General features: G+C 39.8%; 1 protein-coding gene across 1 annotated transcript; it reads left to right on the top strand.

Annotated features, from left to right (window-relative positions):
- Window positions 1-35,645: 35,645 nt before the first annotated feature.
- On the top strand, window positions 35,646-57,977 carry LOC130865158 (U1 small nuclear ribonucleoprotein 70 kDa-like). Its single transcript, XM_057756033.1, has 4 exons — window positions 35,646-35,820; window positions 36,885-36,964; window positions 40,693-40,889; window positions 57,130-57,977. The coding sequence occupies exons 1-4, from the start codon at window positions 35,646-35,648 to the stop codon at window positions 57,830-57,832; spliced, it is 1,155 nt and encodes a 384-aa protein (XP_057612016.1). The 3' UTR covers window positions 57,833-57,977.
- The last annotated feature ends 14,112 nt before the right edge of the window (window positions 57,978-72,089 follow it).

The following is a 72,089-nucleotide window of genomic DNA, read 5'->3' as shown; positions in this document are numbered from 1 at the left end:
TGACTTCAGCTGAAACAGTCCTAGAAACTCTCTGGTTTCCTTCTCTGTATTGTGCTCCTAAAGACTCAATACCTCAGAGAGCCATGAGCACTCTCAGCCTGTTACCTCAGCAAGGAAAGTGAAGACGCATTTAGTGAGATGGTAGGGAAATGTTCTGTTCAAATCCATAGCCGTAGGAGATGTCAGAACCAAGACGATACTTCGGGTACCAGCCTGTGGTCCAGCACTTTCCCCTTTGTCTCACAGGATTTTGGTGCTTTCCAATTTAGGCATCTATCCAATTAAAGAAGCATTAAAATTTCTTTTCCTGCCTGGAATCTTTAAGTCAGGAACCAAAAAAAGAAGTGGGATCTGGATAAATAAATGAGAAAATGAGTTGTTGGGTTTCACAGTAAAACGTCACGTGTGTGCACGATCAAAGATGCCCAGCATTGAGGCAAGTTTGGTCAGTAAGTTCCGTGGTAACCTCAGAACTCTATCTAGTGCTAATTGGCTGAGAGGGGGAGCGAAGTCATAAAGCAGGTGAAAGCCAATAGGATTATCAGAAGCGATGGTGGCGCACGCCTTTAATCCCAGCACTCGGGAGGCAGAGGCAGGCGGATCTCTGTGAGTTCGAGACCAGCCTGGTCTACAGAGCTAGTTCCAGGACAGGCTCCAAAGCCACAGAGAAACCCTGTCTCGAAAAGCCAAAAAAAAAAAAAAAAAAAAGGTACAAAATGGACACCTGCAGGAAGACGAGAGCAACCCTAATTGACTACAATCTGCACATCTGAAGTCACACAACCCAGAATTGACAGTTCCTGTTTCCAAGATGCTTAATTCATAAATAGTGCCACAAGTGATCAGTAATGAAGTCATTTATCACTTCCAAATGATTTTCACATTTCAACAGATAACATTAATGTATTTCTTTGCACAGATGATGTCTTTGGTGAGTGCCTTTGCTACTGTTTTAGTGCTGGGAAAAGCCACCATGACCAAGGCAAGTCTTCTAATAGGAAAGATTTAATTGGGGGTGTATTTACAGTTACGGTCATTATATAATTATCCTGTCAGCAAACAGATATATGGTCATGGTTCTGCAGTATAGCTGAGAGCTTTCCATCCTGATCCATGGAGGCTTGCCAGGTGAATGAGCAAAACACACACACACACACACACACAGAGAGAGAGAGAGAGAGAGAGAGAGAGAGAGAGAATAAATTGATGAATTGCATAGTCATCATAAAACTCAAAACCCACCCCCTTTGACACACACCTCCTCCAAAAGGCACCATGTACTCTAACTTTTTCCAAACAGTCCAAATATGAAATCCCTGGGGGGGGGGGCTAGGCATTCTCATGCAAACCATCAATAAGTGTAAGAGGAAGGAAGGTGACCTAGAGGATTAAAGAAGACTGCCCTCCTGAAAGTTTGTCATTCAGTCTAATGACAAAATGACAGCAACTTTCAAGGATCAAAGGACATGATTAAAAAGCTTCTTTGGAGCTTGCATCCAGAACCCTTCTTCCTTCTGCCCCCTTTCCTCTTTGGGCACATAACACCATCCAACTCAGTCTGTCTGGCGCTGGGGGCAAATCCTCAGGGGAAGTAGGCAGGCGAGACTTCCTTTGTTTCACTGGCCTGCCTGCACCAAGCAAGGTAAGGGCTTTGTTTACAAACTACCCAACCTGCACGGAGATCTGATCTAGGCACCAGGAGAGACAGCAGTGGGGAGAGACATCACTGGAGCACCAGGAGAGCTATCACTGCAGAGTGCCATCACTGGGAAGGTACATCAGTAGGCAAGGAGACCTGATCCGGTAAAAGAAGATCCATAGGGGAGCATTCGGAGAAAGAGATGGGCAGGCGCCAATGCAAGAATTCACCCAACAATCTGAAAAACTATATGAAACCACCAGAACCCAGCGACCTCACAACAGGAGGACATGAACACCTTAATCATGAAGAAGTAGATAAAATTGAGTTTATGAAAGTGATTGACGCCCTTAAACAGCATATAAAAAATGCCCTTATAGAAATGGATGAGAAGTATAACAGAAAGTTTGAAGAATTGAGTAAATCAGTGAATGATACCCTAGGAAACCAAGGAAAAACAATCAAACAGATAATGGAAACAGTTCAAGACTTAAAAACTGAAATGGAGGCAAAGAAGAAAACACAAACAGAAGGCGAGCTGGACAGGGAAAATCTAGGTAAATGAATAGAGACTACAGAAGCAAGCATAACCAACAGAATACAAGAGATAGAAGAAAGAATCTCAGATTCTGAAGATACCATAGAGAAAATAAACACTCTGATCAAAGAAAACAGCAAGGCCAACAAATTCTCATCACAAAACATTCAGGAAATATGGGACACAATAAAAAGACCAAACCTAAGAATAATAGGAATAGAAGAAGGAGAAGAAGCACAGCTCAACGGTCCAGAAAATATATTTATTAAAATTATAGAAGAAAACTTTCCCAACCTAAAGAAAGATATACCAATGAAGGTTCAAGAAGCATACAGAACACCGAATAGGCTGGATCAAAAAAACATCATCTCGCCATATAATAATCAAAACACAAAGCATACAGAATAAAGAAAGAATACTAAGAGCTGCAAAGGAAAAAGGCCAAGTTACTTATAAAGGTAAACCTAACAGACTTACACCTGACTTCTCTATGGAAACCATGAAAGCCAGAAGGTCCTGGATAGATGTACTGCAGAAACTAAGAGACCATGGTTGCAAGCCCAGGCTACTATACCCAGCCAAGCTTTCGTTCACTATAAATGGAGAAAACAAAATTTTCCAGGATAAAAACAAATTTAAACAATACGTAGCCACAAATCCAGCCTTACAGAAAGTAATAGAAGGAAAATCACTAATCAAGGAGTCCAACAATGACCACAGTAACTCAGACATCTAGAGAACCTTTACCAGCACATCTCAAAGAAGGGAAACACACAAAATCTACTACTAAAAAAATGACCGGAGTTAACAACTACTGGTCATTAATATCACTTAATGTCAATGGACTCAACTCACCTATAAACAGGCACAGACTAAGAGATTGGATACGAAAACAGGATCCAACATTCTGCTGTTTACAAGAAACACACCTCAACCACAAAGACAGACACCTACTCAGAGTAAAGGGCTTGGATAAGGCGTATCAAGTAAATGGACCTAGGAAACAAGCAGGTGTGGCCATACTAATTTCTAACAAAATTGACTTCAAACTTAAATCAATCAGAAGAGATGGAGAGGGACATTTTCTGCTCATAACAGGAACAATTCATCAGGATGAAATCTCAATCCTGAATGTCTATGCCCCTAATATAAAAGCACCCATGTACGTAAAAGAAACATTGTTAAAACTCAAGGCAGCCATCAAACCGCACACATTAATAGTAGGAGACTTTAATACTCCTCTCTCACCAATGGACAGGTCAATTAGACAGAAACCTAACAGAGAAATAAGAGAATTAATGGAGGTAATGAATCAAATGGACTTAACAGACATCTATAGAATATTCCACCCAAATAGGAAAGAATATACCTTCTTCTCTGCAGCTCATGGAACCTTCTCAAAAATCGACCACATACTCGGTAACAAAGCAAACATTCACAGTTACAAAAAATTATTAATAACCACCTGTATCTTATCAGATCACCATGGATTAAGGCTAGAATTCAGCAACAATGCTACCCCCAGAAAGCCTACAAACTCATGGAAACTGAACAGTTAACTACTGAACCATACCTGGATTAAGGAAGAAATAAAGAAAGAAATTAAAGTCTTCCTTGAAGACTATGAAAATAAAGAAACAACATACTCAAACCTATGGGACACTATGAAAGCAGTCCTGAGAGGGAAGTTCATAGCACTAACTGCCCACTTAAAGAAAACAGAGAAAGAACACATTGGAGACTTAACAGCCCACCTGAAAGCTCTAGAAAAAAAGAAACGGACTCACCTAGAAGGGGTAGAAGACTGGAAATAATCAAACTGAGGGCTGAAATCAACAAACTAGAAACACAGAAAACAATTGAAAGAATCAATAAATCAAAAAGTTGGTTCCTGGAGAAAATCAACAAGATTGATAAACCCCTATCCAAACTAATCAAATGGCAGAGAGAGAATTTGCAAATTAATAAGATCAGAAATGAAAAGGGAGACATAACCACAGACACAGAGGAAATTCAGAGAATCATTAGATCTTACTACAAAAGCCTGTATGCCACAAAACTGGAAAATGTAAAAGATATGGACACTTTTTTAGATAAATACCATATACCAAAGTTAAACCAGGACCAGGTGTACAACATAAATAGACCTGTTAGTCGAGAAGAATTAGAAGCGGTTATCAAAAACCTCCCTTCCAAAAAAAGCTCAGGACCAGATGGTTTCAATGCGGAATTCTACCAGAACTTCCAAGAAGACCTAATACCTATACTCCTTAATGTATTTCACAATATAGAAACAGAAGAGTCATTGCCAAATTCCTTTTATGAAGCTACAGTAACTCTGATACCAAAACCACACAAAGACCCAACCAAGAAAGAGAATTACAGGCCAATCTCACTCATGAACATCGATGCAAAAATCCTCAACAAAATTCTGGCAAACCGAATCCAAGAACACATTAGAAAAATTATCCATTATGATCAAGTAGGCTTCATCCCAGAGATGCAGGGCTGGTTTAACATACGCAAATCTATCAATGTAATCCATCATGTAAATAAACTGAAAGAAAAAAACCATATGATTGTTTCATTAGACACTGAAAAAGCATTTGACAAAATTCAACATCCCTTTATGATAAAAGTCTTGGAGATATTAGGGATACAAGGCTCATACCTAAATTTAATTAAAGCTATATACAGCAAGCCGACAGCTAATATCAAATTAAATGGAGAGAAACTTAAAGCCATCCCACTAAAATCAGGAACACGCCAAGGCTGTCCACTCTCTCCATACCTCTTCAATATAGTTCTCGAAGTTTTAGCAATAGCAATAAGACAACATAAGGGGATAAAGGGGATTCAAATTGGAAAGGAAGAAGTTAAACTTGCATTATTTGCAGATGATATGATAGTGTACATGAGCGACCCCAAAAACTCCACCAAAGAACTCCTTCAGTTGATAAACTCCTTTAGTAATGTGGCAGGATACAAGATCAACTCCAAAAAATCAGTCGCCCTCTTATACACAAAGGATATGGAAGCAGAGAGGGAAATAAGAGAATCATCACCTTTCACGATAGCCACAAAAGCATAAAATATCTTGGGGTAACTCTAACCAAGGAAGTGAAAGATCTATTTGAGAAGAACTTTAAGGCATTGAAGAAAGAAATTGAAGAGGATACCAGAAAATGGAAGGATCTCCCTTGCTCCTGGATTGGGAGGATCAACATAGTAAAAATGGCAATTCTACCAAGGGCAATTTATAGATTCAATGCAATCCCCATTAAAATCCCATCAAAATTCTTCACAGATCTTGAAAGGACAATAATCAACTTTATATGGAGAAACAAAAAACCCAGGATAGCCAAAACAATCTTATACAATAAAGGAACTTCTGGAGGCATTACCATCCCTGACTTCAAACTCTATTACAGAGCTACAGTAATGAAAACAACGTGGTAGTGGCATAAAAACAGAGCAGTCGACCAATGGAATCGTATAGAAGACCCGGATTTTAACCCACAAACCTATGAACAACTGATTTTCGATAAAGGAGCTAAAAGTATACAATGGAAGAAAGAAAGCATCTTCAACAAATGGTGCTGGCACAATTGGATGTCAACCTGTAGAAGAATGAATATAGACCCATATCTATCACCATGCACAAAACTCAAGTCCAAATGGATCAAAGACCTCAATATCAATCTGAACACACTGAACCTGATAGAAGAGAAAATGGGAAGTACTCTACAACATATGGGCACAGGAGATCGCTTCCTATGTATAACCCCAGCAGCACAGACATTAAGGGCAACATTGAATAAATGGGACCTCCTGAAACTGAGAAGCTTCTGTAAAGCAAAGGACACTGTCATTAAGACAAAATGGCAGCCTACTGACTGGGAGAAGATCTTCACCAACCCCGCAACAGACAAAGGTCTGATCTCCAAAATATATAAAGAACTCAAGAAACTAGACTTTAAAAGGATAATTAACCCAATTAAAAAATGGGGCACTGAACCGAACAGAGAATTCTCATCAGAAGAAATTAAAATGGCCAAAATATACTTAAGGTCATGCTCAACCTCCTTAGCGATCAGAGAAATGCAAATCAAAACAACTTTGAGATATCATCTTACACCTGTCAGAATGGCTAAAATCAAAAACACCAAGGATAGCCTTTGCTGAGAGGTTGTGGAGAAAGGGGTACCCTCATCCATTGCTGGTGGGACTGAAAACTTGTGCAACCACTTTGGAAATCAGTGTGGCGGTTTCTCAGAAAAATTGGGATCAACCTACCCCTGGACCCAGCAATAGCACTCTTGGGAATATACCCAAGAGATGCCCTAGCATATGACAAAAGCATTTGTCCAACTATGTTCATAGCAGCATTATTTGTAATAGCCAGAACCTGGAAGCAACCTAGATGCCCTTCAATGGAAGAATGGATGAAGAAAGTGTGGAATATATACACATTAGAGTACTACTCTGCGGTAAAAAACAATGACTTCTCGAATTTTGCATGCAAATGGATGGAAATAGAAAATACGATCCTGAGTGAGGTAACCCAGACACAAAAAGAAGATCATGGGATGTACTCACTCATAATTGGTTTCTAGCCATGGATAGGGGCCACTGAGTCTATAATTTGTGATCCTAAAGAAGCTAAACAAGAGGGTAAACCCAAGGAAAAACATATAGATATCCTCCCAGCTATGGGAAAGAGACATGATTGATGGGCAAAAAATTGGAATCTTGGGGGTGGGGTGGGATGGGGATGAGGGGTGATGGGGAGAGAAAAGTGTGAAGGAGAGGATGAGGGGAACTGGGGGAATCGGGGTGATTGGGGATAAAGGAAGGTTGGATAGGGGAGCAGGGAAACTCATACCTTAGTTAAGGGAGCCACCTAAGGGTTGGCAAGATATTTGAACCTGGAATGGCTACCAGATGCCCAGGGCAATGTCCCCAGTTAGTTCATTGGGGCACCTGAGGATAGGGAACCTGAAATGAACCTATCCTATAATCATACTGATGAATATCTTGCATATCGCCATAGAACCTTCATCTAGTGATGGATGGAGATAGAGCCAGAGATCCACACTGGAGCACCGGACTGAGCTCCAAAGGTTATAATGAGGAGCAGAAGGAGAGAGAACATGAACAAGAAAGTCAGGACCATGAGGGGTGCACCCAACCACTGAGACAGGGGGGCCGATCTATTGGGAGCTCACCAAGGCCAGCTGGACTGCTACTGAAAAAAACATGGGATAAAACCGGACTCTCTGAATGTGGCGGACAATGAGAGCTGACGAGAGGCCAAGGAGAATGGCACAGGAACTTTCATCTGGCGATGGATCGAGAGAGAGACAGAGACCCAATTTGGAGCAACCGTCTGAGCTCTTAAGGTCCAAATGAGCAGCAGAAGGAGGGAGAACATGAGCAAGGAAATCAGGGCCACGAGGCATGCACCCACCCACTGTGACAGTGGAACTGATCTATTGGGAGCTCTCCAAGGCCAGCTGGACTGGGACTGAATAAGCATGGGTTGAAACTGGACTCTCTGAACAAGGCGGACAATGAAGGCTGATGAGAAGCCAAGGACAATGGCACTAGGTTTCGATCCTAGTACATGAACTGGCTTGGTGGGAGCGTAGCCTGTTTGGATGCTCACCTTCCTGGACCTAGATAGAAGTGGGAGGACCTTGGTCTTCCTGTAGGGCAGGGAATTTGGACTGCTCTTCAGTATCGAGAGGGAGGGGGAATGGAGTGGGGGGAGGATAAGAGGAGTGGTGATAGGGGGAGGGGAGCGGGGGGAGTGGGCAATATGTGGGAGGAGGGGGAGGGAAATGGGAAACGGGGAGCAGTTGGAAATTTTAATTAAAAAAGAATAAAAAAATGAAAAAAAAGAATATTAAATAACAGTTTTTTATAATCTTGTTCAAATATTTCTTTGAGATCATTATCCATCAATGTTTTTCAGCTTTAGAATTAATGGCTTGCTGTGTTTTCTCTCCCTTTAATTGCTAATTTTTATTCTGTGTGTTTACTTTATTTTTTGCATGGGAGACAATCTTGTGGAATCTTTTTCTTCTTTATTCTATGTTGTTATATTTAACAGATAACAAATCTTCATATGTAATTCATGGTTTCTTATAACATCTACCTCCCATTATAGCTGAGACCATGGATACTGACATACATCTTTGACTCTGTCTTACTCATATATAACTAAAGATATGACACCAGTTGCCATTGGTATATAAACCAGTTTCAGGGTTTTTTTTACACCTGTGGTAAATCTCATAGTGTCTGAAATGAACCAGGAGATAAGCATCTCAGCTTCTCTTTGAGGAATTCTCTTGTTCAAGTAGTTCAAGAGAACTACTCCAAATGTGGCTGACACTTTCCAGTGGCAGCCATATAAAAGGTAATCCAAAGAAAAATATAATTTCCTCCTCATTACCTTTATGTTTTGCTGGTAGGTTGTAGCCAATTGCTGCTGCAGAGACCATTGTTACATTCTTTTGCTATTATCAAAACACAGCTCCTTTAGGCATCTATATGTTCTGAAGGAACTGAAGTTCCCAGGTATCCAGGAACTTTTCAGACCTCTATTAACAAACTAGCACTACTGAGGCATCCAGACTCACAAACAGAATTTTTGCTTATTTCTCAGCATCTGCAGTGTGAAGTCAACCATTGTAGGATGACACCAACTTTGCATATAAGACATATAAGTCAAGTAAACTCCCTGTTAAAACATGATAATTCTATTTATCTGTTTTACTAGAGAATCCCCCTATTATTATTATTATTATTATGTAATTTTAATATTCCTTCCAATGTTCTTGCTTTCCTGAGTGCCCTTTATGTTCTTTGTTGAAAAAGATAAACTTATCTTGGGCTTTCTCCTTTCTGGATGACTACAGCATGATGCAACCTGTGTTTGACAAAGCAAAAATTACATGAAACTATCCCTTAACCCTAATCCTAACCCCTAATTCTAACCCTAACCTAACCCTAACCCTAATGCTGGCTCTTGCACGCAATTTTAAACTGTTCTGAACTTATTTGTTCACTTTGAATCTATTTCCCATGGGTCAAAAGCTATGGATTTTGGCAAAGTCTCTGATTATGCCCCATACTTCCTGCCTCTGAGATGTAAACAGATTCCTAGGTTGGAGTCTCTCTCTCTCTCTCTCTCTCTCTCTCTCTCTCTCTCTCTCTCTAAGAGCCATTGCTTTCAATTTAGCTTAAAACACAAATGAGTCTGTGCTGCAGCTAGCACAGCCTGGATGCCAAGACTGGTGGTGGGTGCCAGGATTGAGACACGGAGGCTTCATTTCAGATGGAAGAACAGTAACCTTTATTTTGCCCAGCAACCTTTTATACCTCTACTCCTTCTGTGGAGATCCACCAGCCAGAAAGAACACAAACATCCTTGTCAATTACAGACCACAAGGATGTTCTGCTGTTAGTCAGGGGGACTGAGGGCTGGATCACAATTTGAGGCAAGCATGTTCAAACATTTGTGTTCATTTATATTATCATAGCCAGATGTCTCACATGAAAAATCACGGATGGGAAGGAACACAGTACAAATGACAATTTTACAGAATTATAATTTTCTCCTCCTATCAATAAATCACAGTGTGCTGAAGCATATCAAATTTAAGTACGGACAGGTTCATAGGCAATGATGGGAATTAGAGTATATAGGACTCTATTGTGAGCTTTCTCGTGGCAGAGTCCCACAGATACCTAAGGAAACTTTGAAAATTGATCTGTAGAGATCATCAAATAGAGCTTGATGATACTTTCTTCTTTCTTCTAATAAGTTTAACAAAAAGATTTTGTGTTGTGACGTGATTCAAACCTATCTTTCAAGAATTTACAAACTAGTAAAACTAATAAAATCTAGAAATTGAAGTGTGTTGAATTTAACCTACCCTTACATGTTCTGTTATTCGTTGTGTCAGAAGAGAATTTAATGAAAATCTGTTTAATTATGAGATTCCAAACTATTTAAGCCAATAGATTTACAATAGAACCAAAGCTTTGATTTGGAACTAAAAGTTATGATTTCTTCTATTAGCAGATGCTTAGAATTTTTTTCACAATTTTCATTGAAATAACAAATTGTCCTCTTTAACAATTTGACTGTTGTTCCTCTATCTGATGATTTAATCTGAACTTGTATATGTGGGTGTATCTATGTGTTTATTGTGTATTCATGTGTATATATCTGTGTGTCTAGTCTCTGTGTGAGTGTGTTTGTTCATGCTCTGTAAGTATGTCTATTTCTATGTGTGTATGTGTCTTTGAATATGCTCATTTGTGTACATATGTGTACTGTGGCATGTATTTTTATTTAACTGTTTGTGAGGGAATTGTCTATATAAGTCTGAGTGTATTGAGTGTGTGCATATGATTATGTAGATGTATTGTATGTGAGTATATATGTGGCTCTATATGTATGTATATGTGTGTATATGTGTGTATATGTGTGTGTGTCTAAAATTTCTTACTACTTGAGGAAGAATTCATTTTGTTTCACAATTTGAAGTTAAAGTTCATCTTCTGGGCAAACTGCAGCAGCAGAAGGTTGAGGCATTTGGTAACATTGCATCCACTAAGAGCAAAGAATGATAAATGTTTATGCTCAACTGGCCCTTTCTGTTTTATTCTGTATAGTGTCCCACTTCATGGGATAGTGTTACCCACAGTTAATGCTGTTCTGCCCATCTCAATTAATCTAACAAAGATACATTCTCACAACCATGCCCAGAGACAACCCTTAGAGATATTGCCTTTTGTCTAGGTGATTTTGATATCATCAAATTGACTATAAATATTATCTCATCACAGTGTGTATATGTGTGTAGGGGGTGCATATATGCATGCATTGCTGTTAAGAAAATTAAAAATTCATATTGAGAAAAATAAATTAAACAAAATAGAATCTTTCCTTTGTTTTCTACTTCTAATGTGTTTGTTGGATAAAATTAATTTAAACTAATTAATTTAATGATAGTTTTGTTATAAAAACTCTATCTTTTACAGCATAATGTCTTCTCTCCAAAAGTTGAAAACAGGCTTTGAGAGATGACTCAACAGCTAGGTGTACTCACTGCACAAGCATTAGGCCATTAGGTCAGATCACAGCACCCTTGTAATATCTGGGTGTAGTCCTGCACATACATGTCTATAATTTGACCATGGAGAGAGGCAGAGACAAGAAGAGGATCTAGGTATTACCAGCTGCAGACAAAATGGGAGTCTCAGGTCCAGGAAAAGAACCTTCATGAAGGAAACAAGACACAGGATAACAGAGGAAGAGAACTACCAGCATATACCTGGCCCAATACAGATACAAGAAGCTTCTCATTTGTGACTTCCCAAACCTATGACTGGGCTGACATCATGAGATGAACTTGGAAGGTTTGATGCGATTAAATATCCTGGCATATGGGACCGGGGTTTGGATCCACTTTTACCCAATGACATCATCAGAGACTGTCTAAGAGGGAGGTAAGAATAGTCAGTTGTTATAGGATATGGGGTAACAAAAGCTTTAATCAAGGCCTGAAGATAATGGAAGATTCTGGATTCTTGTTTTTAAGACAGAGGAAGGAGCCATGAGACAGAGAACTGCCATTCCTTCTAGGGACTAAAAAGAACAATGAAGTACATTCTCTTCTAGAGTGCATGGACAGAGCAGACCTGACAATGCCTGGGTTTTAGCTGAGTGAGGCTAACTTGAACCTCTAAACTCAAAACTGAGAGAACCCAAATCTGTATAGTTTTCATTCAATGTGATTGTGTCAGTTTCAACAGGAAAAGAAAATATCATCAAACCTAACACAATGTAGAGATTTTGTTACTCACTTCCTCATTCATTTCCTATATTCAATATCAAGCTTCACTTTCTCCCTAAGTGAGACACATGGTTCATAATAATAAACAAACATGATTCTAACAAAAAATAATATTCATGTAATTTTAAGACCAAATTAATGGCAATCCACAGTCAATTTTAAGAGCAAATGATGCATGATGTGATTTCCCTTTACATCCTTGTCCAATGATCCTTCCCCTCTGGTGTTTTTAGTCCTGGTATTGCAGGACTGTGTAACCAAACCAGGCCCATCTGGTCATTTTTCCATATTATAAGAGGGTCTCTATTTGTGATTACTTGGTCAAGAGAACCTAGTAAACACTGCTCATGTAGCCTTGATGTGTCACACTCATGAGCAGGTAGACGAAACGTCCTGTGTGTGTGGCATAGTTCTGACCTCCTGAGTTTTAAGCATTCTTTGTATTCCCTGTATTTAAGGAAATCTTATTTCCTGTATTTAGACCAGGATTTCTGCTTTTTATGTATAACTTATAGTTCCTGTTTCCTGTGTTCAAAGTGTAAGAAACCAATTACAGAATCTGACTTATTTTTAAAAAATAATAATTTTCCTACTGTTGAATGAGCTGGCGGGCTGCGTTCTTGCCACCCAGCTCCCGGCCGCTTGGCTAGCTTATGCCCCAAAATAACAACACACAAACTGTATTCATATAAACACTGCTTGGCCCATTTCTATTAATGTGTGTAGCACCACGAGGTGGTGACTTATCTTGCCCATATTTAGTAATCTGTGTAGCACCAGTCTTACTGGGAAAGATTCAGCATGTCTGACCTGGTGGCTTGCTTCATCACATCTGCCCTGGAGAGGAGTGGCATGGCATCTGAGTTCACTTCCTTTCTTCCCAGAATTCTGTTCTGTTTACTCTGCCTACCTAATTTTCTGTCCTATCAGGGCCAAGGCAGTTTCTTTATTAATTAACCAATGACCTTACTCCATCATCCTACAATTAAAATGGACTAAACAATTCTGTAAATGTATAGTTCTTTCTATAATAAAATCTTACAGTAGTCTCTAAAACATGAGATTTCCAGGGCTAAAGTTTAAGAAGACAGAAAAGCCCTGACCCAAGGTTGTTTCCTTCTTTGCATGAGCTTCTATAGCTTTGTGTTGTGTATGCCCATGTTCTTCTGCCCACTTTGTCTAGGCATAGTGTTTTTCTACCAGTTACCGAGGAACTGTCACGAGCTCAAGAGATTGGTTAGATTAATTTTAAAATTGGCTAATCTGTCAGTGGAGGGTTGAATTTTAAATAAAAGAAATAGAGATGGTCCAAGAGTTAGCATTTGATAAGTATACCATGTAAAATGCATATCACAGTCAAATAAAGTATTCTCTGGTGACCACCATGACCCTGTGCTAAATAATCTCAGATTATTAATCCAAACACAGATCTTTCAGAAATAAAAGCATCTCAGGCCATTGTTAGAGCAAGTCATATATAGAAATACACTGTACTTTTAAATTACACCATTTATTCTTTAATGAAAAGACTGTTTGAATCTAAAATAAATTAACAGGCTCAAAATATATGCCTCTTTAGAATTGTTTTGCTCTGGATTATAAAGCTGTCCAGGTATGCTATATTAGTATAATGCTTGCCTAATATATATATATATATATATATATATATATATATATATATATATATATATAGCCCTGATTTTCACCCCAGTACCATATAAAACAGGACAAGGTCATGCATTCCTATAATTCTAGCTCTAAAGATGTGGTAGAAGAAGAATTAAGACAATGTTTTTGTGTGTGTGTGTGTGTGTGTGTGACAGAGAGAGAGATAGAGAGACAGAGAGAGACAGGGAGAGAGACAGAGACAAAAAGATACATAAAAAATTCTGAGAACAAATACTCTTTGTACATTAACAGTAAAACAAAACAAAACAAAAAACCCCACGTTTTACTCTAAATATCTGGATACTCATGGTAAATTCCAGTCTTATTTGTGCCATTGCACAGCATGCATGTACAATAACTCACTCTGATTCTTCTGATACAAAGATGTCTCCTAGAAGAATAATGCTAGGCTGATTTTCTTCTGGTCTTGAAGTAGATGATATTCCCAAGATGAGAGAGGCAGTACTTTGGAAAACTTTAAGATGTCATCGGTCGTCCTTGCTTTTTAACTTCCATGTTCTTTCATAGGACTCTCCCAGAGATCAGATGAAGCATCTGAGGTGCATTTGCTAACAAGACTAATCCACGAAAGTAGTTAACAACTTCTATGTTTTTTAGTTAAGGAAAGCTCACCACCTTTCCATGAGGACACGAACCAATCCTTGTGAGATTCCTAAGTGGAGAGGGACTTAGAATCCAGAAACAGTTCCAGAGTCACATAGTAGACTACTCAACAAGTATAGAAATGCTCAATTCTTTTCCCTCATCATAAAAATAACAGGAAGAAATTGAACAGCAATAGGGAGTGCAATGAGGAGAATATTTTAAAAAAAATAGCAACAAAATACAATAAAAACAAAGAAATAAAATTTCATATGCCAAAATAATTAAAACTGTAAAACTCTAAATGTAAAGGTGAAGTCTACAGTGTAATATGAAAACCTGAAAAAATCTTTTTTTTATTCCTATCTTTTCTTTCTTTCTTTTATTTATTTATTTATTTATTTATTTATTTATTTATTTCTTAAAGATTTCTGCCTTCCCCCCCCCACCGCCTCCAATTTCCCTCCCCCTCCCCCAATCAAGTCTACCTCCCTCTTCAGCCCAAAGAGCAATCAGGGTTCCCTGCCCTGTGGGAGGTCCAAGGACCACCCACCTCCATCCAGGTATAGTAAGGTGAGCATCCAAACTACCTAGGCTCCCACAAAGCCATTACGTGCAATAGGATCAAAAACCCATTGCCATTGTTCATGAGTTCTCAGTAGTCCTCATTGTCTGCTATGTTCAGCAAGTCCAGTTTTGTCCCATGCTTTTTCAGACCCAGGCCAGCTGGCCTTGGTGAGTTCCCAATAGAACATCCCCATTGTTTCAGTGTGTGGGTGCACCCCTCGCGGTCCTGAGTTCCTTGCTCATGCTCTCTCTCCTTCTGCGCCTCCTTTGGATCGTGAGACTTCATTCCGGTGCTCCAATGTGGGTCTCTGTCTCTGTCTTCTTTCATCGCCTGATGAAGGTTAATATTCAGGAGTTTTTCTTTGGGTTCACCTTCTTATTTAGCTTCTCTAGAATCGCGAATTATAGTCTCAATGCCCTTTATTTATGGCTAGAAACCAAATATGAGTGAGTACATCCCATGTTCCTCTTTTTGGGTCTGGCTTAACTCACTCAGGATAATGTTTTCAATTTCCATCCATCCATATGCAAAATTCAAGAAGTCATTGTTTTTTACTGCTGAGTAGTACTCTAATATGTATATATTCCATACTTTCTTCATCCATTCTTCCATTGAAGGGCATCTAGGTTGTTTCCAGGTTCTGGCTATTACAAACAATGCTGCTATAACATAGTTGAGCATATACTTTTGTTGTATGATAGGGCATCTCTTGGGTATATTCCGAAGAGTGGTATTGCTGGGTCCAGGGGTAGGTTGATCCCGACTTTCCTGAGAAACCGCCACACTGCTTTCCAAAGTGGTTGCACAAGTTTGCATTCCCACCAGCAATGGATGAGTGTACCCCTTTCTCCACAACCTCTCCAGCAGAGGCTATCATTGGTGTTTTTTATTTTAGCCATTCTGACAGGTGTAAGATGGTATCTTAATGTTGTCTTGATTTGCATTTCCCTGATCGCTAAGGAAGTTGAGCATGATCTTAAGTGTCTTTTGGACATTTGAACTTCTTCTGTTGAGAATTCTCTGTTCAGCTCAGTGCCCCATTTTATAATTGGATTGATTAACCTTTTACGGTCTAGTTTCTTGAGTTCTTTATATATTTTGGAAATCAAACCTTTGTCAGTTACGGGGTTGGTGAAGATCTTCTCCCAGTCAGTGGGTTGCCTTTTTGTCTTAGTGACAGTGTCCTTTGCTTTACAGAAGCTTCTCAGTCTCAGGAGGTCCCATTTATTCAATGATGTTCTTAGTGTTTGTACTGCTGGGGTTATACGTAGGAAGTGGTCCCCTGTGCCCATATGTTGTAGAGTACTTCCCACTTTATCTTCTATCAGGTTCAGTGTGTTCGGACTGATATTGAGGTCTTTAATCCATTTGGACTTGAGTTTTGTGCATGGTGATAGATATGGATCTATTTTCATTCTTCTACAGATTGACATCCAGTTTTGCCAGCACAATTTGTTGAAGATGCTCTCTTTTTTCCATTGTATACTTTTAGCTCCTTTATTGAAAATCAGGTGTTCGTAGGTTTGTGGGCTAAAGTCAGGGTCTTCTATTCGATTCTATTGGTCGACTTCTCTGTTTTTATGCCAATACCAAGCTGTTTTCAATACTGTAGCTCTGTTATAGAGTTTGAAGTCAGGGATGGTAATGCCTCCAGACGATCCTTTTTTGTACAAGATTGTTTTGGCTATCCTGGGTTTTTTGTTTTTCCATATAAAGTTGACTATTGTCTTCTCCAGATCTGTGAAGAATTTTGCTGGGATTTTGATGGGGATTGCATTGAATCTATAGATTGCTTTTGGTAGAATTGCCATTTTTACCATGTTGATCCTCCCAATCCAAGAGCAAGGGAGATCCTTCAGTTTTCTGGTGTCCCCTTCAATGTCTTTCTTCAAAGACTTAAAGTTCTTGTCAAATAGATCTTTCACTTCCTTGGTCAGAGTTATCCCAAGATATTTTATGCTATTCGTGGCTATCGTGAAAGGTGATGCTTCTCTGATTTCCCTCTCTGCTTCCTTATCCTTAGTGTATAGGAAGGCAACTGATTTTTTGGAGTTGATTTTGTAATCTGCCACATTACCAAAGGTGTTTATCAGCTGTAGGACTTCTTTGGTAGAGTTTTTGGGGTCGCTTATGTATACTATCATATCATCTGCAAATAACGAAAGCTTAACTTCTTCCTTTCCAATATGGATCCCCTTATGTTGTTTTATTGCTATTGCTAGAACTTCAAGAACTATATTGACGAGGTATGGAGAGAGTGGGCATCCTTGTCGTGTTCCTGATTTTCGTGGGATGGCTTTGAGTTTCTCAGGAAACTGGGAGTCAACCTTCCTCAGAACCCAGCAATTCCACTCTTGGATACCCAAGGGATGCTCAATTATACTACAAAAGCATTTGTTCAACTATGCTCATAGCAGCATTGCTTGAAATAGCCAGAACCTGGAAACAACCTAGGTGCCCCTCAATAGAAGAATGGATAAAGAAGGTGTGGACCATATATACTTTAGCATTTTACTCAGTGATAAAAAACAATGACATATTGAATTTTGCATGCAAATGGATGGAAACAAAAAAAGTACTTTACTGAGTGAGATTACCTGTTGAAGGAGCTGCGGGTTGCATTCCCGCCACCCAACTCCTGGCTGCCTGGCTAGTTTATGCCCCAAAATAACAACATACAAACTGTATTTTTTTAAACACTGTCTGGCCCATTATATCTAGCCTCTTCTAGGCTAATTCTCACGTAATAATTTGGCCCATTTCTATTAATCTGCGTAGCACCACTACTGCGCTTACCGGGAAAGATTTAGCATGTCCGACCTGGCGGCTGGCTGCATCGCATCTGGCTCTGAGAGGAGCTGCCCTGTATCTGAACTCACTTCCTCTTCCTCCCAGCATTCTGTTCTGTTTACTCCACCCACCTATGTTCTAACCTATGAGGCCAAGCAGTTTTTTTTTATTAATTAACCAATGACTTCCTCCATCAATAACCCAGACCCAAAAAGATGAATATGGTATGTACTCACTCATAAGTGGATTCTAGCCATAAATAAAGAACATTGAGCCTATAATTTGTGATCCTAGAGAAGCTAAATAAGAAGGTGAATCCAAAGAACATCCCTATAGTCATCCTCCTGGATATTGGAAGTAGACAAGATTGCCAGGCAAAAGTTGGGTGCACAGGGATAGGGGTGAGGTGGGTGTAAAGGGATATGGGGAGAGAGAAGGGAGAAAGGGAGGATTGGGGAGAGCTTGGGAAAATGGGATGGTTGGGATGGAGGAAGGGTAGATATGGGAGCAGGGAAGTAGATATCTTAATTTAGGGAGCCATTTTAGGGTTGGCAAAAGCTTTGACTCTAGAGGGGTTCCCAGGTCCAAGGAGATGTCCCCAGTTTGTTCCTTGGGCAGCAGAGGAGAGGGTGCCTGAACTGGCCTTCTCCCATAATCACACTGATGAATATGCTGCATATCACCATAGAACCTCCATCTGGCGATGGATGGAGATAGAGACAGAGACCCACATTGAAGCACTGGACTGAGCTCCCAAGGTCCAAATGAGGAGCAGAAGGAGGAAGAACATGAGCAAGGAAGTCAGGACCGCAAGGGGTGCGTCCATCCACTGAGATGGTGGGACTGATCTAATGGGAGCTCACCAAGGTCAGATGGACTGGGACTGATGGAGCATGTGATCAAACCAGACTCTCTGAATGTGGCTGTCAATGAGGGCTGACTGAGAAGCCAAGGACAATGGCACTGGGTTTTGATTCTACTGCATGTACTGGCTTTGTGGGAGCCTGGTTTGTTTGGATGCTCACCTTTCTAGACCTGGATAGAGTGGGGAGGACCTTGGACTTCCCACAAGGCAGTGAACCCTGACTGCTCTTAGGACTGGAGAGGGCAGGGAGGGGCAGTGGGAGGAGTGTGAGGGAAATGGGAGTTGGGGACGAGGTAGAAATTTTTAATAATAAATAAATAAAATAAAATATATAAAAAAGAAAGAAAGAAATAGAAATTAAAGACAAAGCTCTCAACGTTCAAAAGACTTCAATAGTCAATGCAATCCCAAGCAATCAGGAATGATGAGGGTGTTGAAATATCTAATTTAAAATCATATTTTAGTCATACAAACATGCGACATTTCACTATCACAGGAGTGATCAAGAAGATGCTGGAATAGATGATTTTGAAAAAGCCACACATCTAGATCCATTAGAATTTTAGAAAAGTACAAAAAATGTGTATTTCCTTTTTTAAAAAAAACTTCATTTTATCTTTAAATGACTGATGATGAAAAATACTGGATATAGGTATCTAGTAGAAGAATGAAACTAGGCTCTTACCTATCACTTCATTCGAAACCCAGTTAAAGAAAAAAAAACTAAAAATTTGAAGGAGTATAGGAGAAATATATGGATAGGAAGTGATAATCTGAGAGATTACAATAGTGATTGGCAAATGGGATTACATTAAATTGAGAATCTTCCCACAGCAAAGGAAACTCAAACAATTGCAGAGACAGACAACAGAATGGCAGAAAGTTTTGCCAGCTCCTTATCAGGCAGAGACTTATATCCAGAAGAACCAAAAAGGTTAAATGCCAAAGAGTAAGTAATCCAACAAACACAGAGGTAAATGAACAGGTACTTAAAATAAAGTGAAAAGACAAATAAAAATATGACATTGTTTATCATCTCTAGCATTCAGAGAGATATAAACAGAACCCACAGTTAAATTCTGTCTCTATATTCTGTATTGCTAGCAAACAAACAAACAAAAAGCAAAACTACAAGTGAGGGCCAAGGTGCATAGAATAAAAACCCTTGCACATGATTTTGGGAAAGAAATTTGTCCCAACATGAAAGAAATCAGTACAGAGGTTTCTCCAAAAAAAAAAAAAATAGAGCTACCATATGGGCCAGCCACATCTCCTGGGTGTCCACCCATACACCAAGATCCATTTCCATGGGAGACACCTGCACGTCCATGTTTATCACAGCATCTCTCACAGCTGCAGCCTCTGCAGTCAGCATTGGTGTCCATCAGCAGACGAATGGCTAAAGAAAACAGTGTGTAGGCACAGTGCACTCTCTTAGTCACAAAGAAGGGTGAAATTATGTTGTCTGTAGGAAAGTAGATTCAACTTGAATTTATCCAAGAAAATGAATCTAATAATACAAGAACAGAAGGTTATGTGCAATTTAGAAAGACTTTTTAAATCACATTAAAATAAAATACAGAGTAGTGGTCTGTATTAAGAGTCTGGTGACATTCTCAAGAGAAATAGAAAAAAAAAAAAACCTCAACATTTAAAAGACCCTAATAGTCAAAGCAATCCTCAGCAACCAGGAATGCTATAATGAGCAATTCAAATTAAGAAAATTATACCTCTACAAATGCAAAAGATAAGATGATGAGGGTCAAAGGTGAACATACATTGAATTTGGAAAAGTGAGTATGGATGTGAATGACAAGACACCCATGGATTTGACACAGGGTGTGTGACTCTGAGATAAAAGATGGGTGATATGAATGAAGTCAGTTCCAGGAAGTAAACACATCAGTTGTATTTATTTCTCTATAACTTTGCAATAGTGCTGACTGCTTGTGGATGAGTGCTATGGGGTAAAAATAAGCAATGGTGTGGTAGAATTGTAATGCTCTATGAATATTGGAACCTTCTTATTTTGCTGATGCTAAGATGGCAGTGTAAAAGTGTTTGGTAGTAGTAGTTCTATTAGTCGTTAGCTACTTCAAATTTCACATCTTAAAAGTGACACTTATTACTTGGAGAAATAATTTTGAGCAGGGATCTTTTTGGAGCCCTTCTCAGAACTGTCATCCTCTTTGGACATTCTTCCAGCCTGCAGAATATCAAGCACACACACTGTCCTATAGAACATCCTGAACTGAACTGACTTGCAGCAAGCTTTATATGTAAGCCTGGCACTGCCTTGGCTCTGTTAGACTGGGTTTATGTCAGAACTGCTCTTCTCAATTGCCTGCAATATTTTGTGCCCTGAAACAATTTTCTGACCTATTAGAAGGATACAACAGTGCAATTCCCCTTATAAGCGGTTCAGTCCATTTCTTCTCTCTTCCACATCTTTTGTGTTGGATACAAAATCTAGGGTTAATAAGATTAGCACATATTTGAGAGGAACTCATTATTTGGTAATGTAGAAAGAGCTAGGGATATTATAGTTACTTTACATGGAACTGCATGGACACAAAGCATGTGGTGGGACTGATCTGAAATTGATTGCCTTGTACACTGCATGTAATTATAAATCAAGAGAGTATGATATACATATATATGATATTATACAAGGAAGGTTTAGTATCATTACATAAAGTCAGAAAGGAAGGTCAGTTAATTTTCCTTCCTAAAGAAGTCACTTATGTTCAGTTTTAGAGTCTAAACTGGGTTACCCATGTTGAGAAGAGTGTCTAAGATTTATCTCCAAACAAGTTTTCACTGCAGAGGCAGCCCTTCACCCTCATCACAATGCTCTCTTGTTTATAAAGTCACATTTATTTCCAAAAATGATATATTAACCTGATGTAAACTTAGCAACTACCTAATGTGTTTATAGTATATTTATGCTTCACTGCTGACACTGAAACTTTAGAATATCCTTATTCACCTTTAGAAAAACTGAGGATGAAAACTTCAAATCCCAGTGAAACCTCAGTAGACCAACATCTATTCAATTTCTGACACAGTTAATCAATAGCCTTCTTCCTTAATTACTTATTTGCAGTTTTTGTAACAGTATGTGGTCCGAAGGCAATGAGGATATTGAGTGTGTCATTGTGGAGTGATGTGTTGGTGGAAATGAGACTTAGGCAGTGGGGTATCATGCAGACACACAGAAAATATTTTAAATGGCATACTGAACCATATTTATGCTTCAAAGTTCCCTTGTTTTCCAGTTAAAAAAACTTCCTTGGATCAATTAATTTTTATATTGACTCAGTTCTTACCTTTACCTTTTATGAATACAGTGTACTTGCTTAAAATAAAATAATTCTAAAATGTGAAAGAAATAAAAGCATAAAAACATTGACTCAAATTATCTGAAACTAAATATAGTGCTTATACATTTGGAAAATGCCTTTAACATATCTTCTAACTGGAACTGAGCATGGCAGGTCTGCATGAACATTCATCCTCTCAATCTTGCTGCGATCTTCTGTACCATGCACTCTTCTATTTTAATCAGTTAATTCAGAGCTGCAATTCCTTCTTGAAGGAGAGACAATGGTGGATAATATCAGGAGCATGCCTGAAAAACAGTACTTACTTTAGAGAGTCAGAGAGTTTTGGTTATATAAACGTTTCCTGGGACAAGAGAACAGGCATCTGCTGACCATGGAAAGAGCCAGCAATGACACCCTCATAGATATACCTGTGTGCATGAAATTCTTACTCTGCATGTGTTTAGTTCATTATTCTGTATATTTCAAATATTTCATAAATATACCATTACACATAATAAAAGAAAGATACTTGATGAAAACTGTTTTGACAGGGAACCTTTCAATTTTTGGACTTCCAGAAGTTCATCTTACTTGATCTTTTCTTTCAAGATGCCCATTCTTTTATAAGAGAAAGTAAAATCTTAATTTCTTAATTAGGAACTTTACACATGTAATAATTTTAAAATAAAAACCACAAAATATTACTCTATCTGTTTATATCTATCTATATCTATCTCTCTATCTCTATACCTATATCTATATCATCTATATCTATATCTATAACTGCATTTTTTCATTTCCTGAATAGTTTCTACCTCAAAAAGCTGTTATTTTATTTTTCCAAACTATGAATGTGAATATTTAGTGAAACAATCCCTAGACTTAGAGAAAACAGCTTTTGAGTCTTCCCCCTCTGAAATCAGTTTAATCTTACGTGAACTACTAATGTTCCTGAGTCCTGGAAGGAAAAAGGCTTAATGGGCTCATCCATCTCCAAAGGTTTAAGGTATCAGCTGACAAAGCTCTGAGTTGGCTGTTTAGTTACTCACCCTCTGTCTCTTCATTCTTACAGTGTTCTAGTAACATTTATCCAAATTTGAGCTCTGTTTTCCAGAAACAAGTGAAGATCTATTGCTGCTCAGCTTCAGAGAACACAATGTTCTCTAATAATCACTCATCGTGACACAAATATTTCAAACCCGTGACTAGAGAAAGGAAACAGCCACAAAGTGAACAGTGCACAGGTCAGGTGCACTGACCACCTCTGCTTGACTCTTCTCTTGTTGTTAGTCTCACATGTTCAACAGCATCTTCTGTATTTTCCAATGGGCCTATTTGTTCCAACGCAAAGCAATTCTACATTTCAGGTGTACTTTGCCATTTGGACAGGAGAACCAACTTAAAGAATAAATCATCAGCATAAGATCTCCCAAAAGACAACTATGTAATACAGAACTGTTATACTAAGTTTTGCTATGAATGGTGTGTGTGTGTATGTGTGTGTGTGTGTGTGTGTGTGTGTGAGAGAGAGAGAGAGAGAGAGAGAGAGAGAGAGAGAGAGAGAGAGAGAGAGAGACTGTATCTGCAATGATAATGCCTTTGGGTATCTTTGGTGGGCTATTTGAACAACCCACAAAACTGGTTTAATTTTCAATGCACAGCCATACTCTTATGTCTGTGCAGTACCATGTGATTTTGACTGTGGACATGTTTGTGGGCCATTGTCTAGACTGATAACAAATGTGAGAGTACCAAACCCACTCTGTGTGGTGCCACTACTGGACAGATGTTCCTGGATTGTATAAGGTACCTGACTCAGTATGAGACGGCAGAGAAAACAAGTAAACAGCATTCCCCAATGATGTTTGCCTCAGCTTCTCTTGAGTTCTTAGTTTCCCTAGATGATAGACTAAGCTACAAGATAAAATACACACTTTCCTCCCTGAGTTGCTTTTGCTCAGTGTTTCATCATAGCAGCGGAGAAGTAAGCTAGAACATATGGGCAAGTGAAGGACATAAAATGGTAAGTAGAGCAATAGTCTCACAACCTCTCAGGCAGGGAACTATTGTCTGTGTTTACCTAAGTTCTGAATATCTTACATGTGTAATCATGTTTAATCCTTAAGGAAACTGTGAAAACCAATTTATGTAATGACCAGTGAAATAAACAGAACTCCACAGTGCAAGTAGCTTACTAAAGCTCACAAATTCTAGTGATAGCAGACCACAGAATTCACGTTTGAAAGAAAACCAACTGATTTCTTTTTAAACGACCAGAAAGATTGGTTTAATTTGCTGTGCACAGCCGTTCTCTTCCCTTCACACAATACCAGATGCTTGGGTATTTGAAAAACTGAGTATCAGAAAATAGATGATAAAAAGAAAATAGATACATGATAATAGATAGAGTGATAGATAAGAGATAATTTAAAGATAGAGATAACAGTTGCCTTTTCTTTTCCACTTGGGAACAACTCTTCAGACAGTATTTGATCATTCCTCTATATAGTCTTTTTGTGCTATCCTTTGAATAAGAAGCAGCATTTGTTTGTTTGTTTATTATTTACCCTTTTTCCTGGCTTCATATGCCTGAACTCCTGAGGAGAATCCAATTCTTTTACTGTCCCAAAGTGTAATGTGTGCTGTGTGACATATTGCTTTCTCTAACATATTGTTTTAGAAATAAAAAGCATATATCCAACTTATACAGCCCTGAGTACTTATAATATGGTTTGATTTAGTTATTTCAGGGATTTTATATTTATTAATGGTAATATGTGAGATATAAGGTCCTTAGTTTAAGCTTTAGAAACAATACATATTTCGATTAGCTATTTTTACCCACCAGAACAAAATATCAATAAAAGACTTCCTTGGGTTTTCATTAGTTCTGCCTCTCTCCTATTCCTTAAACATCAATCACACTAACATTGCAAGTCACAGTCTATCAATGTTTTTCAAATGTATTTATTACACATAGGTAAGAAAGGTTCAAGAAGCTTTCTGAGATAGATAATAGATTAAAGAAACAAAGATCTTTATAAATATAATAAAATAGGGAAGTTTCAACTGTATAGGGATAGGAATTGGTTCCATTCAACCCTACTCATTTGCATATATATTGTACTATAAGGCTTGCTATGGTCATGGATATTATTAAGAGCTATTTCTGTGCTAGGATCATCTTATCTTAGGTTTTTCTCTGTCCTCCTCTTTCAGCACTTTTTTATGATACAGTCTGAACTGTTTCTAAGTGAATCCTGCTTGCTTCTTCTAGGACATTTGACACTATGGGCCGTGTCTTCAAGGCTCTTCAGCGCAGTGTCTCATAGACAGTAAGATTTACAGTTAGTTGCCTCTGTATATGATGCTCACACTTTACCTGCCATGATCTAAAGATCTGAAAGAAAAAAAAATCCACTTTTTTTTCATCCTATTCACTGAAAATTCTCATCTCCACAACTACAGTCCTCAGCCCACCTTCATTTATAGACTGAATATGAGGGAAAGCAGCAGAATGCGTCATCTCCATGGTGCTGGAGTGAGTTCCACAATTTATGTCATTAGTCACAAAAGGTAAATCTTGTTTCCCATCCTTTCAGTTGTGTTTCCAAGTGTCTGATTTTATCATCCTTGCTTTCTCATAAGTAAAACAAACCTCTTATCTCTGTCTTGCTAGAAGTTAGGCTGTTTAACCAAAAGACGATTTAACACATTATGTCTTGCTCATGAAATACATATTATTTTCAGGTCTGAAGAAGTCAGTCCCAGGGCATGAAACAGTGATCTCTCTGGTAGAAAGGAACAGACAATGTATTGAAGGTTGTGTTTAGATTCTAGTATAATGGAAAGACATTAGAAAAACAGTCCATTTAATTCTGCTCTACCTTGCAGAGTAGCATGCTGTCCTCTGAAACTGTAACGCCTGGAGATGTGTATGAGATATCGAGACCCTAATGAGAGAAACTGCAAACCATTTTATTTCCAGATCTGGCTGATCTGCAGGAAGATATAATGTATTACAACTGATTCCTCAATTCTTAAGTGATGGTAAGAGTTTTAAAAATTTCTATTTTATCCGATGATACAGTATCTTCTGTTACTTTTTAGACTTTCTTTAGTTTAAAATAAATTGTTCCTTTCAGCTAAATCCCTCTTGCCAGCAGTTATGGAACCAATTTCCTCTTTGTTGGAGAGAGATAAGACATTGACTCGTAGACTGCTGGCAATAAAGAGCTGAAGCAGAGGAATGGAGGTTTCAGTCCAAATGGGAAAAGAGTGCTGGGTTGCTAAGGTCAGAGCGTTAGTCTAACTCACATAAATCTCAACATTTTAAGCAAAGGGAAAGTAATATCATATAAACTCCAAATTTGACCCTAATAGTAAATACCTCCTCAAATCTCACAGAACATTCTAGAAAAGGACCCAATGCCACAGTGAAGGTCAAGTGAGAAAGCTAAGAAAACTCCTGGCAAAGGTCAAAAAGCTTGAGGCTTATGCTTTTAGAGTAAATTTTCCATCAAAGCAGACTTTATAAATGCTGTGTGGAGGCCTTGTTAAATTCTACTGTCCTTTCTGTTCCCCTCTGTCTGTGTCTTATACTCCATGTACAGATTTCAGTTGGGGAAAGACTCGCTGGTCTCTAGCACCTCCAAATAAAATACCTCGTGATTGTTCTTTAATCGTATCAGCCAAATCCTCATTCTATTCCAGGAACTGGCATGACAAGAATATGTATAGGATACTCCACTATGCTATATGGTCTGGTCATCATATCCGTGTCCCTCAGCAAGGCATATGGAACCTAATTTTCATTTTTGTGGTAATGAGAGGTCAACAGGATGTTTGGGTAGATGAAGCTGTTAATTGTGTTATTCTGAAAGGAAAATTCGAGGAAGCTCTTTTCTATTCTACTGCAATAGCACAACTTGATGATACCACACCCGAGGACAGACTTGCCCCCATCTCCAGAATGATAACAATCGGATTTCTCTTCTTTATAAATTAATTAGTATAAGGTATTTCTTATAGCATTCCAAGCTCACTTAGACACTATACTTCCTCAAACCAAATAAAATCAAATAACCTTCCCTGAGAGTCTCAGTGAAGTTGAACTGGATGTTTTAAACGTCTCTTGGGAATTATCATGCTACAGCACATAAATATTTGTTCTATAATCCACACAGATATAAAGGAAAGGATATTCTTCTCCTAAAGCTAACTTATCCCTTTGTAGCTGATCTGGCATATCCAGATGCTGTAGTCATTTCTCCAACACAGTATGAATTAATCAGCCATCATTCTTCCTCCAGAACACTGTCATCAGTAAGATTTGGCTGGCCTTTCCAAGAAGAGTAGAGAAACATTCTCAGAAATGAGTTATTTGTTTCTACACCATTTGTCAAGACCTCCTGGGATCAGAATACACACATCAACTGATGCTTCACTTGGGTATCAGAGAGAGTCCCAGCTAATGTAAGCATAACATTTACTCAAAGGTTATCAAGCAGCTCTCAGAGTCTAGGAGGGACAGAGAACCATGCAGGGCTTAATGAAGCAATAGAGCAATCCTCAGATTTTGGAACAGCCCCATTCCCTTTTGACACCACATTCAGTTCCCTGGCCACATCAGGTGAGGCTAACTGGCTTTATTGTAACCACCACTCTTGCTTCTGCAGATTGCTGTGACTGCTGCAGTCATCAGACTCTGGAGAAGGAATATTAATAGAGTTCAGGTGTTCATACTAATAACATACTACTCAGAATCTTGGACAGATGCAGGTAAGAAGGGGGTCTGGTTTATGTCAATAGCCCTTATTTTTAAAAGTGTTGAGATGGTGAATGCAGTGTATTTTGCTTTTCAGTAGAGGATTTTATTCTGCAAGACTTGCTGCTCCACATTAAGAAGAAGTATACTCAGATGATAGTTAACTTACATAAGAAAAACAATCTTGATGGTAACTCATGGATAATGTCCAAACTCATGTCATTTCTACAGTTGCCTTCTAGGACCAAGAACATCCATGTATGATAGTTGACTATGATGATTATACATGTCTAGATGCAGCAAATGGTCTTCAAACATGTGTGCTGATGTCATTAACCTCACTCTGATACTGAATTAGCTGTGTGTTTACAAGACATAGATTTCACTCATTATTCAGCCAGCCTCCAGCAGATCTCCACCCCAAAATTCAGATGCAAGTTATCAGTAACAGGTTCAATCAAGTGAAAAGGTTATTGCAGGGAATCTGTTTAATCCTGTGACCAACTCAATAATGATAGCCATGAAGACCTCTGAAAAAAGACATAGCATCTAAAAATCTAGTCAATATCAGTGAGTGACAGATGAGGTGATGTAGAAGACAGGAAGCCTGTATATGAAAGTGTGGGAGGCCAAGTATCCAGAGACACCCCAACCAGCATATAGGATGTCAAACAGTGTTTCTAAGTGTTTCCACCTGCTCTCCTGGTATTCTATATTCTGTCTTTTATATTTACCATGAATTCTATTCTGAGTGGATCACAAAATGGTGCAATGATGTGATTGGGGTCAGGGATCTTCAGAAAAGTTGGAGTTAGGATAGGATGGACAACATTTAGATATATTGAATCAACAAATAAAATTTTAAAATAATGAATAAAATCTTATTATAAATAATTGTAGAATACTAAAAATTACAATATTAGGTATTGATTGAGTTTAGCAGGCAGGAAGAATGCCTGGTTTGTGTACTAAATTGGGAAGCTTTTTCTTGCTAGGCAGAGGGGCATGTGTCAGTAACTGTATCACTGGAAAGTTGGAGGCAGGAATCTTGCAGAGTTTAAGCCAGACTGGACCACAGAGTGAGACTGTATCTCATAAAAAATTAATTAATTAACTAATAGCAAGCAACAGAAGACCAACTTTCCTTATTCCTTTCTCCTTCTAGCATTTAATTACTACTTATAAGTATTTGAAGTAAGCAAGATATCAATATTCATTTGTCATTTACTTTTGCATTGTGTAATGTTGGCTTTCAATTATTTAAATTTAATCTTTTTATCTTAATAATTAAGTCGCTTAGATACTAACTTTCAATTGGAATAATCAAGCTATGTACATATCACTGAAATTATACAACATGTGTTAGAAGCTTATGCTTCTTTATATACAGTGTCTGTACACCTTTTGTATGAATACATATATGCATGTAGATATGTAAACATATGTAATACCATTGTAATTTATCAATTTCTTTTACTTTTTGATAGAAGTATTTTTCCAAGCATTGTAGTTAGTAAATCACTGGAGGAGAAACAAGCCCTGGTTGACTATTCTTTCATTCTTTTTTTCTTTCTTTTTATTTATTTATTTTACATACCAATCATAATTTCCCCTTTCTTCTCTCCTGTTCCCTCCCTCACCTCCATTCTTCCCCTCCCATCCACTCTTCCTCTGTCTCCATTCAGAGGGATAAGGCCTTCCATGGGAGTCAACAAAGCATGTCATACCCAGTTGATGCAAGACCAAGTTCTTCCACCTTGCATCAAGGCTGGGCAAGGGATCCCACCATAAAAAAAAATAGGTTCGAACAAGTCAGCTCATGTGTTAGGGATAGGTCCTGGTCTAAGTGCTAAGGACCCCACAAAACACCAAGCTATAAAACTGTCACCCAGATACAGAGGGCCTAGGCTGCTCCCATGCCGCCTCCCTAGTTGTCGTCCAGAATCCATGAACTCCCACAAGGTCAGGTAAGCAGTCAGCCGTCTCCATGTGTTTCTTCATCATGATCTTGAACTGCTTGCTCATATAATCCTTCCTTCCTCTTTTCAACTGGACTGGGACTTCCACAGCTCAGCCCAGTGATTGGCTATGGATCTCTGCATCTGCTTCCATCAGTTACTAGATGAAGGTTCTATGATGACAATGACTGCAGTCACCAATCTGATTACAGGAAAGAACCTTTTCAGGCTATTTATCCACTGTTGTTAGGAATCTTAGCAGGAGTCATCCTTATGGGTTCCTTCAGTTTCCCTGACACGCCTTTAATCCCAGAATTTGGGAGGCAGAAGCAGGACGATCCTTGTGAGTTCAAGGCCAGCCTGGTCTACAGAGTCAGGTCCGGGACAGCCAATGATTCACAGCGAAACCTTGTCTTAAAAAACAAAACAAATTGAATGAAAGAAGAAAGGAAAAAAGAAAGAAAAAAAGAAAGAAGGAAAGAAAATATATCTTCCTTTTCTATAGGTATTTCTACATCAGCAGTTAGCTACTACAATAGTAACAAGTGAAAAACAAACAATAAGTCCAATGAGGTTGCTTTGTTGCTGTTTTCTGGGTGAGAATAGTTTAACATCCAAAACAGACTGAGAACATGTAACACACAAAGTGACCTTTGGGGTAACTGGCCGTATAGACAGGCATAATCTGATGCTCAGGGCATCATGGGTGGTGCATGCAGACACCAGCAGTAGAAAGTGGGAGTCCCTTTACCACGTGCATGCTCACCCACCATCAGCCAGAAAGCTGAAAGTTCAGAGAAACAGCATAAAATTTTCAAGCTGACAGCAGTAGGGCATCAGTTATATGAGCATGCAATTTGTGTCTGGGATCTCATTGTTTATCTCTGAAGAGCATCAGGCAAATCAGCACTCTTTTTCAGTAACTCACATGAAAAATATATATGTATGTGTGTGTGTGTGTGTGAGCGAGAGCGAGCGAGAGAGAGATTCTTAAGTGCAATGTGTTGTGTTCTGCACAGACCACATGTGTAAACTTATTGTTCACCTTGGTGGGATTGAGAAGTTGCATGAGCCTTTGGAGATCAGAATATGCAAGTAGTTGAAGCTATGAAGAAGCTATGAATGCTGTTATCCTGACAAGAAATCTTGAGCCAGTCCCCTCTTTTTCCTCCTGGCACAAAGGGGCGCGTAGAATTTGCCCCACATAGGTTCGTGTGACTAAGCAAACATTCACTTCTAGTATTCCGTCTCCTGCTTCCTGATATATGGCTGCACTGGCATTACTTCATAGCTCAGAAAGTTAGGAAAGGTCCACGGAAGATCAGAGTCATCAGCACACTCTCGAGAGGTCTCACCTGTAGCATACTCTTGAGAGTTCTCACTGTAGTACAGTCTTGAGAGTTCTCACTGAACTAAATTGTAGCCAAAGATTACAGAAAAAAAAATGAAACAAATTTTCAAACCTTGAACTATATCTTTGGTATCCATTATAGGGCTCAACTAGCCAGACTTCTCAATGCCCTGACATGCTGCAAATTCTAACAGGCTGGATCTTCTCTTACTCTTCTTTTGTTTCTCTTTTTTCTCTCTTTTTAAAATTTATTTATTTATTTTTGGTTTTTTGAGACAGGGTTTTTCTGTGTAGCTTTGGTGTCTATCCTGGAACTAGCTTTTGTAGGCCAAGATGGTGTCGAACTCTCAGAGATCCTCCTGTCTCTGCCTCCTGAGCGCTGGAATTAAAGGCATGTGCCACCACCACCCAGTTTTGTTTCTTTTCCTTCTGAGGTTTACACCATGGTCAAAGACATGTTTATTCCACATGGGGATTTGAGGATAGTGTCAGTAGCAATGGAATTGGTTTGAGTACATGTGTGGTGTGTGTCTTCTTGGTGTGTGAGTATTTTCAAATATATCTGCATGCAAATTAATGTGTACATATTGAAATCCCAAGATTTCTACTATTTGAAAATATTTTTTTGCTGTGTCTATAACCTGAAAATATATACGTAATCTGAAATGCCAGTACTGATTACAAATGCAACACTGATTTATTACCAGGCTTTACTCAGAGAGGAAAATGAATATTATTGAATTAAAATGTCATGCACACTCTAAAAAATATTCAAAGGAAAAGTAGTAATTTTAGATCTAGGAAATTCAGTCTGTATTTATCCCCCATAACATAAAGGAAAACCCTAGAGAATAGAAATTGATGATTTCATTTTTGTTCATAACTTTCCAGACAGTAAGAAAACGGGCAAATCATCACTGTTAGAAGACATGTGCTATAATTCTCATTTTTAATTTTATTTTGTATTTTGGATGGCTTTGAGTTTCTCTGGTTTCAGCATAATGGTTTTTGATCCATGAGTCTCTGCAGTCTGAAAAAGACTGACTGAACATATTTAGGGAGCCACACACCTTGGACACGGGCCCATCTTGATGCAGTTCATCTGCAGCTGACGCTGTTCTGGGTCAGTGGGTAGTTGTTCTGATTTGGATTCCTAAGGACGCCTGCTCCCTGGGACAGACACCTGAATGTATGTCGGTGGCAGACTCCCAAGGCATTGGACTGTAATTAGCCAATTCATAGAGGTCTGATGCAGTGATAGTAGGGTATCGTGGAATGTCTGAATGTTACTTGTGTCCATCAGCCTCTGCCCTTGTCACCACCCAGGGTCTGTGTTGCACAGAACTGACTGTGCAGTCACACGTTAGACCACTAAATGCTGTAGAATTATGTAGAATTAAGACGCATCTCTTAGTTTCTCAATCTTTGGTTTAAATCTTATTTCAGAAAAATCTGGAGAAATACGCATTAGACGGACAGACTTGTGCTGCAGCTGAGAGGATGAACACTATAGAGGGCAGTTGTTTCACGTGCTAAAATATTACTAGGAGTGTTCCAGTCTCGCGTGCTAATTCACTTATTCCTCACAAGAGTCTTATGGGGTGACTTAAGTGCTATTGTAACACTTTACATACATGGTGGCTTGGATTAGAGACGCTAAGTGTGGGGGCAGAAAGATGGCTCCCCTGTTAATGACTTTTACTCACAACAAAAAGGACAAGTGAAGTTAAATGATTTCCCAAAACAATACAGAAAGATGTCAATTTTGATCACAGTTTCCTGTGATCCCCCCTCCAACCACTGTGCTTTTGTGGTAAAGCATGATCACTCTTTATCATCCTTCTAGAGAAAGAAAAGACCTCATGTCTTTTTTTTTTTTGATAAGTGTCGTTGATAATTTTTTTACCTTATCTTATAATTTTATTTTATTTTTTAATTGAAAAAAATTTCCTCCTCCTTCCAGCCTCCGATTTCCCTCCCCCTCCCCCCAGTCTTCTCCCCTTCCCCCCACTCATCTCCCCCTCCCTCTCCAATCCAAAGAGCAGTCAGGGTTCCCTGCCCTGTGGGAAGTCCAAGGTCCTCCCACTCCATCCAGGGCTAGGAAGGTGAGCATCCAAACTGGCTAGGCTCCCACAAAGCCAGAACATGCAGTAGGATAAAAACCCAGTGCCATTGTCCTTGGCTTCTCATCAGCCCTCATTGTCCACCATGTCAGAGAGTCCGGTTTTATCCCATGCTTTTTCAGTTCCAGTCCAGCTGGCCTTGGTAAGCTCCCAATAGATCAACCCCACTGTCTCAGTGGGTGGGCGCACCCCTCGAGGTCCTGACTTCCTTGCTCATGTTCTCCCTCCTTCTGCTCCTCATTTGGACTTTGGGAGCTCAGTCCGGTGCCTCATGTCTTTTTTTTATTATTAATTAATTAATTTAATTATTAAAGATTTCTGCCTCTTCCCCGCCACCACCTCCCATTCCCTCCCCCTCCCCCAATCAAGTCTTCCTTCCTCCTCAGCCCAAAGATCAAGCAGGTTTCTCTGCCCTGTGGGAGGTCCAAGGACCACCCACCTCCATCCAGGTCTATTAAGGTGAGCATCCAAACTACCTGGGCTCCCACAAAGCCATTACGTGCAATAGGATCAAGAACCATTGCCATTGTTCTTCAGTTCTCAGTAGTCCTCATTGTCCATTATGTTCAGCGAGACCGGTTTTGTCCCATGCTTTTTCAGTCCCCGGCCAGCTGGCCTTGGTGAGTTCCCGATAGAACATCCCCATTGCCTCAGTGTGTGGGTGCACCCCTCGCAGTCCTGAGTTCCTTGCTCGTGCTCACTCTCCTTCTGCTCCTCCTTTGGATCGTGAGACTTCAGTCCAGTGCTCCAATGTTGGTCTCTGTCTCTGTCTTCTTTCATCGCCTGATGAAGGTTAATATTCAGGGGGATGCTTATATGTTTTTCTTTGGGTTCACCTTCTTATTTAGCTTCTCTAGAGTCACGAATTATAGTCTCAATGTCCTTTATTTATGGCTAGAAACCAAATATGAGTGAGTACATCCCATGTTCCTCTTTTTGGGTCTGGCTTACCTCACTCAGGATAGTGTTTTCAATTTCCGTCCATTTGCATGCAAAATTCAAAAAGTCATTGTTTTTTACTGCTGAGTAGTACTCTAATATATATATATTCCATACTTTCTTCATCCATTCTTCCATTGAAGGACATCTAGGTTGTTTCCAGGTTCTGGCTATTACGAACAATGCTGCTATGAACATAGTTGAGCATATACTTTTGTTGTATGTTTGGGCATCTCTTGGGTATATTCCCAATAGTGGTATTGCTGGATCGAGAGGTAGGTTGAACCCGACTTTCCTGAGAAACCACCACACTGCTTTCCAAAGTGGTTGCACAAGTTTGCATTCCCACCAGCAATGGATGAGTGTGCCCCTTTCTCCACAACCTCTCCAGCAGAGGCTATCATTGGTGTTTTTGATTTTAGCCATTCTGACCGGTGTAAGATGGTATCTTAATGTTGTCTTGATTTGCATTTCCCTGATTGCTAAGGAAGTTGAGCACGATCTTAAATGTCTTTTGGCCATTTGAACTTCTTCTGTTGAAATTCCTTCCGTGGCCTTTTTTGGATTTTGGAAGCAGCATCTTCCAAACATATACCTTGGATTGCCACAAGGGGCAGCCTTAGTACTCTGAGGAAAGACCCACAAATTAGCCATTTGAAGGAAATTTAGGTTATCACCCTACCATCATCCTTAGGAATGCCAAAGCCCCCGGAGTGCCAAACCCAGAGCCACCAAAGACACTATACCTGGGATCCTGTGCACACGAGTTCCTCTTCTGCATTCCCAACTCAGCTGTTGACCCTGAGATCTGCCTTATATCCTCATGAATCATAAATGTTAGAACAAATGCACTCTTGTTTTCTTATAACAAATATTCATTCAAGAACATTAGTTTTCTTTAATTTCTCTGTGCTTTGAGGGCCATAGTCCTGATACAGATTAGCATATTCAGCTGAAAGTCCTCAATAATAAAAGAAGAAACCCACTATGAACTTGCAGAAATGATACAGAAGAGAATATCAAGTGCATTGCACTTGTTAGCGACAAGGTTTCTCTGTAAAGGTGGTTAGCAAACAATATAAAGTGTGCGTTGTCCTGTGAGGAATGTTCAAGCACCCTTAAACGCTTTAGGGCTGCCATGAGAGACATCTCCAAATGATGCCTGTCACCATGGCAACGCCTGAGTTAAGAGGGACATGGAAATGAAAGAGGGCTAGTTGAACCACCACCTTCAACATGTAAAGTGCAAAGAAGAAGCCTTGCCATGCAATTCTGTACTGCTCAGCAGGAGGAAAAACAAAACCTTGTGCATTCTGTAGTTGGGAAATTATTTAAGTGTCTGGCAGAAGGACAATGGCTTTCTGAGTTTAACAGAAAATTTATTTCTACACTACTAAATTTTGATATTACTAAATGTACTCATAATGAAAAATAAATCTACAAACTGGGAAGTATTTTCCTACTGGCAACTTCTGCTAAAACAGATCCGTCATTAAGACAGATTACTTCCCATCACAAGGAGCAAAAGGTGGAACCCTTTTCACTTCTCTCTCTCTCACCTTTGTTTGAGTTTAGGGATTCTACAGCTAGGAGAGAATTACAAGATGATAAAGGTAATGTAAGCTCTGAGCGGGGATGAGCTCAGCAGCTGAACAGTGGCCTGGACAGTGCAAGGCCCTGCTGTACAGCAACAAGAGCATGGCGGAGATGTCATCTCTGAGAGGTCAAGCTCGTTCAGGGTTCCTCTTGCAAAGCAGAGGCTCTGCTGGGAGCCTGGAGCCTGTGCCTCCCACTCTAACTCCTGTCATTGGTAAACTGGGAACTCCGCAAGCAAGCGAGTCCTGCAAGATAAGAGGAGTGAAGAAGAGATTATCAGGGTGGATAGAAAATTCCTTTCAAGAAGATGTACATTTCAATAAAACTCACAAGAAAACAAGGAACAGCTGTAGAGAAATCATTAAAATAGCTCACAGTCATCTAGGATTTGGTGGTAACCTGTAGAGACAGAATGCCATTGCCTTAACCCATGGGACAGATGGGTGCAGATTAATACAGATAGGTGATGCTGTCTTCTCACCACAAAGATGTCAACTGCAGTCGTCACTTTGTTTGTCTTTCCACGTGTGAGGCCAGTGACATTCATCCTAGATGTCACTCTGTGCCCAGATTGTTGCATGGAAGGAAATACCTCTTTTTTTTCTTTTTATAAAATGGAAATCTGTGGGAAGTTGATCATAGTAATGTGTGTGTGTGTGTGTGTGTGTGTGTGTAGGGATTAGGCAAAACATAGTCAAAACACTTGTCACAAAGCTAGAAGCATAGTCGAACAGCTTACTTATTATTCAATCTATAGTAAATGTAATGAAAACTCAATTTACCATAGCTGAAAATACCACTCATTCATCCATTTATTAGTTTGACACCAAGGAGCTGGGAATCAAATGTACTCACCATTTCTTCTCTCTCCTTCAGTCCTCCTTGGGAATCTCTTTGCTCTCACCCTAGATCAAGTTGATATAAATCTGCACATCAGGGCAGAGCAGAACAGAGCAGAGTGGAGGCAGAATTAAGAGAACAGGCAGAGGACAACTGGCATGCACCCCCCCATTACCGCATTGACACTCTATTCACACCTAGGGAAGATGCAGAATTGCCTCCTAGGGTGGAGGTATTTCTCCCAACAGGGAGGACAGAGTCAGTGAAGAAATGCACTGTTTGGACTCCGGATTTAGAGAGTAACTAATTCAATGCAATACAAACCACAGCAATAGTAAGTCAACTAGATTTAGCAAAACTAAAATATAAAGCCCAGAGTCCAACTAATTTCCCCTCCAAACTTGGTGAAAAATTACCCTCTTTACCATCCAAACTTAGGTTACCTTGGGCATTTGGTTACTGTGACGATAAAGATGGCAGTGCTCCCAGATATGACTGACTACTGTGTCTCAATGCAAGTGAGTCCCACGTTCCCACAGTTTGTACTTGAAGGTCCTTTAAAAAGAAGCAAGCCAATCTTTCATCAAGATTTATTTTATGTATTTGAGTGTATGTGTGTATCCCCAATGACATATTCAAAACGTGTAATTAAACCAATTAACTGTTGCTACAGGACTACCAACCATTAGCTACAGAGCTGAAGGTGCAAAGACTACCAAACATGGCTGGTTGATAAGAGACAACAACACCCCAGAGATATCCACAGTCCTGGACTCAAAAAGGAGACTCACAGAACAGATTTCAATCCAATTCTTTACTATTGACTGCCCTTAATAACAAACCACCTGCCTCTCCTGATTTTTAAGGTGATGCCATGATAATGGGGAAGGAACAGGTGCTTTTATGCAAATTTATGTAAATTTCATGTAAGGTTCATTTATGTAAAAATAAGAAAGCTTAATTGGTGATAAGAAGATAGAGATTTGAGACATTTAAAAGAATAGAACATGTTCTATATTTTCCTCTCTCATTATGCTACTGTTATATTGACTCCAAAATTTCATAGTCTTATCATTACTTGACAAATTATAACATCAATAAATTGACAATATAATGACAAATTATTGATCCTGAAAAACCTTTTACCTGGTAGAATACTACTACTAGGTTGAGTATACCACTGTTTTTGTATTCTGGATTTCAGCATAGGTTATAAACAGTGGGGATGTTAATGTGTCTAAAACATATCTTTTTATAAACCCAAAGAATTCTTGTAAGTTCCAGGAAGTCAACTTGGATTCACTTTGAACAACATCCTCCCTGGTCCAGGAGACTCCAGATGGTTCCAGAGAGCCTGGATGGTGAAATGAATGGACCAGTCAGACCAGGACATGTCCTGATGCTATCAGCTAGACAAACACAAACCTGGCCCTGCCCCTTGGGAACCTGGCAGAAGTAAAGTGGCCACCCCTGAATGCAGAGCAGGCAGCACCCTGACTCTGTGTACAGGTACCAAGGTCTCTTAAGAGACAAGCTCTGCCCACTCCCTCTCTTTCTGCTGTTTCTCCGAGGAGGCCTCAGTCTTTTGTTTTGTCTCTCTCTTTCTTTTTATCTCACTTTCTCTCCTCTCTCTCCCCTAACTCCCTTCCTTTCCTCAATAAACTTCCTTCCCACATAAGCTCCTTATGATGGCACGTTTGTCCCCCCCCCCATGAGACCCTTGGTCCCACCCCATACCACAGACCATTACATTTGTGCTGGACATGGCCAGGGTCTTGCTGTTTCCCCCACCCCCCACGGGTGGGTGTCTTGAGGCTCTCAACAATCCTCTTCTATCTACCTGACCTCTGTATCGTTTTGCACAACACTGCCTACAGTCGAGGAGTTCCCTACTCCCTAGCCACTGACTTCAGTGCTATGGTTGGTCCCTTTCACCTAAAATCACCTCTGGCAAATTTCCCGGTGCCTAGAGCAAAGCACTACCCTCACTGAGCAGCATCTCCATTTCTCAGACCCACAGGTCATTTTGGGCTACAGCCCTTTTGGCTTTATCCTTTTAGATTTGTGCCTTTGGCCTTTTTGGACTTGCCATACTTCAGGATTATTGCCCCAGCCCTCATTCTTTCAGCTGATGAGCCAGAGAACAACCTGAGCCAGTACCTTATCTTTTTTTTTCTCATTTTTTTTATTCTTTTTTAATTAAAATTTCCAACTGCTCCCCGTTTCCCATTTCCCTCCCCCTCCTCCCACATATTGCCCCCTCCCCCCGCTCCCCTCCCCATATCCCCACTCCTCTTCTCCTCCCCCTTATCTTTCTGTGGGAAACAAGCCGATAAAAGCATATCTTAAAGTTTTACGAGTCGGAAGTTTCTAACTTCTGCCAGCAGACAGGTAAATGGAAGGAATTATAACAGGTGCACAGGAGCCATCTTGGTTAAGGGCAGGTCAGATGTCTTCACAGGCATCTTTATTAAGAATAGCTATGTGACCCAGGTGTGACTGGGTCAGGGAGGAACCTCATACCTGTGCAGGTCCACCCACAGCTGAGTGGTGCTTCCAGCAACCTGTCCCCACAGCCAGAGCAATGATGTCATCACCTGTCACCAGTTGCCTTTACACCATTATTTACGTTTTTAAAAATTCCTCTTACACTAGCTGTTGCATGTGGCATGTTTGTGCAGTGGTGTGGTTTTTGGCAGGGCCCACCTGAGCACCCACTCAGAGATCCCTCCCACCTAGCCCACTTACAGGAGGAAGGAGGCTCTTGTTTGTCCCAGGCACCCGGCTAACTTACACCTGAAATAACCACACACAGAAACTGTATTAATTAAATCACTGTGTGGCCATTAGCTCGAACTTCTTATTGGCTAACTCTTACATATTAGTTTAACCCATCTCCATTAATCTGTGTATTGCCATGTGGCAGTGGCTTACCGGAGATTCTAACCAGTGTCCATCTCAGGCAGAGGACCCATGGCTTCTCTTCCTCTACCCTTCTTCCTTCCAGCATTCATTTTTGTTTTCTCCACCTACCTAAGTTCCACTCTATCAACCAGGCCAAGGCAGTTTCTTTATTCATTAAACAATGAAAGCAACACACAAACAGAAGGAACTCCTACACCAAGCCCATCTGCATCAGATCTGTTCTCTTTCACCTGCAATGAATCTGTTTTCTTGTTCACTGGCAGCTTTGATTTTCCACTTTTTTACCTTTGCTCCACAGAGTTAATGCTGAAAAAGAAACAGAGAATTACTTGATTGGTTACCTAAAACGCCACTCCCCAGGGTCCTCCATGGTCACTAAGGGCAAGTCTTAGGGTAACATCCATCTTCTGGCTGGCAGAGGTAGGCATACAAGGCCCCAGAGGATTCCACAGGCTTCTTTGGAGTAAGGTCCCATGGGTAGACCCATTGCAGGTCTACTCTTTCTTTAAACACCCTGTTTGCTTTTTACAATGTGTGAGCCAGAAATGGTGAAAACAGCTTTCTCTTGCTCAGTATTTATATTACTTTTAATTTAACACTATTTATATGAATATAAGCTAGCTTTAACTGTGTATATGTATCTGTGTATACAACTTAAATTCAACTGTGCTTATATGTTCATATAATTATTGTTTTAAAATATTTTAAACAGTCCTAATGAGCTCTGCTCATTATATCTCCTTATAAAACCAATAAGTCTCAAATTTTTAAATTGCTATGTACTCTTACATGGTGATAAAAATTAAGTCTATAAAGATCTATTGCAGAATAACAAAACCTAAGTAATTATTTCTTTGTTAAAGTTTCAATACCAAGCTTCTAGACAATTTAAATAAGCAAAAATAAATGTTTGATATCCGTGGAATGGCAATCTTGCTTTCTTTCTTAACCTCATTAAAAGGTTTTACTTTGACACTAATGGAGCTTCAATTCAAAATCACTGTTTTTAAGGCTATATCCAACAGGAATGTACTGTAAAGTCCTAATCTTATGGAAGCTGTCAAACTATTGTTGACTATTGAGGAATAATATAAGTTAGAATCACCATATAAATGATCAAGCTCTTTAATTGTGGTGATGCTGGGTACTGATGCAATTAATTACAGGGATAAAACCTTAACTAGCCATCTGTGTGCTTATGGCAAGAAACTTAAGATAAAGTTTGTCTACTCATATATACCTAACAGACAACCCTCAAATGCAGAGCATTCTGGGGAATATGGCATTTAAAATGTTTCATTAAAAAGGTTTTTCATAACAGAAGGACAGATTACCTCCTGGCACTACCCCTATTTTCTCAGCTTGGAGGAAAATCCTCAACCTGGAGTTTGCTTCACAAGTGGCAGTGCCGGCCACCGATAAAACCTGCCTTTCACCTAAACTGCTGCAGCAACCCTCTTCAGACTATGGACAACAGGACACTGGGGCACCAACTGCCTCAAGTTGCCTAAGTCAAAGGTAAAGTCCACCCATGAGTCCTTACTCCAAAGAAGTCTGTGAAATCCTCTGGGAACTTGTATGCCTACCTCTGCCAGCCAGAAGATGGATGCTACCCTAAGACTTACCCTCAGTGACCATGGAGGACCCTGGGGAGTGGCTTTTTAGGTAGTCAATCAAGTAAGTCTCTGTTTCTTTTTTGACATTAACTCAGGTAAAGTTTATCCTACTCAAGATCTCTGATGCAATTTGACAACTGATAGCTTTGCCAGCTTAACAGCAGGAATCAAGGCTAAGACTAGACACAATTTACCTCATTACTAGACTGGAAAAAGATATAGACTCACAAAACAGATTTAAGTATACCTTCTTACCATTTCTTTTTTAGAGGAACTTACTCTACAATGATACCATGATGTTGGAAAAAGAACAGGTGCTTTGAGGTTTATTTATGTAAATATATAAAGTGTCCTTAAGACGTGAAGATCTAAGAATGCTTCGGGGACAAAAAACTGTTTTAGGGTATACAAATGCAAGTTACCAGCTTTCTCTCTCATTCTTCTTCTTTTCATAGTCTTAACACTAATCAATGAAGCTTTGACAAGCTATTAATCCAATTCTGACAGAGTGCAAAACCCATACTATACCCTATACTACCATGACTTCAAGTTCAAGATTTTAAATTCTCTTTGGTCATTTTCTAACTACAGACTTCAAAGGTATTGTTTATTGTGCTAAAGACTGCTGTAATAGTTTTTCCAATCGAAGGAAGATTATTAATGCTTTCAACAAAATCATTTCTGACATGAGTATACTGACATTTCCATAATGCAAATTTTAGTACAGAGTACAAACAGTGGAACTGCTAATGTTTCTGACACTTATATTTTCATAAACTCAAAGAATTCTTGTAAGTTCCAGGGATCTGACTTGGAGATTTCACCTTGAACAGATGTTTCTCTTCTTCAATTACAGGGCCTTAAGCAGCCCCAAACTCCCCACCATTCACTGCCACTAACATGCTCCCCCTCAACCACCAGGACCTAAATAATTTTTTTTCCTAAATTTAACCTTGTCCTCTGTTCTGCCATCATCTTGCCAGGTCCAAGAGGTGCCAGACGGCAGCCAGCTACCCTAAGACATGGCCAGCATCCCACTTTTCTCAGATTGCTCAAAGATGGTCGATGCCCCCAGATGAGCAGGAGCAGTTTTGTGGACTCAACCCCCTCATTTCCCTAACCTGCCATGCCTAACTCCTCACTTTTTGTTAAATAAAAAAGAAGGTAGGAAAGTTATCACCCAAGCTAACACAATCCTGGCCCCACCTCTTGGGGACTTGGCAAAGGTAGGGTGGCCACCGCAGCATGCATAGCAGGCAGTACCCTGACTCTGTCTTCAGGTACAAAGGCTCCATTGAGAAACAAGCTCTGCCGACTCCTGCTCTCGTTGTGCCATTTCTCTGAGGAGGCTGATCTCTGTCCCTCTCTGTCTCTCTCTTTCTTTCTCTCTTCTCTCTCCCTGCCCTTCTTTCCCTTCCCAATAGACATCCTTTCCATGAAACTGTCTGATGGCATGTTTGTACTCCCACCCTGATATACATGGCCACACTTCATGCTGTATATCCATAACATCCCAAGTTTCTGATGTCCCAGGTCAGCTGGAAGCAGTCTCGAGAACCTGGGATCTTCATCCTTGTCCCACCTGCTATGTCTTTTAACTCCTTGCCTTTTTATAATAAACAAAATATATTAGCAATCAGGCATTATGCTAGCCTGCCCCCATCTTGCCTGCCACCTGGCAAGATGTATGTGTCTGTATTCAGGGAAATACCTAGCCAGCCCCAGAGTCTTACAGCCTCACATGTCAGTATTCAAGCAAATACTCAGTCAGCCTGGGACTCTGTGGCTATAAACCACTATGTCATGTACTGCGTGGCTATGTAGGCTCTGTACACGTACTCAAAGGGCCCCCCTTTTAAAGCAAGCTTTGCCTGCCATACTCCACTCTCTCTTCACTGCTCTCCTTTGCCCTTCATGATCCTCTTATCTTCCCCTCCCTGTTCCTGTTATCAATGAACTTCCACATGGGTTTATTGTATTCTGTGATTCATTCTTCTTTTTGCCACCACTAAGCTACAACAGAAGGTGCATTGGGTGAGTTGGGGGAATTCCCCTGCAGGCTGTAGTGAAGACAAGGAAGAGACAAAAAATATTCCAGGAAGAGACAAGAATGATTTTATTGTAACTAGAACTGGACTAAGACTTCTAGAGTCTGTTACAGATCATTTTAATTTAGTCATATTTAAAAACAGACAATCATCTTTGGAAAAAATATTCAGAAAACAATTAACTGAGTCACAAGTGCACAACAATTCACAACATGTTTACAATGAGTTTCCTTACAAAGTACATGTGTCTTCTTTCACAAGTGTGGATACTGTTGACTCAGAGATAGTGCCCAAGATTTAGCGTTGAGAATGTTTGACTGAGGTAAACAGAATGCCTGTTGCTGTCAGGATGGTATACCCCTACGATAGCACAGAACTCACTTAAACCTTTGCAAAGCATAGGTGACATCACTCGAAAGAGTGGGTTTTAATGGTCTAAAAGTCAGGCTCATTCATTAGTTAGAAAAAATGTTTTGGATAACTAAAAACATAAATTCTGGGATATATTGGCAGAACCTGTCTAATCAGACAGCAAATGATTACTATGTAGTAAAACCACACCATTCCTAGCATTCCAGGAATGTTATACAACTCATTCCATTGAAGAAGCAAATCATGTATTTATCTTTCCTGGCTCCTGCTGTGCTTGTCTGTGTGCACAAGGGTTTTTTTACCCTCTATAGTGGGAGAAGACCTTGGAGAAGTGGAGGGAGGGTAACCTGTGGTCAAAATGTAGAAGAGAAATGAGGGAGACCATTTGTGACTTGGTTTACATCTGGAGTCAATTCTGACTTAAAGAAATCATTTGATTTTTTTTCTCCCCATCTCCCTTTACACCCCCCCCCCCCCGAATTTCCAATTTTTTGCTTGGCAATCTTGTATCCTTCCAATATCCAGGATGATAACTATATGTTTTTCTTTGGGTTCACCTTCTTATTTAGCTTTTCTAGGATCATGAAACATAGGCTCAATGTCCTTTATTTATGGCTAGAATCCACTTATGAGTGAGTACATACCATAATCATCTTTTTAGGTCTGGGTTACCTCACTTAGGATAATGTTTTCTATTTCCATCCATTTGCATGCAAAATTCAAGATGTCATTGTTTTTTACTGCTGAGTAGTACTCTAATGCGTACATATTCCACACTTTGGGAATGGGACGGTTGGGATGGAGCAAGGGTGGATATGGGAGCAAGGAAGAATATATCTTAATTAAGGGAGCCATTTTATGGTTGTCAAGAGATTTGACTCTAAAGGTGTTCCCAGGTGTCCATGGAGATGTCCCCAGCTAGATCCTTGGACAGCTGAGGAGAGGAAGCCTGAAATGGCCCTATCCTATAGCCATACTGATGAATATCTTGCATATCACCATAGAACCTTCATCTGGCGATGGATGAAGCTAGAGACAGAGACCCACATTGAAGCATTGGACTGAGCTCCAAATGTCCAAATAAGGATCTGAAGGAGGGAGAAGATGAGCAAGGAAGTCAGGACTGTGAGGGGTGTGCCCACCCACTGAGACAGTGGGAGTTCACCAAGGCCAGCTGGACTGGGACTGATGGAACATGTGATCAAACCGGACTCTCTGAACGCAGCGGACAAGGAGGACTGACTGAGAAGCCAAGGACAATGGCACTGGGTTTTGATCCTACTGCATGTACTGGCTTTGTGGGAACCTAGCCTGTTTGGATGCTGACCTTCCTAGATCTGGATGGAGTGGGGGGAGGACCTTGGACTTCCCACAGGGCAGGGAACCCTGACTGCTCTTTGGACTGAAGGGAGGGGAGGGGGAGGGAAATGGAATGAGGGGAGGGGTAGAAATTTTTAATTAAAAATAAAATAAAATAAAGAAATCATTTTTTTTTCTTTTTTTTTTGGTTTTTCGAGACAGGGTTTCTCTGTGGTTTTGGAGCCTTTCCTGGAACTAGCTCTTGTAGACCAGGCTGGTCTCGAACTCACAGAGATCCACCTGCCTCTGCCTCCCAAGTGCTGGGATTAAAGGCATGCGCCACCACCGCCTGGCTAAAGAAATCATTTGAGTTCAAGCTTACTTGCTCTGCATGTATCCTTGGGGGATGTGAGAATGTTATAATTAAACTCTTAAAAAGAGCATTTTTGTGAGAAAAGAACACACTGTTAGTAAAACAATGCTGATGCCAAACGTCAGGATCATTGAGATACAATTGAAACTTCTTACTCAAGGACAGGAATGGCCTGTGGTTAGACACTGACTGACTGTGCTGTGCTTTGTTCTGCTTTTGTGTATAAGCAAGCTCTGAAATAAGCTCAGGGCTGGTTGGTATTCACCTTCAGCCCTCCCAGATCTATCCTGTGTTTTCTGTCGCAATTTCTTACAATCTGCCATTTCTTCAGCCTCATGCCCTCTTCCATGTATCCCACCTGACTTTGTTGGAGCAGGCTCGATAGAGAAGAATGTATTTTCTTTTTTTTTCTTTTCTTTCAAATTGAACCCTCTTTACTAAAGATACTTTTTGTGAACAGGCATTACATTTTAGGCAGCAAATGGACCGACAATCATTAATGGCATACAAGAACTTATAAACTCCCCTTTTGTATAGACTGAAAATCAAAAAAAGGCACCATGCAGTGCAATGATGCCTTCTTTGGATGCTTTGAGAAAGAGGAAGAGTTTAGAGCGGGGGTTGACATTTCACATTCAGAATGCTGTTTAACAACTTTTCCCAAACTGACCCTGACTTTCAGGAAATGACATGAAAATGGCAGAATTGTCAATGTGAAGATTCACAGTCTTTCATAAAAGGGAAATTACTGCCCTTTTGAGTGCATTCTATGATGTCACCACAATGTTCAGATTTCCCAATAGACTGGCAAAACTAATTTTAGGGGACCTGGTTCCAACAGGTCTCTGTTTTTAAGGGGGTTGAGTCTATGTTGATGGTACAGGGAGAGAATGATATAAAAAGGAATGTATACTTTTCCCAGCACCACAGAGAAATTTTTACCACAGTGATGACATATGTCAACACCAGGACATTTCTTCTGGGAGTCAATGGAAGTCTTCCAAAATTATCAAGGAAAGGTGTTTTCCATCAACAATCCAGCTTGTGAGACATTTTATTAGAGACATATTTAATTTTCCTTTCCCCCAGAACAATGCAGTGCTATGTGTACTAACAACATAGCTTAAAATAAAAAAGTAAAAAAAAATCTTGCATTTTTATAAAACGTGATAAAAAATAGTATTTTAAATGGTAACATTTTCAAAAGACCAGTTAATCAAAAATGCATATAGCTCACTTGACACTTCCAGAATCTTCACCTTTCTATCTGTGGTTCGTTTTAGCAGGTCCATTTCTGCAGGATAATTTGCATCCTTACCAGCATCAACCTTTCCTTTCTCCCCTTGGAAACCTCCTCTCTCTTCTTTGTAAGAACATTTTAGGCTTAGACTCTGGCTTTAGAGGATGAGTTTTAGCAGACAGACTTTCAGATCTTCTCTGAGGCTCATCTGTCATCTTGCCTTTATCTCCTCTAGCATCCCCCTTCAGCCTTTCTTTTGGGCATGGCTGCAGTGGGAGCTGCATTGGGGACATAGGTGCTGAATTGGGGGATGCAGCAGTGCTTGGGTTTGATCTGTCTGGGTGTCATTCTTGTTGTTTTGTTACAGTCCTCAGGCTCTAGGGGGAAGAATCTGTTGTCAATGAAGTTTAATTAATTCAAAAAAGAAATGGAAGTTTATGCTTAATTTTGTTTACGAAATATAACACCTTCCTATTAAGAAACTGAATCTTCAATATAAAAGATATGTTCAATTACATTTCCTAGGTTGTGTTTATAGAGAAAATTTCTTTCTAGAGGTTCAGTTATAATAGTGTATAAGCAGTAGAAGTGTTTTTAGAACATGTTTTCACATAAAATGGTAAAACTATATTCATTTAGCAAATTCAGAGCAAAATATATTAATACATATGTTTTACATTAATTAAACAAGCCAAAACACAAAAATGTAGCTGAATATTTGGCATAGTAAGTGTAATGACTTTAAGAAGGAATTTGATACATGAGATATTTTATTTTCATGTGTCTCTATTTAATAGAAAAGCAACCATCTTGAAAATCATGGGAATAGAAAATATACATTTCAACTGAAAAGTAAACATTTCAAGCGGCAGTTTCACAAAGCTGTCATCTTCTCTTGACCAGTCTGTTCCCAGATGCTTTGTGACACCATGTGAAGATGTGTGGCTGTTTTACCTTGCCTACCTAAGGTACTGGATCAGTTTAATAAAGAGCTGAGTGGCCAATAGCTAGGCAGAAAAGGATAGGCGAGACTTTGCAAGCAAAGATAGGAACAGTGGAATAAATGCCAGAGGGACACATGGGTAGTTGGATGTACATTGCGGAGGAGAGCTAACGAACCATGTAACAGAATGTCGATTAGTATAAATGTGTTAAGTTATAAGAGCTAGTTGGGAACACACCTAAGCTCACATCAACCTTTCATAGTTAATAAGTCTCCATGACATTATTTGGGTGCTGGCTACCCAAAAGAAAGTCTGACTATACCAGTCTTCCTTTTGAGAAGACCAAACCTCTGGATTAGGAGCTGTGGGAAGTGGTCATTTGATGATTCAGATTAATTAGAAGTTCATGTGAAGTAGCTGGAGACCTGACAGAATTTGATTGTAAATTCTATATGGCTGCCACTGATCTGTTAGTTTTTGTCCTCAAAGACAGTTATGAATCTGTTCTTTTATTTATATTGAAACCATATTTGAGAGGATGCAATGAGCCTTTCTGCAGCTAAGTTGGGTTTTTCTTTGAATTATGTTTACTGTCTGTAAAAATCTCTTTGTGAACAGCAGAAAAGACAGCTAACAGAGCTATAGCACTCAAACTAGCATCAAGGGAAACACTCATTTTTCCTCCCACAATGGTGAGCTGACTCTTATATACTTTTTAGAATGCTTTAGGAGTTGGAAGCTACAAATCTGAGCACTACAAAAATTCATCACTCTGCCAATATAACCTAGGTCAATTTATTAACAGGAGGCTTAACTCAGTCTGGATTTCTTCTGATTCCTTAAATTATGAAGTGTGGGAAAGGATACTGGGGAGAAGGACTATTTTTGTGATTTTGCTTGTCATGAAGAAATGAGTTTAACAGTTGCCATCTCACACACAAATATAGTCTTGAAAACTATCACTTCTAGACACCTCCACATTGGCCATAGTCAAAAAACACTTCTCTTGACTTCTTATGACAAAGATACTGTGAGCCCTACATTAAAATTTCACAGTTCTGCTCACTGTTTTTGGATTTGAAATGTGTCACACACTCTACATTTTTATAAGTTCTTTTTGTTGTTCAGAAAATTATTAAATCCCATCTCTTCTACACAGTCTTTCTTGACTGCTGTCTGAAATGATCTTTTCTCTTTCTATAGGCACTGTCAGTGGTGATCTTGTAAAGTGCATGACTCCCTGACTCTGTGAGTTTGCCCCTGATTGTTCTATGTGTCCATGAATGCTGGGCTCTCCAAATGAGTTTGTCAATGCCTATGAAAGAATAATGAGTTACATAGGATATTGTCCCTCCTTCCACTAGTTCCAGAATTTTTTCCTTGCCTGTAACCCTGAAGATTTCAAGCTCCACTCAAAGGCCAAAATAGAAGCTGCAAACCATTACTCACAGAACTGATTGAGACTTTTTCTGAGCATATGGTAAGAGTGTCATTTCATCCAGTGGGTATGGAGAAAAGGCTAGAGGTGATTCACAGCTAATCAAATGCTCAAATTCAGTTATTTTGGAAGATATTTATAACAACTTGGCATATGCCAGAACTCTAAAAGTAATATTTTAATTAATATTATCTTTAATAGTTCAAAATGGCATTCATATTCTTCGATTTTAAACTACATACAGAGTAACCTGTTTTTTTACGGCATTTTTATTTGTAAAGAGTTCTGTGCTATTTCTCCCAAACACTCCCCCATCTCCCTGTTTGCCTACAGCTACGTGTGTCCTTCTGACCTTAGTATTCATCTTTGCATTTTTATACTGCACGTTCTATTACACTGCACACTTACTTTTCTTAAAGCCTTTCTTTCTCTCTCATTAACCCTTTTTCTAGTTTCTTCCAGTTCTAAGACAATCCACCAGTATTTACTTTATGCATAGCCTTTATCCCAGCTATGTGTTCTCTTTACTCTGCTTAGAAAAGTCTTCAAAGGTTCCTATCCCACCCACCTAGCATCCAGAACCCTTCTTCCTTCTGCCCCCTTCCTTCTTTGGGCACTTAACACCACCTAGCTCAGCCTGTCTGGGTGCTGGGGGCGAATCCTCAGGGCAAACAGGCGGGCAGGAGTTCCTTTGTTTCACTGGCCTGCCTGCACCAAGCAAGGTAGGCGCTTTGTCTACGAACTACCCAACCAGCACGGAGATCTGAGCTCGGTACCAGGAGAGACAGCATTGGGGTGAGTTTGTGACGCGGCAGCAGCCCCGGACAGGGAACTCAGAAGTTCCTCACCCACCCCCATCCCCCCTGGGGATGCAGAGACTCTACTCCCTGCAGACTGCCTCTCTGTTTACGCTTTGTTTACGAACTACCCAACCAGCAAGGAGAGTGGATCTTGGCACCAGGAGAGCCATCATTGGGCATGGAGATCTGATATTGTCACCAGGAGAGACATCACTGGAGCACCAGGAGAACCATCAATGGGGAGTACCATTAATGGGAAGGTACAACAGTAGGCAAGGAGACATGATCCTGTAAAAGAAGATCCATAGGAGAGCATTCAAAGGAAGAGATGGACAGGCACCAATGCAACCCAACAATCTGAAAAATAATATGAATCCACCAGAACCCAGCAACCTCACAACAGGAGGACATGAACACCTTAATCATGAAGAAGTAGAAAAAACTGACTTTATGAAAGTGATTGACACCCTTAAACAACATGTAAAAAATGTCCTTATAGAAATGGATGAGAAGTATAACAGAAAGTTTGAAGAATTGAGTAAATCAGTGAATGATACCCTAGGAAACCAAGGAAAAACAATCAAACAGATAATGGAAACAGTTCAAGTCTTGAAAACTGATATGGAGGCAAAGAAGAAAACACAAACAGAAGGCTGGCTGGACATGGAAAATCTAGGAAAACGAATAGAGTCTACAGAAACAAGCATAACCAACAGAATACAAGAGATAGAAGAAAGAATCTCAGATTCTGAAGATACCATAGAGAAAATAAACACGCTGATCAAAGAAAACAGCAATGCCAACAAACTCTCATCACAAAACATTCAGGAAATATGGGACACAATAAAAAGACCAAACCTAAGAATAATAGGAGTAGAAGGGGAAGAAGCGCATCTCAACGGTCCAGAAAATATATTTAATAAAATTATAGAAGAAAACTTTCCCAACCTAAAGAAAGATATACCTATGAAGGTTCAAGAAGCATACAGAACACCGAATAGGCTGGATCAAAAAAAAACATCCTCTCGCCATATAATAATCAAAACACAAAGCATACAGAACAAAGAAAAAATAATAAGAGCTGCAAAGGAAAAAGGCCAAGTTACTTATAAAGGTAAACCTATCAGACTTACACCTGACTTCTCTATGGAAACAATGAAAGCCAGAAGGTCATGGATAGATGTACTGCAGAAACTAAGAGACTGTGGATGCAAGCCCAGACTACTATACCCAGCCAAACTTTCGTTCACTATAAATGGAGAAAACAAAATTTTCCAGGATAAAAACAAATTTAAACAATACGTAGCCACAAATCCAGCCTTACAGAAAGTAATAGAAGGAAAATCACTAACCAAGGAGTCCAACAATGAACACAATATCTCAGACAACTAGAGACCCTTCACCAGCACAACACAAAGAAGTGAAACACACAAAATTTACTACTAAAAAAATGACCGGAGTTAACAACCACTGGTCATTAATATCACTTAATGTCAATGGACTCAATTCACCTATAAAAAGGCAAAGACTAAGAGATTGGATACGAAAACAGGATCCAACATTCTGCTGTTTACAAGAAACACACCTCAACTACAAAGACAGACACCTACTCAGAGTAAAGGGTTGGGATAAGGCATATCAAGTTAATGGACCTAAGAAACAAGCAGGTGTGGACATACTAATTTCTAACAAAGTTGACTTCAAACTTAAATCAATCAGAAGAGATGCAGAGGGACATTTTCTACTCATAACAGGAACAATTCATCAGGATGAAGTCTCAACCCTGAATATCTATGCCCCTAATACAAAAGCACCCACGTACATAAAAGAAACATTGCTAAAACTCAAGGCAGCAATCAAACCACACACATTAATAGTAGGAGACTTTAACACTCCTCTCTCACCAATGGACAGGTCAATTAGACAGAAACCTAACAGAGAAATAAGAGAATTATTGGAGGTAATGAATCAAATGAACTTAACAGACATCTATAGAATATTCCACCCAAATAGGAAAGAATATACCTTCTTCTCTGCAGCTCATGGAATCTTCTCGAAAATTGACCACATACTCGGTAACAAAACAAACATCCAGAGTTACAAAAAAAATCTGTAACCACCTGAATCTTATCAGATCACCATGGATTAAAGCTAGAATTCAGCAACAGTGCTACCCCCAGAAAGCCTACAAACTCATGGAAACTGAACAGTCAACTACTGAACCATACCTGGATTAAGGAAGAAATAAAGAAAGAAATTAAAGTCTTCCTTGAATTCAATGAAAATAAAGAAACAACATACTCAAACCTATGGGACACTATGAAAGCAGTCCTGAGAGGAAAGTTCATAGCACTAACTGCCCACTTAAAGAAAACAGAGAAAGCACACATTGGAGACTTAACAGCACACCTGAAAGCTCTAGAAAAAAAAAAAAGAAGCAGACTCACCTAGAAGGGTAGAAGACTGGAAATAATCGAACTGAGGGCTGAAATCAACAAAATAGAAACACAGAAAACAATTGAAAGAATCAATGAATCAAAAAGCTGGTTCCTGGAGAAAATCAACAAGATTGATAAACCCCTATCCAAACTAATCAAACGGCAGAGAGAGAATTTGCAAATTAATAAGATCAGAAATGAAAAGGGGGACATAACCACAGACACAGAGGAAATTCAGACAATCATTAGATCTTACTACAAAAGCCTGTATGCCACAAAACTGGAAAATGTAAAAGAAATGGACACTTTTTTAGATAAATACCATATACCAAAGTTAAACCAGGACCAGGTGAACAACCTAAATAGACCTGTTAGTCGTGAAGAATTAGAAGCTGTTATCAAAAACCTCCCTTCCAAAAAAAGTCCAGGACCAGATGGTTTCAATGCGGATTTCTACCAGAACTTCCAAGAAGACCTAATACCTATACTCCTTAATGTATTTCACAATATAGAAACAGAAGAGTCATTGCCAAATTCCTTTTATGAAGCTACAGTAACTCTGATACCAAAACCACACAAAGACCCAACCAAGAAAGAGAATTACAGGCCAATCTCACTCATGAACATCGACGCAAAACTCCTCAACAAAATTCTGGCAAACTGAATCCAAGAACACATTAGAAAAATTATCCATTATGATAAAGTAGGCTTCATCCCAGAGATGCAGGGCTGGTTTAACATACACAAATCTATCAATGTGTTGGATAGGGGAGCAGGGAAACTCATACCTTAGTTAAGGGAGCCACCTAAGGGTTGGCAAGAGACTTGAACTTGGAATGGCTACCAGATGCCCAGGGCATTGTCCCCAGTTAGTTCATCGGGGCACCTGAGGATAGGGAACCTGAAATGAACCTATCCTATAATCATACTGATGAATATCTTGCATATCGCCATAGAACCTTCATCTAGCGATGGATGGAGATAGAGACAGAGACCCACACTGGAGCACCGGACTGAGCTCCCAAGGTTATAATGAGGAGCAGAAGGAGAGAGAACATGAACAAGGAAGTCAGGACCATGAGGGGTGCACCCAACCACTGAGACAGTGGGGCCGATCTATTGGGAGCTCACCAAGGCCAGCTGGACTGCTACTGAAAAAACAGGGGATCATTTTCTTACTGAAGCTTTCTCATGGGTCATTGCAAGGTAGACCTTTCCTCTTCAAGATAACTTGAATGAACAGCTTTCATTTTCCTACCCGAGGTTTGGGTGTTCTTTGCCTAGAACACACTCTTGTTCTTGCTCTTATCCCTGATTCACACAAGTTTCCTCTCTGTTCTTATTGAAAATGTTACTCCTTTAAAATTCACTTTTGGGAGCTGGAGAGATGGCTCAATGGTTAAGAGCATTGCCTGCTCTTCCAAAGGTCCTGAGTTCAATTCCCAGCAACCACATGGTGGCTCACAACCATCTGTAAAGAAGTCTGGTGCCCTCTTCTGGCCTTCAGGCATACACAGACAGAATATTGTATACATCATAAATAAATAAATAAATAAATAAAAAAAGAAAAAGAAAAAAAAATCACTTCCCTGCATCTCCTGTCTTCCTTTCACACCAACAATCGCTAACCTCAGCCTGCCTGGCCAGCTTGTCTTACTTCACAGAACATCCTCAAGTGTTTATCATGGCTGTAATTAAATAAAAAGATTTTGTTGGTGATCTTAATGATTTTATTCCTGGGCAGTGGATGCTTATTATATTTTTACTAAAACGCTGAAGAAACATGAGCTTTCTGATGGAGATCTGAGCAGGTCCATCGATGACGACATCCAGAACAACCCTGACAGAACTGAACTCCAGCACATTGTGTGATACCTGATGGCACACAGTGGGGAGTTTTCTAGGAGGATGGAGAGTTATGACAATAAATACTGAAAATGTAGGGAACCACATTATTTCCTCTCAACAGTTTACACAAACAGATGACTTCAAAACATTGCGTTTTGAATGTTCAAAAGGAATCTGTCTCCTGAATTTTGAAGGTCACTCTCTAGCTGACTTTCACTGTTCTTAAGCCTTCAGGAGAGTGAGGTAACTCTTCTCTGCTTTTCTTACTAATCAAGTTCTCCCTGACTAAATACCCTATAATCATGAGTCTACTACAAGTTTGTTGTTTCTTTGGTTGCAACAATCCCATCTTCTGAGGCCCCAATACATCTCTGAGACTCACAGTCTACTCTTAAAATTAATCCTAAATTAGGAGTGGTGGTGCACACCTTTAATCCCAGCACTTGGGAGGCATAGCCAGATGGAACTATGTGAGTGTGATGCAAGCCTGGTCTGCAAAGTAAGTTCCAGGGTAGCAAGGGCTACACAGAGAAATCAACAGAACAAAACAAAAACAGGAACAAAAAATAATACTATGATATTTTATACTTTACAAAACATTTTTAGGGCTGTAGAGATGGTTCATTGATCAAGAGTACTGATAGCTCTTCCAGAGGACCTGAGTTTAATATCTGTCACCTATATGGTGGCTAACAATTGTCTGTAACCCCAGTTCCAAGGAGAAAAAAAGATATGGGATCCTGCTCTTGATTCTGTAGGCATTACAGTCACCTATGCACAAAAATACAAGCAGACTAAACACCGACACACATAAAAATCAATATAAAAAACAAAAATTATTTACTCATGTGTATCTGTGTGAATATTTTTCACCTATGTTGTATCTACAATGCATAGAAAAGGGCAGTCAAGTCTTAGGGATCTAAGGCAAATGTCAGCCACTGGAGGGGTCCTGGGAATGTAACTAGTGTCATTTGGAAGAGTAGTAAGCATTCATAGCTGCTGAACTATCCTTCCAGGATTCAGATACCTTCTCTCTGTGTCACAGTGTAATCACCTTCTGTTTGCTTCTGTGGCAACTGAATCTCTTCAAGTTTAAAAAGCACTCTTCAAGCGCTTTTTAAGACTCCTCCGTCAGGGTTCCTGGTTCCCGACCTTTTAGATGTGAACTCTGTTACTATTGGGACAGTGACTACTGGGCTCCTAAGGCCTGGGAGGTCAACTACAGCCCCACTGAGTAGAAGCCTGTTCATCTTAGACAGACTTCTACCATGACCTGCCAGCTACCCCAGTTCCCAATAGCTTTTCATGGTATCCCCACCTTTCATAATTATAAAAGTAATAAGGATATTAAGAATTAAGGAATAAAAAGGGTGATTAAATAAAGTTGGAGACAAAAACATTGGGTTTGGGAACATAGATGGTTGCAAAGTGCTTGCTGAAGCATACGCATATCCAAGTTCAAGCCCTACAACCCATATACTTGCTGTATGTTGGATCAGTTCATCCCTGCAATGATAAATGCCTGAGAGGAATGGTTTGCAAGAAAAGACTAATTGTGTTTATGGTTCTGTTACTACTCTGTTTGGCAGCATGAACCTGTGAGAGTGGAATGTAAAAGAGAGGCAGATTAAAGTCTCACGCAAAAGCTAACTGTTTTCTAGGCATCTGACAATTTATATTCTGAAGGTATTCTGATGGTTAGGCATTCATATGAGCAAAATTCACTTGAGTTCAAGCTGTATAGAGTCATAAGGGTAAGGTCACATGAGTCTACACTGTATATAGCCACTGATGACAACATGTACTTAGAAACATCACTAAGTAATAGTAGAAAAAGATGGATATTCTGAAGTAAAACTGCCTCCTATTATTACACCTGGCAGGGGCGAGAAAGCACATTCCAAGAAAAACCTGCATTATGGAGAGAAGAGATTAAAAGACTCTTGTCTTGTTCACTTGGAGTTTTCTTACAAATTCTTTTTTTTTTTATCAAAGTCTCTTCTTTTTATTTTATTTGTTTCTAGTATAATGAATTTATTTCTTTTTATTTTTTTTTCTTTCTGATTTTTATTAATTAATTAATTTAATTATTAAAGATTTCTGCCTCTTCCCCGCCACCACCTCCCATTCCCTCCCCCTCCTCCAATCAAGTCTTCCTTCCTCCTCAGCCCAAAGAGTAAGCAGGTTTCTCTGCCCTGTGGGAGGTCCAAGGACCACCCACCTCCATCCAGGTCTATTAAGGTGAGCATCCAAACTACCTGGGCTCCCACAAAGCCATTACATGCAATAGGATCAAGAACCCATTGCCATTGTTCTTCAGTTCTCAGTAGTCCTCATTGTCCATTATGTTCAGCGAGACCGGTTTTGTCCCATGCTTTTTCAGTCCCCGGCCAGCTGGCCTTGGTGAGTTCCCGATAGATCATCCCCATTGCCTCAGTGTGTGGGTGCACCCCTCGCCGTCCTGAGTTCCTTGCTCATGACTCTAGAGAAGCTAAATAAGAAGGTGAACCCAAAGAAAAACATATAAGCATCCCCCTGAATATTAACCTTCATCAGGCGATGAAAGAAGACAGAGACAGAGACCAACATTGGAGCACTGGACTGAAGTCTTACAAATTCTTGAGAATTCTCCTCTCACTGCTTCATTCATGGACGGTGTTCTGATGCCTACCCTCTTTTTATTTTTTAAGCCCAGTAGTATGTCCAAACTGGTTTTGATCCAAGACATTTTTGACAAATCTAATTGCCATTGGGTGCACAAGTATCCTATAAATAAGCAAATTATATGAACAATGAATAATTCAGAGCAGTTCAAGCATTGCATCTTATACTCTACCACCAAGAATGCATCCATTCTTTGTAACATTTTAGCTTTCCATCAGCTATACCTTTACGAGAAATGCCTGGTAAGCAATGTGAAAATGAGACAGAAACTTCTTTCTGTAACTCTTAATATCAAAGCTTAAATTCCTTCTTATGTAATATAAATGATATTTAATCTGTTCCTGTGTATAACTTTGCTGATTAAATTTTGGATACATAATAAAAAAGGAAGGGTAATTCAAAGAACAGTATAGGTATTTGTATTTGTGTGTATCTATGACATTATCTCCCAAACATTTAACAGTCTGTTGTAATTTTACCTCTATTTCCATATGTTCATCAATATTTGTCTGTTCTACTAATAAATTTTGAGAATTCTGTTGCCATTTTAAATAAAGTCAAGGGTTTGTATTAATTCAAGTAATGCTACACTGGTTAGGCAGCAGCTGTCACAATGGCAACTGTTTCTATGAAGGAAACAATAAGCCATTCGATAAGATGTTTTGCCCTTTTCAGTAACCTATTAAGAACTGAGAGGCCGGGCCCCTCTCCATTTCCACACAGGGACCGGGACCGGGACCGTGAGCGGGAGCGCAGAGAAAGAAGCCGAGAGCGAGACAAGGAGAGAGAACGGAGACGCTCCCGCTCTCGGGACCGGAGGAGGCGCTCCCGGAGTCGAGACAAGGATGAGCGGCGCAGATCCAGAGAGAGGAGCAAGGACAAGGACCGAGACAGAAAGCGCCGAAGTAGTCGGAGCCGAGAGCGAGCACGCAGGGAGCGGGAGCGAAAAGAGGAGCTTCGAGGTGGTGGCGGCGGCGGCGGTGGTGGTGGTGGTGGCGGTGGTGGTGGCGACATGGCTGAACCCTCTGAAGCTGGTGATGCCGCTCCTGATGATGGGCCTCCTGGAGAGCTTGGCCCCGATGGCCCTGATGGCCCAGAGGAGAAGGGCCGGGATCGAGACCGGGAGCGACGTAGGAGCCACCGAAGTGAGAGGGAACGTCGCCGGGACCGAGACCGTGATAGGGATCGAGAGCACAAACGGGGGGAGCGGGGCAGTGAGCGGGGCAGGGATGAGGCTCGGGGTGGGGGGGGCGGTGGTCAGGACAATGGGCTAGAAGGGCTAGGTAGTGATGGTCGAGACATGTACATGGAGGCAGAGGGTGGTGATGGGTACATGGCCCCGGAAAATGGATATCTGATGGAGGCAGCTCCCGAATGAAGAGGCTTCCTGTGTTGTGGACATGCTTCTGTTTCGCTGTCTGCCTTTCTAGCCTTTCCACCATGGCTTGTCCTCTGAGGTAGAAGTTTTTTTGTTGTTTTTTGTTCTGATCCCTTGGATTTAAAAATAAAATTAATTTCATGATAAAAAAAAAAAAGAACTTGTTTCAAAATACCATCAGCAGTTCTGTGGTGGTTTGAATAAGAATGGCTCCCACAGACTGAACACTTGGTCCATAGCAAGTGGCACAATTAGGAGGTGTGACATTCTTCAAGTAGATTGTGGTAGCTTGAGTGTAATTGGCCCCCATAATCTCAGAGGTAATGACACTATTAGGAGGTGTTTCCTCTTTGAAGTAAGTATGTGTGGAGGCCAAAAGATGCAGGCCCATTTCCACCTTGTCTGTTGGTCAGAGAGTTTGGAGACTGACAGGCATAATTGCACCTCCTAACGCAGGAGGTGGTTGCCTGGCTCTTTTGAAATTAAGATAACTCACTGCCATCCTGATGGGTGGTCAGGATATGTGAATGTACTTCTGCTTTTTCTAGTGTAACTATGAGGTCATTTAGGGAAGGGCGATCTTCAGCCTATGTAACCTAGAGCACCTTAGATTCTTCCTACCTCATTTTCTGTGTTCTTCCCTAAGAACTTTAGAGGTTATTGTAACTTTTAGAAAAGAAAAATAGCATATAGTTAAAATTAGTTACTTTATTCTAGCCTGCAAAGATAAGTTTGAAGCTTACTAAACATTTAGACAAACAAAATATTTCTAATATGAAGTACTTAGTTGGACAAGTATAACATGGGAATTGTATCTTAATTTAGAACTAATATTCAAGAAACATTTTAACATGAGCTCTTTGGAGTGTACAATAGCACAAACCAACAATACCTCCTTGATTTCAAAATTTGGACAGATATCAAAATTCAAGCTAAGCTGGACACACTTTCATCTTTTGCAAAGGAAAAACCTTTTCAGTGTGTTCAGGTAGAAAATGCATGGCTACCAGGGAAAATAATCCCTGAGATATATGGTTGTTTAGAGATTACTAAACAGATGTAAGAAATTTGGCTTGTAGGCAGTAAATATCATTCTCTTCTTGGGAAATAACAGGGGAAGAGTTTCCAAGAGAGTATGGCCCCCTTTTAAGCCCAGGGAAAGTAAAGTGTATCAGAGGCCTAGAAATGCCAATTACTGCTTAATTTTCCAAAGAGATTAAAGTGAATATTGGAGTCTATGTTCCCATGAATTTTTAGAAAAAACCCTAATGCTTTCTGAAGATTTATATGATATTGTTTGAAATCTCTAGATAAAGGAATTAATGAACCCACATAGCTAGCCCATCTCTAGCCAACTGTTCTCTGGGTAGGAGGAGATTATTGAGTTCAACTTCAGTGATAGATTAAAGTATTTACTTCATTGTCACATCTTAGAAGTGGAAGTACACATACCTAGTTTACAAAATCTGCCTCACTGGGTGCCAACAGAAGAAAATGTGCAAGCAAAGATAAAGTACTGCAAACTGTACTGTGCAGAGGTCTGGTCTTCAACCCTGTTTCAACATTAGCTTACCAAGTTACATGAAGACATGTAATGTCTTCCAAGCTATAGGGCAATATAGCTGTAACATTATATAACCTTATATAAATTACATTTATTTATTCACATATTTAGGTGCATAACCAACTGCAAATTTGACTTACCTTTCAAAGCTTGAGAGCATGCTTCAACAATTTTTTTTAAAAATCACTTCACTTAGCCTTGTTCTAATAAAAATGAAAAATGGACTTTATATAAAATTTGTAGTTCTTACTACTCCTGAAAAGAACTTCCTTTTGTAGCAGACATTGTGTTGTTCAGTTCCTCAAATGATAAATTGCGGAGAACAACTGACCATGAGGTGCCCAGTCCAACTGATACATGCACAAGGTTGGGGAGCATCAAGGAAGAGGGTGTGGGAAGACTGTAGTAGTCAGACGACTGGGATGTCTGCTGTGAGATAGTTCTCTCTGAGATCTCAGCAATAAGACCCGCCTGATGACTGCAACAGATAACAGGATGATGCTGAGGACTGGGGAACTTCACAATGTTCCATCCCTAGATGAAGAGCTGTAGGCAATCAATTAGTGTTAAGAAAAAGAGAATCTGTATTCTCCAGAATTGAGCTGCATGATAGGTTATCCAGCCCCAAGTAGTCATGCCTACACAAATACATTTGAGTAATGGACTCAGTAATTTACATACATACATATGTACACAGGTATTTAGGTAAATATGTATGTATGTATTTATGTTGTGTTTATATCAGTAATTAAAGAAGAGGTCAAGAATGTGAGAGAGAGTATATGGGACACAAGAAAAGTTGAAAGAAAGAGAGGGAGTGGTATAAATGATATAAACACTGTACTTATGTTTGAAATTCTCAACAAATTAAACTTAAAATGTAGTAAAGAACTACAGTCAAGTAATAGATGCCTATGTGAAACTAAATAGCTGGATCAGAAGAATATATAGGTTATATTTTTTGTGTCATCTAAATTTAGAAACAATATTTGAAAGTAGTAGGCGATTGTATGGCAAGAGAAAAGGGGGCCAGTAGAACAAGGAAGGGAGACAAGTAAGATGTGCTGGCTAGTTTCATAACAACTTGACACAATATAAGTCATCTGAGAAAAATGCATACTTAAGATAGGATCACAGGCAGTAGAAAATTTTCTTAAGTGATCGATGGTGGAGGATCCATCTCATTATAGGTGGGGCCATCACTGGCCTGGTGGTCTTGGGTTATACAAGAACAAACAGTGAAGAGCTAACCAGAAAGCAGCACCCCTCCATGGCCTCTGTATCAGCTCCTGCCTCCAGGTCCCTGCCCTGTTTAAATCCCTGCCATGACTTCCTCTGGGGATGAACAGACATATGGAAGTGTCAGTCAGATAAACTCTTTCCTCCCCTAGTTGCTTTTAGTCATGGTGTTTCATCACAGAAAACAAAACAAAACAACAAAAAACTAATTAAGACAAGTACAATGAAGGTTAATATGACCATAGTACATGTATAAAAATATAAGAGTGACTCCATAAAAAGGGCTTGGAGAAGCATATATGCTCCTAGAAACTCAGAAGCCTGTGACAGAAGGGTCACAGGTTTAAATTCCATTTAAACAACTTACGGAGAGGGTGTCTCTCTCTCTCTCTCTCTCTCTCTCTCTCTCTCTGTCTCTCTCTCTCTTTCTCTCTTTCTCTCTCTCTCTCTTACACTCACACACACATACATATATAGCATACATGTACATATACAATCCATTCATGCACTTATATCATGTACATACACATATAACATATATTTATTGTACTAATATATAATCATAAAGTATATAATATAATAAATATATACATAATAATACATATGTATGTACTTGAAGGAACTTGTTCACAGCTTAGCAGCTGAGCACTCTTCTGATATACATGTCTCTAGGACCCACCCTAATAGAGCAAGAAAGATTTTTGTAAATTAATAAACATTAATAAAGTGATAATACTTTGCATATTTCCAGGCTTATTTTTTTTGTTTTGTTTTGTTTTGTTTTTTGAAACAGGGTTTCTCTGTGGTTTTGGAGCCTGTCCTGGAACTAGCTCTGTAGACCAGGCTGGTCTCGAACTCACAGAGATCCACCTGCCTCTGCCTCCCAAGTGCTGGGATTAAAGGCGTGCGCCACCACCGCCCGGCTCCAGGCTTATTTTTAAAAGTCTCCTAGAGCCAATTAGTACACAAACATTTTGCATTTGATTAATTTTCTGGTTGCTAACTTTTTCTAAAATGAAATTGCTTTAGTGTCTTTATGAAAGACTTTGTGTTTTTTTTTTTCATTTTTTTATTAATTAATTAATTTAATTATTAAAGATTTCTGCCTCTTCCCCGCCACCACCTCCCGTTCCCTCCCCCTCCCCCAATCAAGTCTTCCTTCCTCCTCAGCCCAAAGAGCAAGCAGGTTTCTCTGCCCTGTGGGAGGTCCAAGGACCACCCACCTCCATCCAGGTCTATTAAGGTGAGCATCCAAACTACCTGGGCTCCCACAAAGCCATTACATGCAATAGGTTCAAGAACCCATTGCCATTGTTCTTCAGTTCTCAGTCGTCCTCATTGTCCATTATGTTCAGCGAGACCGGTTTTGTCCCATGCTTTTTCAGTCCCCGGCCAGCTGGCCTTGGTGAGTTCCCGATAGATCATCCCCATTGCCTCAGTGTGTGGGTGCACCCCTCGCAGTCCTGAGTTCCTTGCTCGTGCTCACTCTCCTTCTGCTCCTCCTTTGGATCGTGAGACTTCAGTCCAGTGCTCCAATGTTGGTCTCTGTCTCTGTCTTCTTTCATCGCCTGATGAAGGTTAATATTCAGGGGGATGCTTATATGTTTTTCTTTGGGTTCACCTTCTTATTTAGCTTCTCTAGAGTCACGAATTATAGTCTCAATGTCCTTTATTTATGGCTAGAAACCAAATATGAGTACATCCCATGTTCCTCTTTTTGGGTCTGGCTTACCTCACTCAGGATAGTGTTTTCAATTTCCGTCCATTTGTATGCAAAATTCAAGAAGTCATTGTTTTTTACTGCTGAGTAGTACACTAATATGTATATATTCCATACTTTCTTCATCCATTCTTCCATTGAAGGACATCTAGGTTGTTTCCAGGTTCTGGCAATTACAAACAATGCTGCTATGAACATAGTTGAGCATATACTTTTGTTGTATGTTTGGGCATCTCTTGGGTATATTCCCAATAGTGGTATTGCTGGGTCGAGAGGTAGGTTGAACCCGACTTTCCTGAGAAACCGCCACACTGCTTTCCAAAGTGGTTGCACAAGTTTGCATTCCCACCAGCAATGGATGAGAGTGCCCCTTTCTCCACAACCTCTCCAGCAGAGGCTATCATTGGTGTTTTTGATTTTAGCCATTCTGACCGGTGTAAGATGGTATCTTAATGTTGTCTTGATTTGCATTTCCCTGATTGCTAAGGAAGTTGAGCATGATCTTAAGTGACTTTTGGCCATTTGAACTTCTTCTGTTGAAAAGTCTCTGTTCAGCTCAGTGCCCCATTTTATAATTGGATTGATTAACCTTTTACGGTCTAATTTCTTGAGTTCTTTGTATATTTTGGATATCAGACCTTTGTCAGTTGCGGGGTTGGTGAAGATCTTCTCCCAGTCAGTGGGTTGCTTTTCTGTCTTAGTGACAGTGTCCTTTGCTTTACAGAAGCTTCTCAATCTCAGGAGGTCCCATTTATTCAATGATGTCCTTAGTGTTTGTGCTGCTGGAGTTGTACGTAGGAAGTGTTCTCCTGTGCCCATGTGTTGTAGAGTACTTCCCACTTTCTCTTCTATCAGATTCAGTGTGTTTGGACTGATATTGAGGTCTTTAATCCATTTGGACTTGAGTTTTGTGCATGGTGATATATATGGATCTATTTTCATTCTTCTACAGATTGACTTCCAGTTTTGCCAGCACAATTTGTTGAAGATGCTCTCTTTTTTCCATTGTATACTTTTAGCTCCTTTATCGAAAATCAGGTGTTCCTAGGTTTGTGGGCTAAAGTCAGGGTCTTCTATTCTATTCCATTGGTCGACTTCTCTGTTTTTATGCCAGTACCAAGCCGTTTTCAGTACTGTAGCTCTGTAATAGAGTTTGAAGTCAGGGATGGTAATGCCTCCAGACAATCCTTTATTGTATAAGACTGTTTTGGCTATCCTGGGTTTTTTGTTTTTCCATATAAAGTTGATTATTGTCTTCTCCAGATCTGTGAAGAATTTTGATGGGATTTTGATGGGGACTGCATTGAATCTATAGATTGCTTTTGGTAGAATTGCCATTTTTACTATGTTGATCCTCCCAATCCAAGAGCAAGGGAGGTCCTTCCATTTTCTGGTGTCCTCTTCAATTTCTTTCTTCAAAGACTTAAAGTTCTTGCCAAATAGATCTTTCACTTCCTTGGTCAGAGTTACCCCAAGGTATTTTATGCTATTTGTGGCTATCGTGAAAGGTGATGCTTCTCTGATTTCCCTCTCTGCTTCCTTATCCTTAGTGTATAGGAAGGCAACTGATTTTTTGGAGTTGATTTTGTATCCTGCCACATTACCAAAGGTGTTTATCAGCTGTAGGAGTTCTTTGGTAGAGTTGTTGGGGTCGCTTATGTATACTATCATATCATCTGCAAATAATGAAAGCTTAACTTCTTCCTTTCCAATACGGATCCCCTTGATCCCCTTATGTTGTCTTATTGCTATTGCTAGAACTTCAAGCACTATATTGAAGAGGTATGGAGAGAGTGGACATCCTTGTCGTGTTCCTGATTTTAGTGGGATGGCTTTGAGTTTTTCTCCATTTAATTTAATGTTAGCTGTCGGCTTGCTGTAAATAGCTTTTATTATATTTAGGTATGCCCCTTGTATCCCTAATCTCTCCAAGACCTTTATCATAAAGGAGTGTTGAATTTTGTCGAATGCTTTTTCAGCATCTAATGAAATGATCATATGGTTTTTTTTCTTTCAGTTTATTTATATGGTTGATTACATTGATAGATTTGCGTATGTTGAACCAGCCCTGCATCTCTGGAATGAAGCCTACTTGATCATAATGGATAACTTTTCTAATGTGTTCTTGGATTCGGTTTGCCAGTATTTTATTGAGAATTTTTGCGTCGATGTTCATGAGTGAGATAGGCCTGTAATTCTCTTTCTTGGTTGGGTCTTTGTGTGGTTTTGGTATCAGGGTAACTGTAGCTTCATAAAAGGAATTTGGCAATGACTTCTCTGTTTCTATATTGTGAAATACATTAAGAAGTATAGGTATTAGCTCTTCTTGGAAGTTCTGGTAGAATTCTGCATTGAAACAATCTGGCCCTGGGCTTTTTTTGGAAGGGAGATTTTTGATAACTGTTTCTAATTCTTCGCAACTAACAGGTCTATTTAGATCGTTCACTTGGTCTTGGTTTAGGTTTGGTATATGGTACTTATCTAAAAAAGTGTCCATTTCTTTTGCATTTTCCAGTTTTGTGGCATACAGGCTTTTGTAGTAAGATCTAATGATTCTCTGAATTTCCTCTGTGTCTGTGGTTATGTCCCCCTTTTCATTTCTGATCTTATTTATTTGCGTGTTCTCTCTCTGTCGTTTAATTAGTTTGGATAGGGGTTTGTCAATCTTGTTGATTTTCTCCAAGAACCAACTTTTTGTTTCATTGATTCTTTGGACTGTTTTCTGTGTTTCTATTTTGTTGATTTCTGCCCTCAGTTTGATTATTTCCAGTCTTCTACTCCTCCTGGGCGCGTCTGCTTCTTTTTTTTCTAGAGCTTTCAGGTGTGCTGTTAAGTCCCCAATGTATGCTTTCTCCGTTTTCTTTAAGTGGGCACTTAGTGCTATGAACTTTCCTCTCAGGACTGCTTTCATCGTGTCCCATAGGTTTGAGTATGTTGTCTCTTTGTTTTCATTAAATTCAAGGAAGACTTTAATTTCTTTCTTAATTTCTTCCTTGACCCAGGTGTGGTTCAGTAGTTGACTGTTCAGTTTCCATGAGTTTGTCAGCTTTCTGGGGGTAGCTTTGTTGGTGGCTTCTAACTTTAATCTGTGGTGATCTGATAGGACACAGGTGGACACTGATATTTTTTTTTTATCTGTGGAGGTTTCCTTTGTTTCCAAGTATGTGGTCAATTTTCGAGAAGGTTCCATGAGCTGCAGAGAAGAAGGTGTATTCTTTCCTATTTGGGTGGAGTGTTCTATAGATGTCTGTTAAGTCCATTTGATTCATTACCTCCAACAATTCTCTTAATTCTCCATTAGTTTTCTGTCTGATTGACCTGTCCATTGGTGAGAGAGGTGTGTTGAAGTCTCCTACTACTAGTGTGTGTGATTTGATGTCTGCCTTGAGTTTTAGCAATATTTCTTTTACATAAGTGGGTGCTTTTATTTTAGGGGCATAGATATTCAGGATTGAGACTTCATCCTGCTGAATCGTTCCTCTTATGAGTATAAAGTGTCCCTGTCGATCTCTTCTGATTGATTTTAGTTTGAAGTCAGTTTTGTTAGAAATTAGTATGGCCACACCTGCTTTTTTCTTAGGACCATTTGCTTGAAAAACCTTTTCCCAACCCTTTACTCTGAGTAGATGCCTGTCTTTGTGGTTGAGATGAGTTTCTTGCAAACAGCAGACTGTTGGATCCTGTTTTCGTATCCAATCTCTTAGCCTGTGCCTTTTTATTGGTGAATTGAGACCATTAATATTAAGTGATATTAATGACCAGTAGTTGTTAACTCTGGTTATTCTTACTGCTTTTGGTAGAAGAGTTTGTGTGTCTCCCTTCTTTGAGTTGTGCTGTTGAAGGGTCGCTAGATGCCTGGGTTATTGTAAGCAGTGTTGGCAATGTTGGATTCCTTGGGTTGTGATTTTCCTTCTATTACTTTCTGTAGGGCTGGATTTGTGGCAACGTATTGTTTAAATTTGTTCTTATCCTGGAATGTCTTGTTTTCTCCATTGATAGTGAACGATATCTTGGCTGGGTATAGTAGTTTGGGTTTGCATCCATGGTCTCTTAGTTTCTGTAGTACCTCTATCCAGGACCTTCTGGCTTTCATGGTTTCCATAGAGAAGTCAGGTGTAAGTCTGATCGGTTTACCTTTATAAGTTACTTGGCCTTTTTCCTTTGCAGCTCTTAATATTCTTTCTTTAATCTGTATATTTTGTGTTTTGATTATTATATGGCAAGGGGACTTTTTTTTTGATCCAGTCTGTTTGGTGTTCTGTATGCTTCTTGAATATTCAAAAAAATATCTTTCTTTATGTTGGGGAAATTTTCTTCCATAATTTTGTTAAAAATGTTTTCTGGACCTTTGAGCTGTGCCTCTTCTCCTTCTTCTATCCCTATTATTCTTAGGTTTGGTCTTTTTATTGTGTCCCATATTTCCTGAATGTTTTGTGATGAGAATTTGTTGGTTTTGGTGTTTTCTTTCATCAGTCCGTTTATTTTCTCTATGTTGTCTTCAGAATCTGAGATTCTTTCTTCTATCTCTTGTATTCTATTGATTATGCTTGTTTCTGTAGTCTCTGCTCGTTGACCTACATTTGCCATATCCAGCTGGTCCTCAGTTTGTGTTTTCTTCCTTGCTTCCATTTCAGTTTTCAATTCTTGGACTGTTTCCATTACCTGTTTGATCGTTTTTTCTTGGCTTCCCAGGGTATCATTTACGTATTTACTCATTTCTTCAAACTTTTTGTTATACTTCTCATCCATTTCTATGAGGGCGTTTTTTACATGTTGTTTAAGGGACTCTATTGCTTTCAAAAAGTCAGTTTTTTCCTCTTCTCCTGTGATAGGGTGTTCAAGTCCTTGTGTTGTAAGATCATTGGGTTCTGGTGTTTTCATGTTGTTTTTCAGATTGTTGGGTGAATTCTTGCCTTGGCGTCTGCCCATCTCCTCTTACCGATGCTATCTATTGGGTTTGATTTAATTGTAGCGGGGCAATCTGCTCTCAGTGCAGGCTTCACTGTTTCTTGCCCGCACTATCCTGTATCCAGTGCCTCTGCCGCCCGGGCCTGCCTGCCGGTGCCTCCGCCGCCCGGAACTGTCTGTGCGCCGGTGTTTCCGCCACCTAGGCCTGCCTGCCGGTGCCTCCGCCACCTGGGCCTGCCTGCGCGCCGGTGCTTCCGCCGCCTAGGCCTGCCTGCCGGGCCTGACTGTCGGTGCCCCCGCCACCCGGGCCTGCCTGCACGCCGGTGCCTCTGCCGCCCGGACTTGCCTGCGTGCTGGTGCCTCCGCCGCCCGGGCCTGTCTGTGCGCCGGTGCTTCCGCTGCCTAGGCCTGCCTGCTGGGCTTGACTGCTGGTGCCTCCACCACCCGGGCCTGCCTGCACGCCAGTGCCTCCGCCACCCGGGCCTGCCTGCGCGCCGTTGCTTCCGCCGCCTAGGCCTGCCTGCCGGTGCCTCCGCCGGCCGGAACTGTCTGTGCGCCGCCTAGGCCTGCCTGCCGGTGCCTCCGCCACCTGGGCCTGCCTGCGCGCCGCCCGGCAGGCAGGCCTAGGCGGCGGAAGCACCGGCGCACAGACAGTTTCGGGTGGTGGAGGCACCGGCAGACTTTGTGTTTTTAAAGATTAAAAATATCAAGCTTTCTTTCATTTGTAGAATGTAGATCCAACATTTCAAAACTAAATAAATTAAATTATATTTAAAATTTCATTCTCATTTCATAGATAAGTTCTATTGGATTATTTATTAAGATCCTTCATAGGGCTTTATCAGGGAAAGAACTAGAAAGAGTGGAATCAACAATAGTTTGGAAATGGAGAGATTAAAGTTTCAGTGGTCCACTCTTATTTGTGAAACACTGGAAAACATACTTCTGCAGTCCATACTTAAGGGGGAACTAGTTAAAGTCTTTAAATCCTCTAAGGCCTTTGGACATTACACAAAGAATTTTGTCTTTGTTTGCCATCGGTAAGTCAATATTGCCCCTAAAATTATTCTTAATACAGAACTTCTTTAACCTTCAATAGTAGTAGGTTTCCCCCAGAAATAAAACTAACAGTCAATTACTGGAGTATTTACAACACTATTTTTTCTAAATCTAAATTTCAACATTCTTTATTTCAGTTTTGATAAAAAAAAATACCCAAAGCGTCACGTTTCCTCTTTGCATCTATTGAAACACACCTTGGCTTCAGTACACAAAGGTCACTTCATGATCTTTTTTTTTTTATTTTTATTCTTTTTTAATTAAAATTTCCACCTTCTCCCCGTTTCCCATTTCCCTCCCCTCCTCCCAAATACCCCAGTCCCCTCCCCCTATCCCCTCTCCTCTTCTCCTCCCCCCACACCATTCCCCCTCTCTCTCGATACTGAAGAGCATGATCTTGAACTCTACTTTCTCCTGGACAGAGGGTTGAAAGCTCATCCACCACTGTGTTAATTAGGTCCCTTTCAGTGGACTCATTGCAACATTTCAAGTGTGTGTTGATGTCCTTGACTGACAGACGCTGAGGAGAGTGAACACGCAAGTGACGCTTCCACATGCAGGGAAAGATGACATTGTGCTTGTGTAAACATCTTAAAGGTCAAATCACTGGAATTTGGTAAGTGTGGCTGTGCTGAGAGTAGTCCTATAAATAGATCTTTTAGTATAATGTGTTAGTGCTTGAATTTGTAGTTTGGATCTTATAAAAGCATCCTTCTTTTAACCAGATTCAGATAATAAGAAAGCAGAACAGAAAATAGGAAAGTAGCTAGCTCACATTTTCCTTGGCAAGAAACATTAAACCAAATTATCGTAAAGCATTAGTGAGTGCTAAACATGTATCATCTTCATGTTTCAGAGCATTGTTTTAAAATATAGAAAATTATTCTTAACAAAGATTCCATTGTCTAACACAAGAATATTTAAAATATTTTAGCAACAATATTTAAAAATATGAACAAAACATACATATAGCAACTACATTTTAACTTTCAGACTTTAAGTAATGTTTAATTGGTTGGCAGCAGCCCTGCTCTTGGCAGGTTTGAGAACAAAATGCTTTAAAAGCTAAATATTTTGGTAGAACTCTCCTTATTCCTTCCTGACTGTGCAAATGTCCATTTCAGTCTGTCTTAGAGACCAGTTCCAGAAAGGATGCTATAACCAGGATACACTGTTGACCTCTGTTAAGAGACCCTCATCGTGACTCCATCCTGCTGACATCCCTGCTAGACCAGTAACCACCCAGAACTTAGTACTTCTGGTTTATATCTCCTTCATCTGTGTGAAATGCTTTCTGCTGCCTGTCTGGCAGCTTTTCTGCAACCCTTCCACTACTAAGATGGTTTTGACAACCTCCTCCCTATTTTATTGTGTTGTCTAGTTCCTCTCTTGCCTGTTCAACTCAAACAGAAATCTATTTGGCTTAGCATAGTACTGTTTGGCACAATACAACTGTAGTCTTCTAAGAGAAAAGTCACAGCTTACTCCTCTGTGTGCATTGTTGTTCTTGTTTTTCCTAATTTTTTTTCTTGGAAGTTAATTCCATCACCTGCTACCTCATCATGATGATAAACATTACTTACTATTGTTTTATGTCCTAATATTATTTGTATTTTCTCTTACTCTCCCTCATGTTCTTTTTCCTTCCACCTACTCTCTTGTTCTCTCAAGTGTCTCTGTGTACCCTGTGTGTGTGTTTGTGTGTGTTTATCTGAGAACATATCTAACATTGGCAATATGAGCTCAATTCTAAGAGTCTTCATTTCCCCCCCTCCATGAGTTTAGAACAATACACTTGCTTAATAATTATTCACGGTTACAATTTATAACAATATGTACTCATAGGTAGGACTCATAAATTCTACTATCATTAACCTTGTTGCTTCATTCCCAAGACCTTGTTATTTCATGTATTACTCTTCCTATTTCCAAAAAACCCCAAGGGAACTGACAAATTAGAAAAGAATTTCTGTGAAGTTATAATACCAACCATGCTTACGTGTCTTCTTAATAGTTTCATAAATTGAGTTTTCTCTTGAATTTGAATGTGTATTTTAAAGAAGAATGTCAGAGTCAGTCTTCACAGGGTTCTACAGTCCTCATTTTCCTGTCTATTCAAACTTCTGTACTGACAATGATTATACAGTGTATGCTGTCATCAATTTACATGTCTATTTTTATATTACCATCATTGTATGTAATAGTACAATTTACATGTCTATTTTTGTATTATCATCAATGTATGTAACAGTACAATTTTTACTGAGTTTGTTTTTATTTTAACTCAGAGACATTTTTTTCCAATACTGGAGCTTTTTTTAATTTCTTTTTTAAATTTTATTTTATTATATTTTATTATTTTTATTAATTAATTAATTAATTTAATTATTAAAGATTTCTGCCTCTTCCCCGCCACCACCTCCCATTCCCCCCCTCCCCCAATCAAGTCTTCCTCCCTCCTCAGCCCAAAGAGCAAGCAGGTTTCCCTGCCCTGTGGGAGGTCCAAGGACCACCCACCTCCATCCAGGTCTAATAAGGTGAGCATCCAAACTACCTGGGCTCTCACAAAGCAATTACGTGCAATAAGATCAAGAACCCATTGCCATTGTTCTTCAGTTCTCAGTCGTCCTCATTGTCCGTTATGTTCAGCGAGACCGGTTTTGTCCCATGCTTTTTCAGACCCCGGCCAGCTGGCCTTGGTGAGTTCCCGATAGAACAACCCCATTGCCTCAGGGTTTGGGTGCACCCCTCGTGGTCCTGAGTTCCTTGCTCGTGCTCTCTCTCCTTCTGCTCCTCCTTTGGATCGTGAGACTTCAGTCCAGTGCTCCAATGTTGGTCTCTGTCTCTGTCTTCTTTCATCGCCTGATGAAGATTAATATTCAGGAGGATGCTTATACAGAAAGGCAACCCACTGGCTGGGAGAAGATCTTCACCAACCCCGCAACTGACAAAGGTCTGATATCCAAAATATACAAAGAACTCAAGAAATTAGACCGTAAAAGGTTAATCAATCCAATTATAAAATGGGGCACTGAGCTGAACAGAGACTTTTCAACAGAAGAAGTTCAAATGGCCAAAAGACACTTAAGATCGTGCTCAACTTCCTTAGCAATCAGGGAAATGCAAATCAAGACAACATTAAGATACCATCTTACACCTGTCAGAATGGCTAAAATCAAAAACACCAATGATAGCCTCTGCTGGAGAGGTTGTGGAGAAAGGGGCACTCTCATCCATTGCTGGTGGGAATGCAAACTTGTGCAACCACTTTGGAAAGCAGTGTGGCGGTTTCTCAGGAAAGTCGGGTTCAACCTACCTCTCGATCCAATACTGGAGCTTGAACCTGGGGTATTATGTATGCAGGCCAGGGCTCTAAACTGGGGTACATTACCAACTCTCTTCATACTTTCTGTGATGAAGTTTCTTTAGAAACCTTCCAGTAGAAACTTGAGCCTAAGTGTGTTGTTCTGGCTTAATAATTCACTCTATAAACAAAGTTAACCTTAAACTGTGAATCCTTCTGCTTTAGCCTATTGACTAGCTGGGATTATATTATACATCGACATCACCAAGTACAGCCTATTTATTAATAAGTAAAATATTTTCAAATTTATTACTGGAATCCACTTAAACATGTAGCTAAAATAATCTTGTTCTGCTATTTGATTTTATGTTATTATTATTGTTGTTACAATTATTGGCATGCGTATGTGATATGTATTTGTGCATGCAAGAGTCCTAGGGCCATACTCTATGTGTTAAAGTCA

Source organism: Chionomys nivalis, chromosome 23, assembly GCF_950005125.1.
Source record: "Chionomys nivalis chromosome 23, mChiNiv1.1, whole genome shotgun sequence".
Classification (NCBI taxonomy): Eukaryota; Metazoa; Chordata; class Mammalia; order Rodentia; family Cricetidae; genus Chionomys; species Chionomys nivalis.
The sequence above is the reverse complement of the archived record's forward strand: the minus strand, read 5'-3'. Positions and strand labels throughout refer to the sequence as shown.

What these genes read in the sequence shown, in the direction of transcription:
- LOC130865158 (XM_057756033.1), top strand. Translation starts at nt 35,646, where the DNA reads ATGAGCTCAGCAGCTGAACAGTGGCCTGGACAGTGCAAGGCCCTGCTG. An exon ending in CACTCTAACTCCTGTCATTG is followed by an intron (nt 35,821 to 36,884) that starts GTAAACTGGGAA and finishes ATCCAAACTTAG; the next exon opens with GTTACCTTGGGCATTTGGTT. An exon ending in ACTACTGTGTCTCAATGCAA is followed by an intron (nt 36,965 to 40,692) that starts GTGAGTCCCACG and finishes TTTTCATAACAG; the next exon opens with AAGGACAGATTACCTCCTGG.